Source organism: Triturus cristatus, chromosome 4_2, assembly GCF_964204655.1.
Source record: "Triturus cristatus chromosome 4_2, aTriCri1.1, whole genome shotgun sequence".
In the NCBI taxonomy this organism is placed as follows: domain Eukaryota; kingdom Metazoa; phylum Chordata; class Amphibia; order Caudata; family Salamandridae; genus Triturus; species Triturus cristatus.
The window spans coordinates 516,401,410-516,473,498 of record NC_140586.1 but is presented as its reverse complement, the minus strand read 5'-3'; positions in this window follow the sequence as shown (position 1 = coordinate 516,473,498).

Here is a 72,089-nt window from a genome sequence, read left to right as displayed (position 1 = left end):
TCTTCCTCTGCATGCCCCTTCCCACCCTGTCTGCACCTTCCTACATCCTCCCCCTCACCTGTTTCTGGCACTCTTCTGCCAATCGCTCTCCTCCTCAGCACCGCCGACCATTCCCTGTGCTCCTCCCCTCACAGGACTTACTTAATGGTGGCAACAGTGCAGATGTAAAGCGGGGTGTTGCTGGTGTGCCGAAGGCACACTAATGGCAAGCCTGTCTGCGCCCGTCTGCACCAGGCCCGTGCACAGCACCAGAAACCCTTGTACTCTTCCAACCCACTACTATCCCTTTGTCCCTCTGATCTCCTTTGCGCCCTGAACACCTGTCGTCACACCACTCTCTGCTGGCACACCGTACAACATTGAGGGAGCGTCCTCCTGTTCCTTCTGCACCACTGCTTCCTCAACTCCAATATCTACCAAAAACATCCCCACAACACCCAACCCCACATACACTCAAACTCCTACCAGCAAACACATTTGCACCCCTCACACACCTATCTCATGCATACTCTATAACACCTGCTTGCTCAGCAAGCAGGCCATGGAGCTTAGGAACAGCTGGACGATGGTGCCCGGATCTCTTCTTCCTCACGGAAACATGGCTGACCACAGCTTCAGCAGCAGACATTGCTGCTACTATCTCCATTGGATACAAGATCACCAGGCAAGACCCCCTAATGAAGCCCAGTGGTGGAATTTCTTCCTTTTAGAAGGACACCTTCAAATAGACCACCTCCACAGACAACAGAATGAACTACATGGAACACCTCAACTTTAAAATACAAATCACAGCTAACTTCAGCCTGGGTCAGACCCTGGTCTACCGCCCCAGTCTCCCAACTCAACTTCGCCCCACTAGCCTTGACTCCAGTACATTCATCCTCCTAGGAACCCTCACCTTCCAACTAGAAGACTGTCAACAAGGGCGACTGATTTGGGGCCCGACCCCAAATCAATGGCCTCTCTTGACATTCTTGGAACCTGGGACTAACCCAACGCATCGCAGAGTCCATCCACATCACCAGACATATCCAAGATCCCGTCTTCACATCCTTCAATAACACCATGATCAACACACCCAGACCCGTGATCTGGATGGACCACGACATAGTCAGTTTCTACAATCAACATCCATCCATGCAGAAAAAGGCATGCTGGCCCTGGAATATCCCTGCAGAAGCTGATTGGACATCCGTCATCCACAAAAACAAATAGAAACCCACGGCCCTCCACCATTACAAACTTCAACAAGTGGATCACCAACTGTGCTAAGAAATGAAGCCACATGCAAAAACCAGAAAACAAGCCAGTTGGTACATGGAAGATCTCAGAGTGACCCATCCTCAACACCTCTACCAGTGCAGCCACCTTTCCAGAATCATGAAAACATGCATCTCTCAAGGTCTTCCTAAAAAAATGTATGGCCCACCCTATCAACCTCAGCAACTACTGACTGATAAACCTCTTCTCCTGCTCAGTCAAGGTCTTGGAAAAAGTAATCAACAAGCACATCTCTGACCAATTCACCAATCACCATTTTCTTGAAGCCCCAGAATCAGGATTTAGACCTGACCACAGCACTGAAACCGCACTCATAGCAGCAACAGGCGATATCCAGATGATCCTTGATGGGGGAAATCCACAGTCCTCATCCTCCTAGACCAATCAGTAGCCTTCTACACCATCTCCCATCTCATTTGGATCCGATGACTTCACAAAGCAGGCCTTCAGGATCTGGTCCTTCCTCATTGGAAGAACCCAAACCATCAGCATGCCTCCTACTCCTCTGAAGCATGGGAACATCTACATGACTCCACTGGCTGACGTAATACAAAATATAAATCCTCACATATGCCAAAGACACACAGCCGATATTGTCCTTCTCAGACAAAAGACCTAACAACAGGAACAAGATCATCTCAGGAATGCCCACAGTGGACACCTGGATGAAATCCAACTGCCTCAAACTCCACTTGGACAAGACTGAAGTGGTGGTCTTTGCGAAAGATGCCTTACCATGGAACTTAACCTGATGCCCACAGAACTCGGACCCACCCCCAAGCCTAGCTCACAACCAAGAGACCTCAGCATCATCATAGACAACAAACTGAATATGGCTGCCTAAGTTTACTCAGTAGCCTCATCCTACTATAACACCCTTAGGATGCTGAAAAAATCTTCAAGTGGCTACCGGACAACACCAGGAAAATGTTCACCCATGAACCTCATCACTAGCAGACTAGACTATGGGAACACCTGATATACAGGGATAATCAACCAGCTTACAAGAAATCTGCAGACCATCCAAAAAGAAGCAGAGAGACTAGACCTCAACCTCCCATGCCGAGTCGACTAACACCACAGTTAGGGAACTCCACTGGCTCCTGATACACAGCACCCACTTTAAACTCCTCACCTACAGCTACACCTACTTCTAACACATTGGTCTTGCACACTAGAAACAGTAATAAGTAGATGATAGCTATTGGTGTCCAAAGTACAAGCACATACACAAAGTACAGTCTTCCCAGATAACAAACCAATCATCAGTGTGAGTTGATTGTGGTTAAAGACTTTTTTTATTCCTTGAAAAATTTCATAAAAGCACTTCACGCTATAGACAAGACTGCCGACGCGTTTCGTCCCTCTTGGGGACTTCTTCAGGGCTTAATAACTGTTAAACATAGAACAAATATTCTCATACAAAGTAAATGATCCAAGAACATGGGAATCGGTATCTCCCTGTGAATTATAAATTGCGTCCGGTTAATAAAACAAAGCATTTTTTTAACCGGATGCGATTTACAAGAATTAAAAGAATAAAAGACGTCTTTAACTACAATCAACTAGCACTGATGATTGATTTGTTATCTGGGAAGATTGTACTTTGTGTTTGTGCTTGTACTTTGGACACCGATAGCCATCATCTACTTATTACTGTTTCTAGAGTGCAAGACGAATGTGTAAGAAGTTTATGTGTGGTGGGTTCTACCCATCTTTTTGCAAGACGTATGAAGGTCACATCTTGGGTTCTTTTGCACCTAGGCCATTCTGCATTATTATAACTACTATACGTCATTATAACTGGTGCTGGCTTTTTTACCTTGACCTTTCTTTCCTTTCACCTACACAGCACTCCACAACACAGGCCCTTTCTACTTGAGTAGCGGCAATAATTTACACCAACCTTCCAGACACATCCACTCTGCCAGACACTCTTCAGCGCACAACTCATGCATACATAAAATAAGAGCACCGGATCCCAACTTCTCATATCTGTTAATAAATCCTGGAATGACCGCCCACAACACATCAGAGCCTTCTCCTCTCTTCTTGACTTCTGCAAGAAGCTGCAGACCTGTCTCTTCAAGTAAGTCCTCCAAGGCTGACCTCACACACTGACTACAAAGTGCTTGGATACCCTCATGGGTGACAAGTATACTATAAAAACACAAAAAACATTACATAACAATGAAAAAAGCTAATGCTAATCAAACCTTATATAAAGGACCCTCTTTAGTGATTGAAAGCAATCTCGAAAAATTACATATTGAATCAGAAATTCAAATTTTATATGACATGATTACTTCCAATTTTCTCCCATCTGTCCCTGACAAATCCACCAGAAAGTCTATCTCTGATAATGGTTCACTTACAGAGAGAATGTTTTGACATTATTATAGCTCCTTTGGTAAAAACATTACCATCTCATATAAACATGAAAGATACAACAGATACAACAGATTTTCTTATACCTAACTATGAAATAAGATAATATTAGGATGGCATGCCATCAGTCATAATGAATTTCAATTCTTTATATGCTTGTATTACTCACACAGATGGTTTGTACAGTAGAAGACACAATTTTAACACAAGCCCAGCCAATCTAATGGCACACAGTGAAACAACAACGGAATCAGCTGAATTGATTCTTAACAATTTACTTTACTATGAGAATGATCTGTTTCACTAAATATGTGGAACTGCCATAGGTTAGAAGTTTGCTCCGTCTTATGCATTCCTGTTTATGAGGTAGCATGAGAGGGACATTAGCTTGGGAACTGACTTATATAAATTGCAACACAATGTACTGTAACAGTTGTGTTTTATTGATGAAGTGTTTGAGATTTGGAAAGGATCAGGAAAAAGAATTCAATAACATGACAATTAGATATGAACATCAGGAATGTCAAATGCACTTAGGAATTATGCAATTTCTGTATATATATATATATATATATATATATATATATATATATATATATATATATATATATATATGCCAAAAGTCTTCTCCTTGGGAGAAATCAGGGTCGCACTCCAGTTTTATCAATTTGTAGAGGTTTTATTTCAGTATATCATCAGCAATCGTGCCAGACACACAGGTCTCCAAACCAACGCGTTTCGGTATTCTCACAATACCTTGTTCACGGTTAATTATGCACATCACGTGATTGGTTTTAAATAAAGAAAAAAAACTTTCAAAGGAAATGCTAATTACCTCATTTCCTGTTCCCGTCAGGACTCACTCCATTGACTTATGGGAGTTGTAGTCCGATAATTTTTTATGTATTAACAAGTGGTTCAATGAAGTTAAAGAAACATTCAAACAAAGTAGAGTCAAACTCTTTCAACAAGGCGGGATAGTGAAACAAATCAACATTATTAGGTCGACCTTCACATAATGTCCATTATTATACATTTGGCATGAGCTGCATGAGTTCCTGCAAACCTGCAGCGCAGTGATCACTCACAACAAATAATTTTGTCTTTTTTCCTTTTTTTTTTTTTTTTTCCAGTGTTGAATTTTATATTGTTTTGGATCAAACTGCGATCAGTCTTGTTGTGATCAGCCTTTTATCCCATTTGTGGAAAGTCTGTGATACCCTTTTAGTCTCCTCCAGTGGAGTGTCTCACTCGGTTTTCCGGGGTGAGCGGTAGGTATCCATATTCTTTTCAGTTACTATGTTTTGGTGGTATTGGTGGTTAAATGTGTATGTAGAGTTCTTCCGACTGATTCAATCCATTGGGTGCCAAAGTCCTGAAGTTCAGGATGTGACGTGATTCCCGTTGGCGTAGCATTTTCTCTCTGTTGCCACCGCGTGTCAAAGTAGGGATAGATTCTATCCCGTGAAATTTCAACAATTTCCAATTACCATTGTGATGCGTGTCCATTTGTTTTGCCACTGCGTTATTCTTGTCTCTGTTTTTCGTTGCGCGAACATGTTCTAAAATTCTCTTTTTTAGTTCGCATATGGTGCTCCCCACATATTTTAACTTGCATGGACATTCAATGATGTAGATGGTGTATTGGCTTTTACAAGATATTAAATTTCGTATATGCCAAACTTTCCCACTGGCCATTGAGATTTCCGAAGTAGGTTGTGCAATTTGACACACTTTGCAGTTGTGGCATTTGACGAATCCTTTAGTTTTGAGCCAAGTTTCCTTTGGTTGTTTGGTTTGTAAATGACTATGTATGAGCCGATCCTTCAGGTTGGTCGCTCTTCGAAATGTTATTGTTGCTTGAGATCCCATTTTTTCACCAATTGTACCATCCATTTGTAAAATTTTCCAATTTTTCTGTATAATCTTGGCTACTTCCCTTGATTCCAAAGAGAAATCCATGATTAATCGGATGGGGTCCGTCTCGGGTGGTTGTTCCAAACCTTTTTGTTTTAGGCACTCGTTTCTGGGGCTTGCGTTGGCTTTAGACCAGCATCGATTGACAATCTTTGCATTGTATTTCCGGGCTTTAAATCTTTGGATTGTCCCAGCACTGTGTTTTTTCCATTCAGATTCTTCACTACAAATTCTTCTTAGCCGTAAGAATTCACCATACGGTATGCTCGATATTAGGGCGGGTTGATGGAAGCTTGTTGCTTCCAAAGTCGCATTGGTGGCTGTTGTCTTGCGATGAAGTGTTGTTTCCAGATGATCATTTTTCACGTAGATTTCAGTGTCCAGAAAGGTCGCTCTTTCTTTACTGATTGCATAGGTGAATTTCAATCCACTTGTGCTGTTGTTGAGTATGGAGAAATAGTCCTCAAATTCATCTGCCTTTCCGTTCCAAATGATGAGTAGATCATCAATAAAACGAGTCCAACTCACAATGTGTTTAGTATGTTTCTCATTCTGGTTGTTCCATGTGACTTTTTCCTCCCACCAGCCCATTGTTAAGCAGGCGTAGCTAGGGCTGAATGAAAAGCCCATAGCCGCCCCATTCTTTTGCCGGAAAAGGTCCTCACCGAACAGAAAGATATTACATGTTAGGCATGTTGTGATCATGTCCAGAAGCATATCGTTGTGGTGTTTGTAGTGGATATTTCTGTCTTGTAAAAAAAAGCTGATGGCATTCAAGCCCAATGCATTATCAATGTTGGTGTACAGACCAACTGCATCCATTGTAATTAGGTAATATGTACTTTGCCACTTGATTGTTCCGAGAATTCTTAACAAATCTGTGGTGTCCTTTATATATGAACGTAATTTGGTTACGTATGGGATCAAAAAGAAGTCAATGTAGTTTGAAACGGGTTCTAGTAAGGAACCTTTAGCTGATAAAATAGGTCTCCCCGGTGGATTTGTTTGATTTTTGTGAATTTTCGGGAGAAAATACATTGTTGCCAATTTGGGGAAATCAACCATTAGATACCTGCTTTCCTCCTCATTTATCAGGTTTTGTGCAGACCATGTTCTAAGTTTTTTATCCATGTCCAATTTGAAGACTGCTGTAGGGTTTGTATGCAATTTTTCATAATATGTTGTGTCCAGTAATTGTCTCATGGCCTCTGTTATGTAGAGAGTTCTATCCCATATTACGATGTTGCCACCTTTATCGGCCATCTTGATTTCAAGGTCTTGATCTTTGGCTAGTTTCTCAAGTGCTTCTCTTTCATGTTTGGTGAGATTGTCTTTATACTGGATCTTTTTCATTTTGTAGAGATCACGGATAACTGCTTCCTGAAAGAGGTCAATTTTATTGCCGGGAGGTAGTTGTGGGTAGAATTTTGATTTTGGACGCTTTTTGCTTAAACCTGCTCCCAGTTGTGGGCATGCTGTTTCCAAAGGTATATCTTCCCCCTGTTCCGCATTCAAATTGAGTAATGTGAGGAAGTCACTGGTTTCTTTAGCCAATAATGATGAGGTTGGTTGCTCCAGTGACTTTGATTGTTTTGATTTGTTTTGATTTTCCAAAAAGAATTTCGCCAATTTGATTTTTCTAATGTACAAGTAGAAGTCTATTCTCATTTGGGCTAAGTCCATTTTCTGTACAGGGCAATAATTAATACCTCGTTTGAGGAGTGAGATTTCTGCTGAGGATAGTTCATGTTTGGACAGGTTTACCACTTGTAATTCATCCATTATTTTTCTTTCCTCTGTCTCATACTCCTGGTTTTGATACCAGTTTGTTCTGTCTCGCTGCTTGTTTCTTCGACCCCTTCAGTTCTTTTTCTTTGGTACCATGGTCTTCCTCTGCCTCGACCGCGGGGTTGTCTTTGCGCCGACTGATTCTGTTCCCATTGTCGCTGCTGTAAAACGCGGCGCATGTCCCCTAAAAAAGATTGTTTAGTACTGTCCATAGGGGTTTCCGATTCACCTCCGCTTGGGTCTGTGGATGCCAGAGAGGAAAAACTGCTGGATGTGGCCGTTAAAGTGCTTGCCAATCCCGATTGTTGGAAGGGATCAAATTTCCTTGCGAAGGTAAAGATTCTGCCCTCAGCGTAATCGATAGTGTCCCGCACAAATTTATTGTGTTTGCGTTTGCGTACAATCTCCTCGTGTTTATCTATCTGGCCTTTCAAATCCTCTTTGAATTTTAGCATTTCAGGGTTTAATTTTGCAGATTCAAGTTCCTTTTCCAAATCATGTAATTGTTCCTTGATTTTTTGTAGGGCTATTTCGCCATGTTTCACCAGTATGTTAATTAGTCCCAACGATGAGTTGAGGGTGTGTTCGCCCCATTCTTGTAGTAAGTCATTAGTTGCGTCTTGGTGACTAGGCATTAGTAAAATCCTTAAACCTCTTGGGACTCTTTGTACTTCCAAGTATTTGCGAAGCGATATTATTTCCCAGGATTTGTTGATTTCCTTTTTACTTAATTTTTCCCACTGTCGTATTTTGCTTTTTGTGTCGGTCTTTCCTGATGTTTGAGATTTGTCTGTTTCCTTCTGTTGGTTTCCCTTTTCGAACATAGACAATAGTTGTTCTTGTCTCTTAGCTTCTCTTTTTTCCATTTTGGATGTCTGTGTGATTCCAGGCACTTGATTTGCAATAAAGTATTTGCTTAGTGTAACCAAAAAACTGTTGGGATTGTAGAAATCCTCCAGGATTTAATAATGTTCGTTTTGAAATTGCCGGTTTCCCAATTGAAACAATGTTGCAATTACTTTCCTGAACTACCTGGGTTGTATAATCCCACTTTTAGCCGATTAACGTATAACACTGAAACGTTTAGTAATGCTTGCAATGTGGGGGCTACGGGTTTCAAACAGTGACGATCTCTTACCTTGGAGTCAGGTCCGGGTCGTTTGTGTCATGTCCGTTAGCCACGCTTGTTCTTTCGAAGCTGGTTTTTTAAATCGGCGAGCACCAGTCCGGTTGTATAAAGCTTTCTCAGACGTGGTTCAAAATCCGGATAAGAGGCGCTACGTAAAGGTGCGTGATCCTCGCGGTTCGAACCTGAGCCGCTATTATGTGCCAAAAGTCTTCTCCTTGGGAGAAATCAGGGTTGCACTCCAGTTTTATCAATTTGTAGAGGTTTTATTTCAGTATATCATCAGCAATCGTGCCAGACACACAGGTCTCCAAACCAACGCGTTTCGGTATTCTCACAATACCTTGTTCACGGTTAATTTTGCACATCACGTGATTGGTTTTAAATAAAGAAAAAAAACTTTCAAAGGAAATGCTAATTACCTCATTTCCTGTTCCCGTCAGGACTCACTCCATTGACTTATGGGAGTTGTAGTCCGATAATTTTTTATGTATAAACAAGTGGTTCAATGAAGTTAAAGAAAGTGGCAAAACACATGGACACGCATCACAATGGTAATTGGAAATTGTTGAAATTTCACGGGATAGAATCTATCCCTACTTTGACACGCGGTGGCAACAGAGAGAAAATGCTACGCCAACGGGAATCACGTCACATCCTGAACTTCAGGACTTTGGCACCCAATGGATTGAATCAGTCGGAAGAACTCTACATACACATTTAACCACCAATACCACCAAAACATAGTAACTGAAATGAATATGGATACCTACCGCTCACCCCGGAAAACCGAGTGAGACACTCCACTGGAGGAGACTAAAAGGGTATCACAGACTTTCCACAAATGGGATAAAAGGCTGATCACAACAAGACTGATCACAGTTTGATCCAAAACAATTTAAAATTCAACACTGGAAAAAAAAAAAAAAAAAAAAAAAGGAAAAAAGACAAAATTATTTGTTGTGAGTGATCACTGCGCTGCAGGTTTGCAGGAACTTATGCAGCTCATGCCAAATGTATAATAATGGACATTATGTGAAGGTCGACCTGATAATGTTGATTTGTTTCACTATCCCGCCTTGTTGAAAGAGTTTGACTCTACTTTGTTTGAATGTTTCTTTAACTTCATTGAACCACTTGTTTATACATAAAAAATTATCGGACTACAACTCCCATAAGTCAATGGAGTGAGTCCTGACGGGAACAGGAAATGAGGTAATTAGCATTTCCTTTGAAAGTTTTTTTTCTTTATTTAAAACCAATCACGTGATGTGCAAAATTAACCGTGAACAAGGTATTGTGAGAATACCGAAACGCGTTGGTTTGGAGACCTGTGTGTCTGGCACGATTGCTGATGATATACTGAAATAAAACCTCTACAAATTGATAAAACTGGAGTGCGACCCTGATTTCTCCCAAGGAGAAGACTTTTGGCACATAATAGCGGCTCAGGTTCGAACCGCGAGGATCACGCACCTTTACGTAGCGCCTCTTATCCGGATTTTGAACCACGTCTGAGAAAGATATATATATATATATATATATATATATATATATATATAATGTATGTATTTTATGGATAGTAAAATCTATTTATCAGATAGTAAAGTACAGAGTAGACTACAAAAGTAACAACTTCAAAGAATAGCGTACTTCATTCCACGTCTGCACATTCAAGCCACCATATCAACAACATTCCCCTGGGAAACTTTTAACAGCAAAATGATGTTATACTTCACATGCAGATTACAATATTAGAAAATAGCTTTTCGAAAGAGGGTATGGTAAATATGTTGTGAAGAAGGTACTCACCAGGGCATCAGTGTTTAACAGACATGAGTTCATTTACAAACCAAGTAAATTACAAAAAATAATTAGAAGGTTAGAAAGTCAGATTTATCTCTAAATCAAAAGATAAGAGCCCAAAAATCCTTCCAATTACTCATAAACACTAGCATTTTAGGTAAAGATTTTGGTGTGCTGTGACACCCTTTTGGGCAGCTGAACACTGTACAAGTGGTTCATTCATTAAACATATCACATGGAAACCATTACTAACTTTTAAGAGAGGGTTAACACTTGAAAACATATTATGTCTTTGTGATACCCTGGAACTAGCTAAACAAACAAAAAGAGAGTATACAATTATAAATCTACAGGGATCTTTTGTGTCTCCAATGTGGCTCTAAGAATGTGCACCAATTCCTTGTTTATCAGATTTTTTCCAGTTACTGAACTTATGCTTCTTGAGGTGACAAACTGTAGTTGTCCCCTCCTGGACATCTGTCCAACAATGTTTATGCAAAAACATTGAAAGTTTTTACCCTTTAAATCAAACCTTGGAAAAACTGTGTCAACACTCTAGTACAGAAAGCCAATTTAGACTGTAGGAACTCCAACAATTTTCATCCAATATTCCTCCTTCTATATATATTGAAGTTAATGGAAACATAGGTTTTTCACAATTACAAGAATATGTTCAATCCAACTCTTTCCTACATCCTAAACATGCCAGCTTTTGTCCAAGCCCCAGCACTAAACATTTGGTGTTTCAGATTTCTATGATTTGCATACGATGATGTACACAGACATCTGTTAGTACTTGTACTCCTGGACCGCACAGTAACCTTTGACACCATTAACCATGATATTCTCATTACCAGGCTAACAGAGATTGGTTTGGCAGGTTCAGTTCTAACCTAGTTCAAGCGTTTCCTAGCTAGCTGGTCCCAAGTTGTCTCTCTCCTGCCCCATTCTTCTCAGTCAAGAAACGTATTTCATGGTTTTCTACAGGGATCCATTCTGTCTCTCTTACAATTTAACATTTATATGCACACTCGCTTATTGCAGCAAATGAACGCCAAATTCTTTATATAAGCTGATGATGTACAATTCATCTTCCACATTTGTCCCAGTTATGGCTCTAATAATTGTTCGAATTTTCCAGTAGCAGACTGTATAATATTTTTAAAAATTGTGTACGTCAACAAATTATTGAAAGTTAAACTCAAGCAAAACAGAGTTACTTTTAACTGCCCGAACATCAAATCAACCAATCTTGCATTGCTGACAGTTATAGGTCCTCTTCCTTACCCCGCACTCAAAGTTTGTAGCCTAGGAATCTTAATTGGCTCAATTTAGGGCTTGTTTTGCATTTTATCAATGTTAGTAAATCCTCTTTTTTATCTGAAAACATTGTGGTCAAATTTAGCATATCTCGAATAGACCTCAGAATTCCAGTTGTCAATGTCTTTATTCAGTCCAGAATCGATTACGGATGTGTTGCCTTTCTGGCTGGTTTGAAGAATCTTATTTCTCAGTTAGAATGTATTCAGAAGGCAGCAGGCCATTTGGCTGTGTGGCCATTTCCCCAACACTGGCACATCTCCACTGGCTGCCTGTCCATGAGAGAATCACCTTTAAAGCATTGTCAATAATGCAGAAGGCATTCTTTTAGAATATCTCTGAGTTCATGGTCACTAAAGGTGTTGGAAATGTATGATCTGAGCATAAATGTATGCCTTAAGTACCCACAACACCCACCTCAACATTTGGAGACTCTGCCTTCAACATAGCTTCCTCAAAACGCTGGAATATTCTTCCATTTATGCTGTACAGTCACCCTTATCTCCTTCTATTCCGAAAAGTGTTAAAAATCCTCCAATGTACTCAATAATTCTATGCCTTTATATTTCTTCTCAGTTGCATGGTATGGAATAATGGCAAGAAAATGCTTGGTGTATGTTGTAATGAAAAAATAAATATCGTAATGCTATTCCTAATTGTTGCAACTGTGTTTGTTTCCATTATGTTGATAACAAAGATTAATTTTGAATTCCAGATGAGAAAACAAGGGGGCTTATTTATGAGCCTGTTGCGCCGCCGGGGCGCCACTGTTTCCCATATAAAAAGTGACGCACCGGAGGCGCAAAGGGCGTGCAAATAAGCCCCAAGTTATCTAAATAAGGATGTTTTGAATTACAACGGAACGTTTTTGTGTACATTATTATGTGGTTTGGTCTGTATGTATATAGATCTACTATTAGATCTTCTCGCAATGAAACCTTTAAGAAAGTAGATGCCAAACACCCGATATCAATACATATTAATGAAACAGATTGCAAAAACAATATAGGGAACATTCTATTGGTGGCACTATGCAGGATAAAGGTTAGATGAATAGGTGGCAATAGGGAACAATTACTAAGGTAGAAGGGAAGTTTCTGAATCTTCAAATTGGGCTCTTAAATTTATGGTTTATACTATAGTGATGAGAGCCACGTTTTCTTGAGGGTGATAGATGAGCTTTAAAGGTATAAAGGATACGGGCATTAGGATATGTCAAAGAGATGGTTGTATCCGCTAACATTATGTTTCACATGCCAATAAGAAAAGTAAGCAAATGCATGTAAGCACTAAGCAGAATGAGACTGTTATAGGTAGAATATAGGAAAACGAATAAGTGAGCTCAAGGTTCTTTTGTTTAGGGCTTGAAATGGACTCAGGGAATTGAAAATTAACACAAAAAAAAATGGAATTTGGAAATGATGCTGTCTTTCATTCTGATTCATCTTTGGGGGTACTGAAAAAAACAAAAGGAGTACTTATAATATGAAATACTTAAGGCATGAGACAGTCATTATGCAGTATGCCTAAAGGATTTGCATTGAGGATTATATCCAAATTTAATTCTAAGATAAGTTGGGAACACATGGGTAGAGACATGAGCCATGCAAGGACACATGCCAGCCTGGGTTTGCCTTGCCTTGAGGACCCTCTTGGTTTGGGTTATACAAAATATTCAGAAAGGTTACTATGCTCATATAAGCTTTCACAGTTTACAGGGCCCAGATAATGGATTGAATTGTTCAAATATCATTTAAAATATGACAGAAGATTATTATTAATGACATTTGTTTTTTATATACTTGGAACCTATCAGTTACTGGTCATGTAGTAAGTTTTGTTTTGTAGTATGTAAACAAAAATAATACAATGATTCACATGAGGCTGGTGATGTCTCTAATTGGAGATCTTAAGGGTTTAAATTCTACTGATGGGGTTATTAAACAATTCTGAAACCTACAACTTTTTATCGAAATTCAGAACACTATTATTACCAATAGGTTTTGTTAGAAGAAGAAGTATTAAATGTGGCATCTGTAAAATGATAGATTACCATTTATGTAATTCACTTTTTATTAAGTGTGAAATTAATTTGGGAGCCTGTCAGCATCAAGGAATATCAGCTTGTCAGGCTTCATCTGAGTCTCTAGAAGCTTATGGCATGTGGCATGCCTAAAATCGCTACTGGTATTTTTAGGTCTAGCCGTACCCAGCGCATGCGCTGGTCTGGTGAGACATTTTGTGAGGGCTCCAAAAAGTGCTACCAGGCCAGCCTAGAGCTACAGTGCATGTGCCGCTTTGATGTTCTCCCTGAGTCTTCAATAGATTGCAGCAGTTAAAACAAGCATTGGCATAGCCAATAGGTCTAGCTTTTGGGACCTTATAAGTGTTTAGTTATGCAACTGTTGCATGGCTAAACACTTATAAGGTCCCAAAGGCGAGACCTATTGGCTATGCCAATGCTTGTATTTTTTGCAGATTTATATAGCGCAAACTCGACCCGAAGGTTTTGGAGCGCTTGACATGAGCACCGTTTACGTTACACAAGGACACATTCATTTTCACGGGGAGATTTGGTGATTTGTCCAGAATCACAGGATGTGGACCCGACCCCGAGGCTCGAACCTTGGTTTCCCTCAGCTCCAAGATCGGCAATCTAGCTGTCAGACCACAGATGTCTTTATGTAATGGAATGATTTGAAGAAGGTAGGACATCAAACTGGGATGACATTATCCTACATACTTGTTTAAGACTTGCTAAGCTTTGTTGGAATTTGGGAATTAATTTTAAACTCCACCGCACATCCATTGAGAAATATATATGATTAAAAATTTAGATTTTAATTACCTAATCTAGGCATTAATTAGATATTGTATTATGAATGAACTACACATAGAACAAAATAAAGTGGAAATAAACAAAAGCTAATGACCCCAACACCATGGGAGTTTCCTTACATGGTGTGGGGGCATTATTTAAAGTTTTTTTCTGTCCTTTTCCCAACACATTTTTCATGACGGTGAGGGAGAACAAAAACTGTCCATTCAACCATTCACACTAAAGAGAACGGGCTGTCAAATGGCCTGATTTCTACAATCTTACTCCTTCGGGCTGTCAGAAGAGCATATCAGCGATGGAGGCAGAGTAGTCTCCATCGCTGACCTTATGGTCCACCCGACTGTAAATCAGGCAGCCGGACCGTCCGTTTGGTGGAGAGGGTACTCCATATCTGTTTGAAAAGAGTAATCTCTCCACCAAACTCTAAATCAGCTACCAGGTTTTCCATCACAAGAAGAGAATTCACTAATAATGTTTTTTTTGTGTTTCTGTTTCTTCAATGTGCTTGTTTTTCTTTCTTTTGTAACTTTTTCCAATGTTCACATCTGTTAATTATTGTTTTAAAATGGTTTTGGAATGATTTTATAAATGTCTTTAGAAATGTGGGGCCAGATGTACTACCCTAAATTGCACGCGCAAACGTGTTTGCGCATGCATAATGTTACAGGGCCATGTACAATTCCTAATTAGCGAGTCGCAATTTATTTGCGAACCGCTAATTAGGAATTGCGAGTCGCTTTCAGGAAGGGGCGTGCCAAGGGCATCCCTTCCTAATAGGGAGTATCTACCCTATGTAAGATTGTTTTGCGATCGCAAAACACTCACAAATTATCACCCTCTTCAAGAGGGTGGTAATGGAGTCGCAAATGGAAAGGGGTCCCCAGGGGACCCCTTCCCCTTTGTGACAGGCTCCAAAAATATTTTTAAGACCAGGCAGTGGTCCCAGGGGCCACTACCTGCCCTTAAAAAATGAAACAAAAACATTTCATTTTCTTTCTAAAAATGCATCCCGTTTTCCTTTGAGGAAAACGGGCTGCATTTAGAATAAAAAAACTGCTTTATTGAAAAACAGCAGTCCCAGACATGGAGGTCTGCAGAGCCTAGCAGGCCACCACCCCTAGGAGGGCCAGCTATTCCCAATGGCGTCGCAAATTGCGAGTGGCTCATTAATATTCATGAGCCTCGCATTTTGCCACCCCATTGGGAATCGCGAACAGTGGCTCTGACACTGCTATACATTTGCTTTTGCAACGCGCAATTTTTTGCAATTTGCGAGTCGCAAAAGTAAATGCTCGTACATCTGGCCCGTGGTATTTAGTTTTATGTAATTAGTGATATTTCTTTTCTTCTGATGAAGTAATGCTTTATTGTTAAAGTCACAAAATGTTTGTTGGTATTGTTTGCAAGGAGGTGCTTTTCATAAAAATGTAATTTTGTAAATGACAACAAAATAAAAGAGGAGAAGGTCTACAAACCCTAGGGACTAATTATTTTCTTCTTTTTCTGTGTTAATAAACTACATCTTCTGCACTACATAAGTTGCCAGATCGTATTGCACAGAAGAGGCAACAATCCACATTTTAAAATACATTTCTCTTCTCCTAAAACGGAACTGAAACCAGACAATGAGTGTAATTGTGCTAAGGTGCAAGCTCCGCAGCTCACGAGCTCCCCAGTCTCTGTTGAGCTGTGCAGCGCATGAAATGCTAGCCTCTCTTGCAAGTGTCCAAGTCTCGTCTGCGACCTCTGGAGAATTCAATAATGTTGCTGTTCGTGCACAAACAGGCAAGGCCCTGGGGCTGGACAACGTCTCTGCCAATTAGTAAGAATGGGACATGGTGTTATTGATATTAGACATGAAACATCCAATATACAATCATATGAGGCAATCTCAGTCAATGGCATGAGGTCATCAGCCTGTCCAAAACTAAGTTTATTGTCAGACCAGTTTATTCCCATCAACTGGGTCTTGGAAAGAATCTGAATCATCAGCTGCCTCTTAGCTGCCCTGTATATAAGCCTTTATGGAACGATTGGAGGGGGGATAGTGGGGGCTGGAGGGGTGGTATTCTCCATCATAGGTAGAGAACTGACAGCAATCTGTGCTTTCAGTTTCAAGGCATGATAATATTCAGCAAAGCAATGAATGATTGTACTAGTCTGCTGGGGTACATAGAGGTTGAATTGATTAATTTGACTGTGACATAAACCGATATAAAGATTGACTTCATGCTTGTGATGAGATCAAGATACTGTAGTGGTAACTTGCCTCCATGCTAGACCACACCCACGAATGTTCATGAAAATACTTTTTCTCATCTCAAGATTGGAGGCGGGCAAAGAAACATTTTTAGAAAAATCATAGATGCCAATACATAAGGTCTTCCACCTTTGATGTCAACTCCAGAATTGAGCATCGAAGTATTGACCAGGGAACTATTTTAAACTTTAGCATAGGTCTACATCACCAACCGCGGTCCGTACAGGTAACAGCGGTGGGGCCAGGTGGGGGGGGGGGTGTATTTGGATGGACGATGCGAGGGAAAATTAAATACATTAATTTTCCCTCTGCATCGTCCCTAGTAAACCCCCTACGCGGCCCCACCATCCCACCACTGTTACCTGCACGGACCGGGCTGTACATTACTTATCTCCACATTTGTGTACCTTGAGGGTATATATATCTTCAAGTACTTAGATGTGGATGTAACAATTACCTTCTGGATATTGTGGTCATCGATATTTTGACCATGCTATTTTGGTGGCACGATATTTGTGAAATCAGTATTTTAACATGCAACCAAAACACAGACTAACATCTTGACTCTACATAAACCTTTCTTTAAAAGCTGGTTTCTAGAAGTCAATGTGTAGCTCTCCTGATAACAGAGACTGGATTTTCTCAAGTGAGAAACCAACAAACCAGGAAATTCAGAATACCTTGCAATCTGTATGGATTTGTAGTATAGGAGACACACTCATCATTTAATGCTCCAAATTTTCCTCCATTGACTTCAATATCTGTCCAATAATATCTCAAGAATGGTCCACACACACCCCCTCTAGCGCAATTGATAATGACTGCTAGAGGGGTCTGTCCCCCCAACTCGCTCCCTGACTTCAACCCTCTACGGGACCGAAGGACCTAGGTAGCTAAATAACAGGCCAGAAGGGGTAGGCAGATTGTTGAACTCCCCTTCCCCTGGACAGATTTCAGTGAGATTACTTTTTTTATGATCCAACTGTGTCAAAGGAGTCATATGAGACACATTGTAAATCAAATGTTGATTCATTTTATCCTCTGATCATGATGCAAAACTTTGATTGAAATGTTTAGAAAGTGTTTGCCGCTCAGACACTAAAATGTTTTCCGATGGAGGAGATAAAGTGGGATCAAGTTTGGCCTGCTGCCTTCGTGCCCAGACAGCTAGAGCTCACAACACAAAAATTAAAAAAGCAGATGGTACATAGGCCACATCCATGTACAATAAAGAACAGGCATTGTATATCTTCTACGCGTCTCTCTATAATAGCGAAACCCATCTCCCGGAGGACATTAACTCCTTCCTTGCCGCACACCCTTGGGAGCCCCTCAACTCCCGTCATGCCCAATTGCTTGACGGGCCGATCACGTTGGACAAATTACGGCAGGTGCTAAAAAAACTCCCGGTGGGTAAAACCCCTGGACCAGATGGCCTTCCCGTCTCATTGTATCGCATGTTCCTTGCCCAGCTTCAGGTCCACTTCCTACTCCTCTCCAATTAATTCTCTGAAACACTGGGCCTTACCCCTACCCTGTTGGAGGCAGATGTTGTTCCCATCCCTAAGCCAGGAAAGCGCCCCTCTCTATGTGGGTCATACTGACCTTTTGCCCTACTCAACACAGACACCAAGATCTATACTAAAATCCTGGCAAACCACCTTGAGCCATACCTCCCCGGACTGGTAGACCCAGACCAGGTTGGATTCATACGCCAACGCTAGAGAGCAGGTAATATCCGCTGCCTGGCCCACCTCATAGAAAAGGCCCAACACTTGGACATCCCGGTTTGCCTGGTGTCCCTGAATGCTGAGAAAGCCTTCGATCTGGTTGAATGGCGCTTCTTGGGTGCAGTCTTACAAAAAATCCGCTTAGACCCGGCTATGATTTCTAGGGTTATGGCCTCTAATGTTGCCCCCACATAGCGGATCCGTATCAATGGCCATCTCTATCCACCTATTTCTATACAAAGGGGCACCAGGCAAGGATGCCTGTTCTCTCCTTTACTCTTCGCCCTGGTGGTTGAATCCCTTGCGCTAGCCATACGCTAGTCGGAGGATATCACTGGCATCCCCTTCAGGGGTCAGAAGCATAAAGTAGCCTTGTTCGTGGGCAGTCTCTTACCTTCACTTACTGCCCCTAGATCCTCCTTGCAGGTGCTAGTATCTCTTCTCTGCTCCTTTGAGAAGGCCTTGGGATTTAAAATCAATATGGCTAAATCCCAGGCGTTGAATCTCTCCCTCTCTACTCTGGAGGTGCTTGACCTCCAGGCACTCGTCCCATTTCACTGGGCCCATGACTCGATCCTCTATCTAGGTCTAAACTTGACCCCTTCCCTGTCTCAGGCCAACTGGCCTGCCTGTAGATGGGCTGTTCTGGAGAGCTTACGATGTTGGAAAATGCTCCCCATGTCTTGGCTTGGCCGCCTCAACGCGGTCAAGATGTCCATGCTACCAAAAGTACTGTATCTTTTCCAAACCCTGCCCACACCCATCCCCGAAGTGGGCAGGGCATCGTCCAGCACAATCTGAACTCATTCATCTGGAGAAGGGGATGCCTGAGATTCTCCAACAAGCTACTCATGTCGCCCAGGGACCGTGGGGGCTTAGCCAGTCCCAACCTTCTGGAGTATTACTGGGTGTCTCACCTCCGCTACAAATCGGAGTGGGTTGTCTGAGAAAGTGAAAAACACTGATTCCACATGGACCATGCTGTTGCCTGTTGACCCCTCTGAGATCTGGCCTGGCACTCCAGGCTCTCCCGGCCTCGCAGCGCATACACAGCCATCCCTATGAAGATGGTCCTCTACATCTGGGACAATATTGTGATTCCAAGGGGCCTCACTTCCTTTCCCTCCCCCAACACCCCAGTGGTTCATAATCCTAGCTTCCCTCCAGCCTTGCAGCCAATTCCAGCATGGGGGGAGGGTGAATGTAACAGAATTCAGGATCTATTTGAGGGGGACACACTCAAAACATTTGAACAATGCAAGAAAGCCTTCCATCTCATGGAAACGTCCAGCATACAATACTATCAACTCCGGCACTGGCTACTCATGCCAACTTACATGCAAGGGAAAACTAGACCATTTACTCCCTTTGAGGCGTTGGTGCACTCATTTGATGGGACACAGGGCTTAATGTCACACCCATATCAGGTTTTACAGCACTCTTCTCCCATTCACTCCCACACACATTAAAGGAAGTGGTCCACAGACTCCGGGAAGGAAATCCCACTGGAACGTTGGGAACAACTGTGGTGTGATATCCCTAAAATTTACAGGAGCATTCCCCAGCGCAAACCTGCCTATAAACTTATGACATGTTGGTATTATACTCCAACTCGTTGACAGAAAATGTTCCCGGGAGTCTCTCCCCTCTGTTGGCGATGCCAGTCAGCGGTGGGTGATTTTCTCCATATTTGGTGGTCCTGTTCTTTGCTTACCATATTCTGGAAGGAAGTCCTGAGTCACATCAAAGAAACTATAGGCTTCCCTGTGCCAATCTCATCCACAGCGAGTCTTCTGGGCATTCGCCCTCAACAGCTTGCAGCCATGACTCACTCTGATTGGCGTCTCATCGCACACATGCTAGGAGCAGCCAAGCAGACCATTGCTCTTCACTGGAAGAAGCCCTCAACCCCGCCTATTTCTTCATGGTTCACACGTCTCTGGCATATCATGGTGATGGAGCTTCTAACATGCCGGATCATGTATTCCGAATCCAAATTCACTCACACCTGGCAGCCAATGATTGATCACTTCTCCAAACTAGAACACTCCCGCTATATTCTCCCCGGATTCGGGCCCTCCAACTCATTGAAAATGCAATCCTTCCATACGACAGGGGAACCCCACAGTGCACTACCCCACCCCGCAAGTGCAGCGAGGAGCTTCTCTCTCTCTCTAGCCCTTGCACAAGATTTGCCCGACACCGTCCCGGATAGCTTCATCCACCTCCCCCACATGATGTTATGCCCCCCATAGTGCTCTACTCACACCTGCCATTGATGACATGAATGTGTACATCTTTATGTAATGAAATTTAGACATCTATATGGCTAGGCATGTATTGCACTTGTCAAACGCTCATGCTACATCTCTTGTATGAGGCATTACAGTCTCTCATTAACATCCAATTGTCATATGCCTGGTATGGTGACAACTGTCTGCCTCTTTAACTTTCAATAAAAAGATTTGTCGAAAAATAAAAATAAAAGTAAAAAAGAAAGCGTTTGCTTATGTACCTGGTGTGAGGTATGGAAAATATTCCTTGGGAACTACCTGTACGTCCGGCACTTTATCTACAGATAATTGCAAATCAGAGACAGAAGTTTCTGCTGACAAGCTTTTGTCTCAAAACCATACATTTTCTGTTAGCCTTCTTTGCAAAAAGCGCATGGTTTTTATCCCTCCCCCTTATCACTGTGAAGCCCCAGCAGAACAAAGCACTACGCAATTTATGCAATTTTGCACATTTTATATTGCACATAGAAAGCAGTTCCTTCATCCAGTATTACAGTATTACGAGCATTAGTAACTAGATCTCATACATTGATGTTTTTTTATATTCGATTTTAGTGATTTTAACACATTTTTATATTTCTTATTGTGTATCATATTGTATCTGTTTTTCTAGTGTGACTTCTATGGCTCAGTAGGGCCTAATAAAGTATTTTGATTAACTTAACTGATAGCTTAAATACAATTGTTAAAAATGGTTTAATCATCTCAGGTACTGTGTACTTTATTTGCATGGCACTTTTAGAGTGATACAAAGAAAACATTATTTATAAGTAAGTACTCTCAACAGACATTATTGATAAATTGATTATTACATTGCTATCTTATAGAGAAACTGATGAAACAAACTAACTCCGGCACACTTTGGTTTTGTTGCTTGACTACCACCCCAAGGATGAAATAAAAGGCTAAGGAGTCCTGTTTACTGTGATACCCAGAGGCTCAAGTAGAGCCAACCATGGATCTACACAGCTCTCTCACTATTACTCAATGGTGACATCCTGGTGCTAGAGCTTAATAAATGCAGCAGGTGCACCTTTTATTTGCAAGGGTGGGATGGGGGCAGATGTAAGTTTGGAAGATTAAGGCTTTTCAAGTAATGAACCAGGGCATAAATGACAATTTTAAGACACATGACCCTCATACACAAATGTACCCTCATAGATATATACTCTGCATCTCTCCCTTTCTTTCCTACCTCCAATAAACACATGGTGCTTGAGAATCTTCGTGGTGGCAAACCATGCCTAGCACATAAGGGATCAATTGCACCTTCTCACTCCCTGAATACATCACATATTACATCACATAATAATGACATCATTGATTACATCACAAGTCCATTATTATTGTACTTCATACAATGCATAAGTAACACTGAGAAAAGGCTGTATTTATAACCACACTTGTCCAAATTCGCTCCCTGCGCTCTTGTGCTCAACACCAGGGGGGTGAATTGTGGGACTCTCAAGTTTTCTAATAAGCTTCTGGACCTTCCCCTATATGCATATACTGATTTCCAGGCTCTTGGACACTATTCAGAAATTCCTATCCAGTTCTGATCCATTCCGGGTTTTGTGGAAGCCAGTCTGCTAATGCTAGAAACTCCATTTACTATAATTCTCTGCTCACTTCTTTATATCCACCCCTACAGGTGAATGATGGGTGGAGGAATTCAACACAGCCCTGAGGCTGGCAGCTGCTATCCTGCTCACACCTGATGCATGGTATCACAGTGAGCTCTTTTAAATCCAAGTTCCCTTCAGCCCAGCGTTGGTCATTGTAGCAGTGTTCCTGTTTGGTTGCTGCTTTTGCTATCATTGTTTCTCCAGTTGCTGAGCTATAGTTATTCCTTGCTTCCTGTACCTTAGCTGTAGAGAATTCCTTTGTTCCTGAACTAGCACTGCCTGCAGGGCTACCTTGATTTCTGAGCTGTACCTATTACTTGTTCCTGAGGTAGCACTGCTTGAAGTGCTCCGTTGAATACTGAGCCAGCACTATTTTAGTGCACTAATGAACTCTCTCTCCTCTTGTACTTATCCTTTTCCCTGTGCCTGCTTTCTTCCCCATTCCCTTTGTTCCAGTTTCTAGTTCGCTGCTTTCCTATTCCTGCTTCTAGTTTTGTTGTGTGGTTGGTACTTGCTTTCTGCCAAGTGTGGCATTTGTTTTGCCTTCTTTCCTGTTAAGCACTCCTTCTTGCTAGCTCCTTGTCTAAGGTGGCTGTGCATTATCTTCTGCCTCCTTGCTGTTACCGCCTTGCATGTTCCTGTTTGATTGCCAGGATCCATGGGCACGGCTGACAACCTAGGTGGAGTTTTTTGTCCACTGTGTATATTATCTTTTAGTTACATTTATAACATCACAGTAGGTATCAGCTCCACAGACCCTGCCTTTTTATGTACATCCTGTATGTGGGTATTTGCAGTCAGTATCTGTAACAACAATTATGGGTGAGGTTGTTGTATGTAAGTAAGGGGAAAAAGATCCTCATACCTTACTAGTCATATAATAAGCATGTATCCTTTTTGTACTGGTTCTAGCCCAGAAACAGGGGGAGAGACCCCTATCCCCCTAGTATGAGTTAGGATTATGTAGTTGTATCTGGGCAAGAGTCTGAGTTTTGAGTTCATTAGGATAAAATATCCAAATTAATGTAGATAGATCCGATGGTATTAGTCATATATTTGTGCTTTATTCATTAAGAAAAGAAGGAGAGATGGCACAGCCAACACATGTTTCGCCCTCTAACTGGCCGTCAGGCCTAGGGCTTCCTCAGTGCTGCACATAGGCATTGTTAAGCAACAATTATTTACAAGGGTTCGGTGAGTAATGTGTATATATCACACAAGGTTGTGGGTGATAGAAAAAGCGGGGGTTTAGGTCAGAGAAGAGGAGGAGGAGGGGAGAAGATAAAAAGGGGAACAGAGTTGAGGTGAAACAGATTAATGAGATATTATTGCAGGAAGATAGTGTGATTAGTAAAGGAGAGTATATGGGTGGGGGGTTAGCGGAAGGTATAGTTGAGGTGAGAAGGCGTATGTTAGAAAAGATGTGAAATTGAGTTAATTTACAGAACAAGGGACAGTGTGATTGATTCAAATATTAGTCGTAAAGATAATGATACCGGTTAAATTGCGTGGTATGTTAGTCAAAAGTATCAATAAATAGTGGGGAATAAATATGTAGAAGATAGTATAATAGACAGGAGAAAAGAAGTTATATAAATTCAAGTAAAGTTAATTAAAGAAGGTTGGCATTATAGAAAATCAAGTCATACGATACAATGGTTGGAACAACACAACAGATTATGGGAGGGCATTTGTAAAAACAAGATAACATCAGCGAGGGAAAAAAGGCAATATGGTATAAGTTGTCAGAATGCCCCATTTGTGAGGAGACCGTATATATATATATATATATATATATATATATATATATATATTCTCGCTCCAAAATTCTCTAGTAGTAAAGAATTAAGCACTCACGGGTAGCGTGTCAACGGGACTTTATTCCCAGAACAGACGCGTTTCGGCGATCTGCCTTCCTCGGTGTTCACAGCACACCGTAAAACGCCATTATTTAAATCTCTCAATGCATCATACATTTAAACATAGAAAGAGGACAGCGTAAATGTACATAGATAATACGGCGCCATTTTGTAATGTGTTCAAAATCAAGTATATGAATAGATAAACATATACATATAATACTGGTTAAGTACAAATTAATCACAATTGTCAAAATTGTCAAGCTTAACAGAACACATGTCCATGTTTATTGACTATTTTCTGTTTTCATTTGTGTCACATCTTGATTCTTATGTGAAAGACACTAAAGACTTCCTGAGCAAGCTAAACACTTTAATTTGGGATGCCAATTACAAACTTATGGTATTGGACATTACCAGTTTATACACATGTATAAAACATGAAGACGGTATAAAAGCTGTCCAATTCTTCCTTAACAAAAGATCATTGAGATTTGCAGCGCATAATTCTATGCTAATAGAATTTACCAACTTCTGCCTCTCGAACAATATTTTTGTCTTTGAGGATCAATTTTTCAAACAGGTCTCAGGCACGGCGATGGGCACCTGTTTCGCCCCCAGCTATGCCAACTTGTTTGTAGGCTGGTGGGAGGGGCAGGTGCCCAGAACCTATGAGAGAGGAAACATCAAGGGTGAGGTCAAAGCATGGTATCGATATATCGATGACCTGTTTATTGTCTGGGAAGGCACAGTAGAATCAGCTAGAGGTTATATAGAAATTTTAAACAACAATGACCTCAACTTGCACTTCTCTGGTACAGTGAGTCCAGTGGCAGTGGACTATCTGGACCTGAAAGTGTTCGTTTCCGCAGGCAAGCTGGAAACTGCTCTTTACCGCAAAAGTACAGCGGGCAATTCCATTCTTTTTGCAACCAGCAATCATCCGTCGAAATTAATCCAGAGCATTCCATATGGAGAGCTCTTGAGATTAAAACGGAATAGCTCCAGATCTTGTGATTTTGAGGCTGCTGCAAAAGACTGTATATCTAGATTTTGTGTAAGGGGCTATGATAAGACACATCTGGAAAAGACATTAGCCAAGGTCAGGGGGATCCCTAGACAGCGGTTGCTGGAGGAAAAGAGTGGAACTAGCAAAAGTGCAGGGTCAGTTGACTCCCAAGAAGCCAAGTTCAGAATCATTACCACGTACTCTGCAGAAGGCAATTTTTTTAAACGAATGTTAAAGAAAAATTGGCATATTCTCAAAAGTGACACCATCATGGGGGAAGATATTCCAAACTACCCCATGATAACCTTCAAAAAGGCGAGGTCACTTAAGGATAGGCTAGTCAGTAGTCATCTAGTAAAACAACCTACTATGCAGGGCACTTTGAAACATATGCAGGGTTTCTTTCCCTGTGGCAAGTGCAAGGCCTGCTTAAATAGCAAGAGGGTTTTGACATACACAGTGCCCTATGTAAATTTGAAAAGACCTATCCTCAAGTTTCTAACCTGTAGCACCTCTTACGCAGTCTATTGCCTTGTCTGCCCGTGTGGATTGCTGTATATAGGCAGCACCATTCATTCATTAAAGATTCGAATATTGGAGCACAGGAGAGCAATATTGAAGAGTGACGCCTCATATCCAGTAGCAAGGCACTATGATGACAAACATCCCAACAGTAAGAACTTTTTACAGTTCTTTGGCCTTGACTATATTCCAGATAACATCAGAGGAGGTGATCGTCTCAAAAAGCTACGCAGGTTAGAATCACGCTACATTATAGACTTACAAACTAAGTTCCCTCGTGGCTTGAATAGTAATGAGGAATTATCGGTACACTTGGGATCCTAGTAAAGAGCTGTTTTTGGTAACAATGATATCAATGTAAATATGTGGATTGTGGTAGTGCAATGACCACTATGGTGAGCTTTTAACATTGCCTTTTCAATTACCTCTCTGCTTTTGTAGAATGTAGTTGGACAGTAAGGCCGATATACGGCTTGATTGATTGCCATGCCGATACACGGCTTGATTTTGTGTAGTAGAGTAGGTGCCACAAAGCGTAGGCCGATACACGGCTTTATGAACTAATACTTACGTAGAATTGATGTTCAAAATATTGCTGTGCTGGTACATGAGGCAATATGCCTTTATCAAGTTTGTTGATTTTGACAATTTTGACAATTGTGATTAATTTGTACTTAACCAGTATTATATGTATATGTTTATCTATTCATATACTTGATTTTGAACACATTACAAAATGGCGCCGTATTATCTATGTACATTTACGCTGTCCTCTTTCTATGTTTAAATGTATGATGCATTGAGAGATTTAAATAATGGCGTTTTACGGTGTGCTGTGAACACCGAGGAAGGCAGATCGCCGAAACGCGTCTGTTCTGGGAATAAAGTCCCGTTGACACGCTACCCGTGAGTGCTTAATTCTTTACTACTAGAGAATTTTGGAGCGAGAATGTTATGCGGCAGGCACCGCCGCACTTACAGCACCCGACCGTGAGTGACTCGGATGAAGGTGCGAAGGGAGCAGTAATATATATATATATATATACATATATTATCTACTGGCGGTCGCCAGTAGATAGTTATAGTTAGGACCGTGTTTCCATAGGAAATCTGAAAATTCTATTTTGAATAACTTTGGCGCCGGTTGACGAATCCTCGCGAACTTTTCAAAACTAATGAGGCGCTCCACTCAGCTCCTACCCTGAAAGTCTCAGGGTGATTCGTCAAGCGGGGGCGAGAAAAAAGGGGGGTCCCAAAACGCATTTTCCCCATGCATTTTTCCATAGGACCTTTAGTCGAAGGTACAGCCCGAACGGCTGAACAGAATTACTTGAAATTTGGCAGAGAGGTAGTCCTCAAGTCAGGCATGTGCCTTTTGCTTGTATGGAGTAAATCTGTTCAGTATTTCCTGAGAAAATTGCAGTTAAACCACATAAATATCTATAGTCGCGCACCGTGCGCGCACGGTGCGCGCACCCTAACGTGCGCGAGCTTAATTCTGATTGGTGGTTACATGTCAGTCAACGTTCGAATCGGTCGAAATCAGGAAGTGTCGGCCGCCATTTTGTTTGTTGTGGGTGCGAGAGTGAAAAAGAGAGGTGGCGAACGTGAAAAGGGGGCAGGGTAGAGAGTTCCTGACCCCCTAGCCTTTGTCAGGGGGTCCCTAAAGGACCCCGATGGGTGAAAAAACATTTTTTTTTTTTTTTTAAATCGAGGGGTGCGCGCACGGTGAAAAAACCTTAAAAAATATATATATATGTATACATAACAGCATTTAAAAAAACATACAAATTCACTTAAAAAACCATAGGTTTCACACACGTTATAGTTAGGAACTAGCATTTAAAAAACCTTGCAAATTCACTTAAAAAACCATAGGTTTCACACAGGTTATAGTTAGGTGGACATTTCACTCGTAAAAAACCAATGAAATTCCCCCTTTATAGTTAGGTCAGATAACTATAACTCGCGCGACCGCCACTCTATCACAAGGATGATGTCATGAGTGATGTCATGAGTGATGCCACTGACCATGTCATGAGCACTGGATTGCGGGATAAGCTAAACTGAGAGCATATTTTCTGTAAATTCACATTATCTTTCTCAGTCATGTGAGAATGAAGTCTGACATTCTCAGTAAAACATGTACATCCAACAAGGGCAGAGACTGTCAGTTGATTCCTTTGTGTTCTACTGCAGCTTCCCAGAGTGTTCTAAAGAACAACTAGAGCGCTAACAGTCCTACTTATGACAAACGTATTGCACACCTGAAGCCATCTTGATTGGAATAAAGCGGTAACTCTGGAAACATTTAATTTACAAAGGACCAAAATGAGGGGTTCATTTTGCCATAGAAATTATGATTAGTGCTGCAGAAAGAAAAATTAGGGCACATTTTGACTTCTCAAATCCTCTTCTATTTCCTAAAAAAAATCTGACATGCAGACTGAAACATGCACTTTGAATACCAGCAGCAGACTTCCCTGGTGAGCAGTAGCTTTACTACAGTGATCTAATGAGCAACTAGAGTGCTAACATTCAGAATTTATGGCAAATGTGTGACACATCTGAATGCCTTCTTGATGGAACCAAAGTAAAAACCTGAAAGTATTTCCTACTGAGGAGACTGCAGTAAATGAGGAAATTAGGAAACTTCATAACAAATAAATCTCCCAAGATGGCCACCAGAGACAAAAGAGCCCAAATATAGCCCAAATATCACTCAGATGTAGCCCAAGTATAGCCCAATGACCATGTCCCAGAGTGTTCTAATGAACAACTAGAGCGCTAACAGTCTTACTTATGACAAAAGTATGGCACACCTGAAGCCATCTTGATTGGAATAAATTGGTAAAACTTAAAACATTTAATTTACAAAGGAACAAAATGAGGGGGTTCATTTTGCCATAGAAATTATGATTAGTGCTGCAGAAAGAAAAAATAGGGCACATTTTGACTTCTCAAATCCTCTTCTATTTCCTAAAAAAAATTCTGACATGCAGACTGAAACATGCACTTTGAATACCAGCAGCAGACTTCCGTGGTGAGCAGTAGCTTTACTACAATGATCTAATGAGCAACTAGAGTGATAACATTCAGAATTTATGGCAAATGTGTGACATATCTGAATACCTTCTTGATGGAATCAAATAAAAAAACTGAAAGCATTTCCTACTGAGGAGACTGCAGTAAATGAGGAAATTAGGAAACTTCATAACAAATAAATCTCCCAAGATGGCCACCAGAGACAAAAGAGCCCAAATACAGCACAAATATCACCCAGATGTAGCCCACATGTAGCCCAATGACAGCAGTGTGCAAAACACTTATTTTTTGTGTATTTGCAGTTTTATATAGTGCAGACTTGTCAGGTATTGGAGTGCTTTACATGAGCATTGGTTACATCACACAAGATCAAATTCATTTGGTTGTAGACATGGGGAGATTAAGTGATTTGACCAGAATCATATATGTAATTTCTAAAGGAAATGCTCTAGGTATTACAGTTTTGATTACATCAAGATGACGTTAGGCGTTCCACACTTTTGTAATAAATATAGAATGTTAGCATTCTAGTTGTTCATTGGGATACTGTTGAGAGGCAGAGGCCAGGGGCATGGACTCTGAAAATTGAAGGCAGGTAGGAGAGTGCAGAGGCAACAATTTGACCACACTGGGCAGGCAGGAAGGGCAGTGGCAGCACAACAGACTATGGAGGGCAGTGGAAAGGGGGTCAGGGGCAACAAACCAACAATACAGGACTGGCAAGTGAGGCTGTGGCAATATAATAGACCATTGTGGGCAGAAGGAAGAGGCAGTGGTAGTACAACCATACATGCCAACAGACCCGTTTCAGCCAGGAAACGTCCAATGTTTTTAAGCTCAAATGGGCTTTATTTGATCTGTCTCCTGTCTACAATCTCCTCTTTTTCAATGTAACTCAAAGGAGAAAATCAATACCCCAGTTTTTTTTCAAAATCTCCCTCTTACCAAGTTCAAAATGTTCGCAAGTATGGTACATTGGATCATGGTAGGCAGGAGGAATTGGGGTAGGGACATGGACTCGGATAACAGAGGACAGGAGGGACATGGAGAGGTGCACCAAACTGACCCTACAGGGCAGGCATCAGGTTTTGCAGCAGCACAATACACCACACAGGGCATGCGGGACAGGAGTGCAGCACAACAATCCATAGAAAGCAATAGGGAGGGGACAAAACCATGCACATGGACAACAGAGAACAGAGGGGAAAGAGGCAATGGTAGCTAGCTGACCATAATGGACAGACAGGAGAGAAAGCTGCAGCATAACAGACCATAAAGGGCAGGAGGGACGGATCAGGGGCATTACAGCCAAGCCAGGAGGGAGGGAATATGGATCTGCACATGGAAACAGAGGGCTGGGGGCAAGGGGGCAGGGCAGGAGAAGCAAGATGACCATAGAGGTCAGACAGGATGGGCACTAGAAACAAGACACACCATGGAGAGCAACAGTGAGACTATGATGGCATACACGCAGACCATGGAGGGAAGGTGGAAGGGGGTCAGGGGCAGCTAGTTGACCACACAGGGAAGGTGGGAGGGGCCATGGCAGCACAGAAGGCCATGCATGGCAAGCGGGAGGGTTAGTGGCAGCACAATGGCTATGATGGTCAAGAAGGAGGGTTCAGGGTCATGCACAAAGGACCATGAAGGATAGAAGGGAGGGTCAGGACCTGGGCACAGGCAAGAGAGTTCAGGGGAAGGGGCCTCACAACAGACCGCGCGGGGCAGGCAAGAGGAGCATTTGCAGCACAACAGACCAGGGAGGGCAGAAGGGTGTGGCAGTAAAATGGACCATGGAAGACAGGAGGAAGGGGATAGGGGCATGGCATGTGGACAGGCAGGGTGGAGGTGGCAGGGACAGGTTACAGTCATCTGACAATGCTAGGCAGGTGGGAGGGGAGTGGCAGCTCAACAGAACACTCAGAGTAGATAGGAGTGGCAGGTCCATTGAACATGGTGGGCAAAAAGGATGGAGCAGGGGCATGCACAAAGACATCGGAGGGCAGGGGGAAGGAGAATAGGGGCAGCAAGCTAAGCACAGAGGCTAAGCAGGAGGTCAATGATGGGCCATAGAATTGGGCAATGGAGGGCAGGAGGAGGGGACTGGTACATCATGCTAAATGGAGGGCGGTGGCAGCACATCAGACCATGCATGGCAGGAGGGAGGAGGCTAGTCCATGGATTCAGACAACAGAGGATAGGGAGGAGGTGGATGGGGCAGCAAGCTAACTGTTCAGAGAAGGTGGATATTAGGAACTTTATTGTTTTTAAAATGTGTGTCTGTGTGTCTGTGTGAACTACTTAACATATGAACAAGTATGCAGCATAATCTCACTTTTATTCAGGAAGAAGAGGAAGTTTGTGACTGTGACTCCGGGCTCACTTGGCAGAAACATCCCCTGATCCTCCACCCCCCATCGCAAAATGTAATGCCCGTGAAAAGGGTAGGTGGACGCTGTGTTATATAGAACATAGTCCTGAGAGCATGATTGAAAATGAAAACTAGATATAGTATATGGTATAAACTATGCACCAAAAAGTGTGATATAAGATGAACCGGGGCGTGAAATATAATATGCAATACATTGTGTGCTATGACAGATTAATTGGAGAGCGCGAGATAGCACAGGCACTAGCGCGTCCTATGCGATATGCTCCTTGGAGTGTAATATGCACAGGGCAGTGTTGTGTAACCTAACTAGTCTCTAAAGTTGTAATATAAAATATGTGCAGAGGAGTGTAACGCTGCATATGCACTGTGACAAAGATATGGATCCCAGATTGTAATATGTATGGCATAGTGCTGTGCGCTATAACATAGGCATCGAGGAAGGCACGTTAGATGGGGCAATATAACCCGTGCGAAGGCAAGTGTGGCATGACATTCATGGGTGGTGTTACAGAATGTCATAGCATACGCACTAGCTGGTGGAATACAACACAGAGGTGTGTGGCACTCGGCGGGCACTGGTGGGTGTAACACAGCATTGGGCTCAGCCAGGAGCACGCTGTGACTCTCAAGTGAGGTTCGTCTCTTTAGCAGAGAGTAAAATAAAAAGTATTACACATCCGGCGGTGGATGTGTGTTTTATTAACCGTGAGGGGGGTTTCTTGCATAGTCGAATTTTTGTCGAATCTCCTTTGAATGGCTTGGTGTTCGTGTGTATTAAATGTGCCCGTCAATAGCTACCCATGTTTGTATAAATAAACGACAAGGGTGTCTACTTGGAGAGTACCCACCGGCGGGGGCGCCGGGATTACGCACGGTAGGGCGTCAGACACATCAGAGCTTCACTAGAGGTGTAAATACATTCCACATGGATTCATTGTATACATAGTCGCCTTTTAATGAATATCACGCAAATCGTCATGGTGATAGATACATACGGTTTGTCCAGCATGTCCTAGGTCTTTCTATAAATATATATATTTTTTAAATAATAAAATACAAAGGCCGGCCCCGGGGGATGGGGTCGCCGGGGCCATAAGTGGCCTGAGGAGGGGGGGCAACGCAGCCCCCTCCTAAAGAATTTTTTAGAAAAAGGCCATGACCCAGGGGTTGGGGTCCCCGGGGCCGATTAAGGCCTTGGGAGGGGGGCCACGCGGCCCCCTTCAAATTAATTTTTTTCAACAAAAAAGATTAGGGTGCAGGCCCTGGGGGATGGGGTCCCCAGGGCCAATAAATTAGAAAAGAAGGGGGGCCACACAGCCCTCCTTCTTAAAAAATAAAAAAAATAAAAGACCAGCATTGCACTGGAGGCCACGCCCCCTCCTTGCAGCACTCTGCAAACGCGCCCCCTGGCCAGTTGTAAGTTGGGGAATTAATTCCCCTTCAATACTGAGGGTCCCTGAGGGCCAACTAGCCCAACAGGTATCTCCAGTATGCGCCAGGGAGCTGCGTTGCAGACAGGTGTTCTGAAGCCACGCCCCTTTTTACACCTCTAGCCAACGCAGCTCTGTGGCGCTTACTGGAGGTACCTAGTGGGCTAGGTTGACCCTAGGGACCCTTAGGATTCAAGGGGACTTAATCTCTCAACTTAGAACGGCAACAGGGTGCGTTTACACAGTGGTGAAGGGAGGGGACGGGGCCTGAGGTGACGTGTGCAAACACGCCCTGTGGCGCATTTTAAGTTGGGGAAATAATTCCCTTTCAATCCTGAGGGACCCTGGGGGCCAACTAGCCCACCAGGTGCTTCCAGTAAGTGCCACTGCTCTGCGTTGCAGAAAGGTGGTGCAGGCCATGCCCCTTTTTACACCTGTCTACAATGGCGCTTACTGGACGTACCTAGTGGGCTATTTTGCCCCTAGGGACCCTCAGGATTCAAGGGGACTTAATCTCCCAACTTAAAACGGCCACTGGGCATGTTTACACAGTGGGGAAGGGAGGGGACAGGGCCTGAGGTGACGTGTGCAAACACGCCCTATGGCGCATTTTAAGTTGGAGAAATAATTTCCCTTCAACCCTGAGGGCCCCTGGGGGCTAACTAGCCCACCAGGTGCTTCCAGTAAGCGCCACTGAGCTGCGTTGCAGAGAGGTGGTCCAAGCCATGCCACTTTTTACACCTCTCTGCAAAGCAGCTCTGTGGCACTTACTGGAGGTACCTAGTGGGCTAGTTGGACCCTAGGGACCCTCATGATTCAAATGAACTTAATTGCCCAACAAAAATGGCCACAGGGCGTATTTGCACAGTGGTGAAGGGAGGGGACGGGACCTGAGTTAACGCGTGCAAACACGCCCTGTGGTGCGTTTTCAGTTGGGGAAAAAATTCCCCTTCAATCCTGAGGGACCCTGGGGGCCAACTAGCCGACCACGTGCTTCCAGTAAGCACCACTGCGCTGCATTGCAGAGAGGTGGTCTAGGCCGTGCCTCTTTTTACATCTCTCTGCAACGCAGCTCTGTGGCACTTACTGGAGGCACATAGTGGTCTAGTTGGACCCTAGGGACCCTCAGGATTCAAGGGGACTTAATCTCCCAACTTAAAATGGCCACAGGCCGTGTTTACACAGTGGGGAAGGGAGGCGACGGGGCCGGAGGTGACGCGTGCAAACACGCCCTGTGGCGCGTTTTAAGAGGTAGTTTTAATCCCCTACCCTATTATATACCAGGGGCTTACAGAGGAGGTCATGCTAATCACAGGGGGACCCCGATGCATAGTGTTCCCTAGTGTATGTAGGTGTTTTCACTGTATTCTGAGTGTCTTTTAACATAGCACTGGCTCTAGGACTGGTTAGTCAGACTCAGTTACCACCAGTATCTGTCTGAAAAAGTTGAGGGTACAGGATGATTCTGCAACAAGGCTTCTTTCTGCTCTTCTGTTTGTTCTTTCTGCACGTTATCCTTCTTCCTGCACTTTTCTTTGTCTTTGAGGACTTCTGTTGCTTCTTTCTGCATTTCTTTTTTTTCTTTCTGTGCGTTTTTTCTTCTTTCTTCACATGTCCTATCTCTGTAGGCATAGTTAGAAATTAGCATTTAAAAAACCTTTGAAATTCACTGAAAAAACCATAGGTTTCAGGCACGTTATAGTTAGGAATTAGCATTTAAAAAACCTTAGAAATTCACTGAAAAAACCATAGGTTTCAGGGGCGTTATAGTTAGCTGGACTTTTCACTCGTACAAAACCATTGAAATTCCCCCGTTATAGTTAGTTCAGCTAACTATAATTCGCGCACCTGCAATGCACTGCTGATGACGTCACATATTACATCACTCATGACATGGTCAGTGACATCACTTATGACATCACTGATGACATCTCAAATGACTTCACAGATGACATCGCTGATGACATCATCCAGTGAATGTGTGTTTTCCTAAAATTACATATCTTTTATATATGTATATCTCAAGGTCGATGGAAGAATAAATGGGTATATAAGTGTCTAAATGGATGATTTGTTTTTGAAAAATTGATTGTATAACTGACTGATTAAGTGTATCTTAGTGAATACATAGCTTAGTGAGTAATGTTCAAATATGTAAATATCTGTATCAGTCTCTCACTTTGTGTATAAGTGGCTGCATGGGTTGGTGAGTAGCTACATGAGTATCTATATAGGTTATTAGTTGGTTTTTTGAGTATCAGTATGAGTGTCTGAGTGTCTGTATGGTTCGGTGGGGGTATTACTTAGTGCATAGATGCATGAAGGAGTGACTCACAGTTTGTATATGCTGAAGACAGCATGTGTGCAGGACTGTATGGGTGGATGAGCGTGTGTATGGGTGTGTTAGTGAGTGAATGACTGTCTCAATAGTGTCTTTATGAGTAACTACATATGTTTTAAACTAGTATATGTGAGTACTGGTGTATATAAGTGAGTATATGTGAGAGTGAGAGATTGGAAGAGTTCCTGTATAAATAATTATGTGTTTCTAAAAGTGAATGTTTAAGAGAGTAAGTATGTGTACGTTTCTGTAGAAGTAAGTGTAGTGGTGTGTGTATAACTGTATATGCAAGTAAATGGATGTTTGATTCTTTATTAGCACGAGTGACTATGTGTGTGAGTAACTCTATGGATGAGTGGCAGTGTGTAACAGGATGTATAGGTGTATGGGTACATATGAAGAGTGAGTACATGTTTGAGTGACTATATAGTACTGTTGGTGAATGAGTAGATGTGTATGTAGATCTTGGAATTACTGAATAGGTTGTTGTAACTGGTACTGGTATGTCCATTTAAAAAAAAAAATAGTTTCTATTTTTGAATGTGTGTATCAAAGGTTATATTAGGGTGAGAGGAGGTCTGCCACTCTATCACAAGCATGATGTCATTTGAGATGTCATCAGTGATGTCATCAGTGATGTCACTGACCATGTCATGAGTGATGTAATACGTGACTTCATCAGCAGTGCATTGCGGGCGCGCAAGTTATAGTTAGCTGAACTAACTATAACGGTGGAATTTCGATGGTTTTGTACGGGTGAAATGTCCAGCTAACTATAACACCCCTGAAACCTATGTTTTTTTCTGTGAATTTCTAAGGTTTTTTAAATGCTAATTCCTAACTATAACGTGCCTGAAACCTATGGTTTTTTAAGGGAATTTCAATGCTTTTTTAAATGCTGGTTTCTAACTATGCCTACAGAGGTAGAACATGTGCAGAAAGAAGAAAAAAGACACAGAAAGAAGAAAAAGAAATGCAGAAAGAAGCAACAAAAGTCCTCAAAGACTAAGAAAAGTGCAGGAAGAAGGAAGGCGTGCAGAAAGAACAAACAGAGGAGCAGAAAGAGTCTTTGTTGCAAAATCATCCTGTACCCTCAAATTTTTCAGATGGGTACTGGTGATAACTGACTCTGACTAACCAGTCCTAGAGCCAGTGCTTTGCTAAAAGACACTTAGAATACAGTTAAAACACCTACATACACTAGGGAACACTATGCGTTAGGGTACCCCTGTTATTAGCATGACCTCCTCTGTAAGCCCCTAGTATATAATAGGGCAGGGGGATTAAAACGACCTCTTAAAACTCACCACAGGGCGCGTTTGCACACTGGTGAAGGGAGGGGGGGGGGCTGAGCAGACGTGTGCAAACACGCCCTGTGGCCATTTTAATTTGGGGGATAAAGTCCCCTTGAATCCTGAGTGTCCCTTCGGTACAACTAGCCCATCAGGTATCTCTAGATAGCACCACAGAGCTGCGTAGCAGAGAAAATGGGCAAGGCCTGGACCACCTCTCTGCAACACACCACAGTGGCGCTTACTGGAAGCACCTGGTGGACTAGTTGGCCCCCAGGGTCCCTTAGGATTGAAGGGGAATTATTTTCACAACTTAAAACGAGCCACAGGGCGTGTTTGCACAAGTCACCTCAGGCCCCGTCCCCTTCCTTCACCACTGTGTAAACGCACCCCGTGGCCGTTCTAAGTTGAGAGATTAAGTCCCCTTGAATCCTAAGGGTCCCTAGGGTCAAACTAGCCCACTAGGTACCTCTAATAAGTGCCACAGAGCTGCGTACCAGAGAGGTGTAAAAAGGGGCGTGGCCTCTGAACACCTGTCTGCAAAGCAGCTCCCTGGCGCATACTGGAGATACCTGTTGGGCTAGTTGGCCCTCAGGGAGCCTCAGTATTAAAAGAGAGTTAATCTCGCAACTTAAAATGCGCCACAGGGCGCGTTTGCACAGTGGTGAAGGTAGGGGGCGTGGCCTGAAGTGACATGTCTGCAAACACACCCTGTGACGCGGTTTAAGTTGGGGAATTAATTCCTCCTCAATCCTGAGGGTCCCTGGGGGCCAACCAGCCCACCAGGTACCTTCAGTATGCGCCAGAGAGCTGCGTTGCCGAGAGGTGTTCAGAGGCCACGCCCCTTTTTACAACACTCTGCAACGCAGCTCCATGGCGCTTACCGGAGGTACCTGGTGGGCTAGTTGGCCTCCAGGACCCTCAGGATTGAAGAGAAATTAATTCCCCCACTTAAACCGTGCCACAGGGAGTGTTTGCAAACATGTCAACTTAGGCCCGCCCCCTCCCTTCACCACTGTGCAAACGTGCCCTGTGGCGCGTTTTAAGTTTGGGGATTAACTCCCCTTGAATACTGAGGGTCCCTGGGGTGCAACTAGCCCACCAGATACCTCCATTAAGCACCACAGAGCTGTGTTGCAGAGAGGTGTAAAAAGGGGCGTGGCTCAAGAACACCTCTCTGCAACACAGCTCCCTGGTGCATACTGGAGGTTCCTGGTGGGCTAGTTGGCCCCCAGGGACCCCCAGTATTCAGGGGGAATTCGTTCCCCATCTGCAAACGTGCCAGGGGGCGCACTTGCAGAGTGCTCAAAGGAGGGGGCGTGGCCTCTGGCGCAATGCCGGTCTTTTTAAAAAATGTTATTTTAAGAAGAGGGGCTGTGAGGCCCCCCTTCTTTTCCAAATATTCTTGGCCCTGGGTTCCATCCCCCAGGGCCTGCCCCAATTTATTTATTTATTTTAAATTTGGGAAGTGGGCCGCGGGGCCCCCCTCCCAAGGCCAAAATCTGCCCCGGGAACCCCATCTCCCGGGGCATGCCCATAATGTTTAATCATTTTTTGGGGGGGAGTGGGGCTGCCTTGCCCCCTTCCCTAGGCCATTTATGGCCCCGGTGACCCCATCCCTCAGGGCCGGCCTTTGTTTTTTTTTTTTATATTTATTTTGACATTTTGGGGAGATGTGGCCCCCCCTCCTGGGCCACTAATAGCCCCGGGGACCCCATCCCCTGGGCTGGCCTTCTCTGTTGGGGACTGTGGGGGGGGGTCCCCATTCCCCCCACGGTCCTGTCGGCTCCCTGCGTCCTTCGGGAGCCGGCATTGTTTTTCCACATGGGGAGCTGCTAAGATGCAGCTCCCCATGTGGAAGAGCAATTTCGTTTGAATTTTGAAAGAGAGAGCAGGTTTTCCTGCTCTCTCTTTCAAAGTTCAAACCAAGTTTGCTATGGCAGGACGGGAGCCACGAGGCTCCCGCCCTGCCATAGCAAACTACAGTGTCCCGGGGGAGGGCACCCCGGGACACTGCAGGAGCCAGCCCTGGGGGGTGGTGGGCCCCAGGGCCATGACAAGGCTCCAGGAGGGGGGGGCCCCATCCCACAATCTACAAAGCCCCAAGGGGTGGTGGTCCCTGGGGCTGGGTGGTCCATCACTCACCCCCCAAATTACATATTTAGAGTCCCGGGGAGGTGGCGATCCCCAGGGCACCACATCGTTATTTTTCCTTAAAAAAACAGCCCCGGGGGTGGTGGTCCCCGGGGCTGCGGGGGGGAATTGTGCCCCCCCGCTGTCAAATTTAAGTAGAGCCCTGGGGGGGTGGCAGTCCCCGGGGCTTGGGGGGGCCTTAAAGCCCCCCCCAACGTTACATTTCTAAGCCCCGGGGGGTGGCGGTCCCTGGGGCTGCGGGGGGGTTGTGTGCCCCCCACAACTATTAATGGTTTGCCCCAGGGGGTGGTGGTCCCTGGGGCAGTGTGGGGGGGGATTAGGCCCCCCCACACTTTTATTTGCGCATGCCCCTGGGACTTGGCTCCCCTCGGGGGCTAATTATCTTTGAAGCGCGGAAGCCCGCGTTTTTTAAATTTTTTATTACAGGATCTGTGCACCCAGCGCGGATTTTGCCGATTTCTAAAAAATAAATAAAATTGGGGGGCCCTGGGGGTCCTTGTGGGACCCCCTAAGCAGGCCTAGGGGGTCAGGGTGTTTCTACCCTGCCCCCTTTTCGTTTTTGTCTCGTTTTTTTCTTGTGCCTTGGTTCTACCAAGGCACAAGATAGCTGCCAACACTTCCTGGTTTGGAGTGTTGACTGCCAATTAGCATACTGCTTGTCATCAGGAGGGTGCGCGGATCCTGCGCGCCCATCGATATATATATGTGATTTTACTTTTGATTTTCTCAGGAACTACTGAACGGATTTACACCATTTAACCAGAAGGCATGACTCTGAACCAAGGGCTACCTTTTTGCCAAATTTGGTGTAATTCTGTTCAGCAGTTCGGGCTGTAGCTGCGACTAAAAGTTCGTATGGAAAATCGCATCGGGAAAACACGTTTTGGGACCCCCCTTTTTCTCAGCCCCTGCTTGACGAATCACCCCGAGACTTTCAGGATAGGAGCGGACCGGAGCTGGCCAAAAGTTTTGAACATTTTGCGAAGATACGTCTACCGACGCCAAAGTTATTGGGAATAGAATGTTGCGGATTTCCTATGGAAAATAGGTCCTAACTATAATTACCTAGTAGGTAATATATATATACATATATTATCTACTGGCGGTCGCCAGTAGATAGTTATAGTTAGGACCGAGTTCCCATAGGAAATCTGAAAATTCTATTTTGAATAACTTTGGCGCCGGTTGACTTATCTTCATGAAATTTTCAAAACTAATGGGGCGCTCCGCTCAGCTCCTACCCTGAAAGTCTCGGGGTGATTCGTCAAGCGGGGGCTGAGAAAAAAGGGGGGTCCCAAAACGTGTTTTCCACATGCATTTTCCCATAGGACCTTTAGTCGAAGGTACAGCCCGAACAGCTGAACAGAATTACTTGAAATTTGGCAAAGAGGTAGTCCTCAGGTCAGGCATGTGCCTTTTGCATATATGGTGTCAATCTGTTCAGTAGTTCCTGAGAAAATTGCAGTTCAAAGTACATAAATATCTATATGCGCGAACCGTGCACGCACCAAATGTCCGCAAGCGTAATTCTGATTGGTGGTTAGATGTCAGTCAACATTCCAATCGGTCGAAATCAGGAAGTGTCGGACGCCATTTTGTGTGTGACAGTGAAAAAGAAAGGTGGAGAACGTGAAAAGGGGGCAGGGTAGAGAGTTCCTGACCCCCTAGCCTTTGTCAGGGGGTCCCTGAAGGACCCCGAAGGGTGAAAAAAACATTTAATTTTTTTTCAAAAAACTCGCGGGGTGCGCGCACGGTGCACGCACGGTGCGCAACCCCATTTTGTGTGTGACAGTGACAAAGAAAGGTGGAGAACGTGAAAAGGGGGCAGGGTAGAGAGTTCCTGACGCCCTAGCATTTGTCAGGGGGTCCCTGAAGGACCCTGAAGGGTGAAAAAAACATTTTATTTTTTTTCAAAAAATCGCGGGTTGCGCGCACGGTGAAAAACCCTTAAAAAAAAAAACATTTTAAACTGTTTATAAGTTTAGGGAAGATATTAACTAAGCTGTTCAACTTTATCCAAATTCCAAAAAAAAGAGCTGAGCCATTCCATATTACAGGATACAGTCAATCTATAACTATATACATAGGTAGTTTATTGTAAAATAAATATATAAAAAATATATTAATACATAGAATTAGCATTTAAAAAACCTTACAAATTCAGTAAAAAAACCATAGGTTTCACACATGTTATAGTTAGAAATTAGCATTTAAAAAACCTTGCAAATTCACTGAAAAAAGCATAGGTTTCACACACGTTATAGTTAGGAATTAGCATTTAAAAAATCTTGCAAATTTACTGAAAAAACCATAGGTTTCACACGTGTTATAGTTAGCTGGACATTTCACTCGTACAAAACCATTAAAATTCCCCCGGTATAGTTAGTTCAGCTAACTATAACTCGCGCGACCGCAATCCACTGCTGATGACGTCACATATTACATCACTGTATTCACTAAGATACTGTTAATAAGTCAGTTATACAATTAATTTTACAAAAAAAAACATCAATTTACACACTTATTTACCCATTTATTCTTCCATTAACCTTTAGATATACATATATAAAAAATATTTATTTTTCAGAAAGACACATATTCACTGGATGATGTCATCAGTGATGTCCTCAGTGATGTCATTTGAGATGTCATCAGTGATGTCATGAGTGATGTCACTGACCATGTCATTGCGGTCGCGCGAGTTATAGTTAGCTGAACTAACTATAACGGGGGAATTTCAATGGTTTTGTACAAATGAAATGTCCAGCTAACTATAACATGTGTGAAACCTATGGTTTTTTCAGTGAATATATATATATATATATATATATATATATATATATATATATATCTTGCACATCCGTCCTGCGGGTGTGCTAGTCTAAATTGCAAATTACCTCAAGTGCCTTCCCTTTCTGAGTCTTATCTATTGTGTTCCCTTGTGCAGAGCTTCCCCTTTGGATCACTTTTCGCCTCTGACTCTCTATGTGATCTTGGGTGGCTCTGTATCCAATATTCTATTTACTTCTTCTAACCTGCTACTAGTACTTGCTAGAGCTCCTGACAACACAATAAGTAGTATGCATATAGAAAGGTGTTTGCCTGTGCCCTGTTCATGCAACGCAGTGCATATAAGACAAGATCTGCAGTCATGCCCCACATGCAGGACACATACATCAAGGCTGAAGGCCATTCTCAGTACCCGCTACATACTGTGATATAGGCCATACAAGCTTATGCTTAATATTTATATTGAAATAATTAGGGGTGGGCGGAATTTGCGAAAGTGACTTTTGCAAATTATCGCGAAAATGTTAAAAATCTCCGCAAACACGTGGAAATATTGCGAAGATGCGGAAGTTTTTTTCCCGCCCGTTCGCGGTATTTTTTGCGTGGTCGCGGCTCGCCAACTTACCCATGCAGTTGCTCGCGGGCGCAGCCATCTTGTTTTCACTCTTCTCGCGGTGCATGATCGCGAGAAGAAAGACGTGATCGCGCGACCAATGACATTACTGTGGGCGCGAACTGTCGCGAGACAGCGCAAATGGCTACCAACAATCCAACATCTTGTGGAGAACGCGACCGGATCGCGAAAACTTGTCGGTGAACGCGGGGATTCAGGTAAGGCGATCGCGCGCGAGAATGTATTATTATACAGCGCGAGCAAGAAACAAATTATCGCTAAGCTGCGGAATGCGGAAATTTTGACATTTTCGCGCTCTCCGCGGAACACGAAAATGTCAAATTATCGCAATTTCCGCGAGCGGAACGGAAATTTAGCCCTGGCCTAGAAATAATACTATATCTCTAAATCCGATTCATTTATAAAATCACTTGTTTGAATGACAAAGGCTGAGGCACCTTTGTAGCATAACTCCCCAAATTCTGAAATAAAGTGAGCTTTTAATATCTTTTGAAATGTTAGCAGATCTTCTTTTAGTGGTTCAAATTTATTCCATAATTTTGGTCCTCAAGATCAACCCACTCAAGCTGCTTTTTGGGAATGTACTTACAACCAGTGGCGGCTGGTGATTGAAAAAAGTGGCAGGGCTTAAGTTCATACATGGAATTAAACCATGCAAACCACAAGTCATCCTTGTAGACACTCTGCAAACCTCTGCACAGCAGACTACAAACAAAGGAGCCTGTGACTGAACCATTGAAAACTCTGAGCAGGTGTGCGCACAATAGGATTTACAGAGGACACATGATCTGCAATTCTCATTCATGTATAGGCCAGCAAGTCTTTCCTACTATGCACTCTGCGACTTGAAGCCCATGATATTCCCTTATAAAAACATGTTTACAAGTGGCAGAATACGAACATAAATAAAAAGAATGAATTGAATGAGCTCCCACACATGAGCAAATGAAAACATGAGTGCTGCACAATTTCAGGATTATCAGTGCACACATGCAAGCAGGACACAATTTAAATACTGCATGCTGAGCTGAGATTTGTAGTCTACACATTCTTAATCTTTACCCATTTTCTGAGAAAAAAACAGGGATGGAAACTGTGTTGCAAGGACAAAAAGCAACGTGACAACTCCTTGTACAATAAAATCCCAGCCAAACTTTTTTTTATTGTGAACAAAAACCGTGTCCACCTTTCGAACGCAATCTCTGCTGGCAGTCAAAAACTCTTAAAGTAGAAGAAAAAAAGCGGACTGGTTTATCTAATCGAAGCAGCAGAGCAAGGAGCAACGGTAGTGAAAATGAAAGTGGATATGACATAGCATCGGAGATCAATGACAAGGAATGGCAGTATTTCACACTCTTAACTCTTCCCTTTCCGTTTGCCAAGGGTAGGGTATGGTTAACTATGATTACTAATCCCACCCTTCTGTATGAAAAAAATGGAAAAGGGTGTGGAAATTGTTCTTGAGTGACGTTCATCTTCCTGCAGCCTGAGCTGAAGAGTGGAACCCCCCACCCAGGCTAATTTCTACAGCGCCGCCAGAAACAGGAGGACACTGGACAGTGACGTCACCTGGGATCAGAGGCAACACAAGGGCTGTATGTACATTAGCCCTTATGCTACTACACAGCATCAGGCACGCACTGAGATGTGCAGTGCAGGTACTAAAAGTGCCTGACCGTGTCTCTCTGTTAAGGAGTGACGAAGTCAAGTATGGATCCGAGGATGTCAAAGACTAACTTTATTAATGATGGCAGAATACATTAAGCAAAGGGGCCTCAAAGTGGATGGGCGTGGCCCCAACGCTCTCATGCATCAGCCGCTGCTGCTTGCACCTGCATTTCCTACAAAGGCTGATCTTTTTCTGAATGAAATGTGCCAGATACAAAGCTGCTTCAGATAGGTAAAGAAGTCAATGGAGTATAATTATTAACACACCACGGTTACTCTCTAAATAGCTGTCAATCTTATAAGAACTGTAAAATAAAGGGAGATGATTGAACAGATACACAATAGTTCTAATGCAACACATGCCATCAAAGCCAGGTCATTGATTTATACCCAAGCTTTCACTGCAATTCTGTAATAGATAACTCTTTAACAGTGCTATCCATGACCCAAACACTACATTCAATTAATTGGCTATTATCTGTGCACATGCGCAATCTCACATTCTGTTCTGAAGTAGGATGCGTAAAGACTTTAGATCAACACATTTCAAAGAGTTGGGGTCATACAAGTGATCCTTGTGGAACACTACAAGTAATGTTAATTTGTGGGGTTTCTAAAGGCTTAATGCACACCTCAGATACTCTATTGGATAAGAATGGGGAAAACATAATTAATGGTTGCCCTGTCACTTGAACCAACCCTTAAAACGCTATTTCACAATTAGAAATGTCAAACTTCATTAAAAGCGATGCTTGGTATTGGTATGCCTTCACTGGCAGTTTCTCCATAACACTGGGAAAGGCCACTTACAGTACTCCAGTTTATATGAAACATAGATAGAAAATCCCCCAGTAATATTTTAGATTCAAGTTGGATACCTACAACAAGGTGTTTTCATCGGTTAAAAATGAAATGGTTGAAAGGGTCTAGCCTGTGTGTTTTTTAGTTAGGGGTTTTATCCATAATGGTTTTACTTATGAGTGGACCACTGATAGCAAAGACAGGCAATTATGTCAGTGATAATCGGAGCAAACAGTTTGCCTTTTTCTGTAGTTGAATAACCAACCTTGAAACAGACAATGAAAAATATTAAATTGCAGTACCACACAAGATAGTCTTAGAAAAGTAACAAACCAAATATGAATAATGCATCATGTCTTCCATTGTTGTGTATTCATCTAGCCATCCCTTGTGACACTCACCCTAGCCATTAAAGTACAATGTACCAAAAAAGGTCTATCTGCACATAACGGAGTCCCTATCATCTGCTATACCCAACATGATTTGGGACAGGAGGCAAATTCATTGGGCATGTTATACTTACTGTGATACATAAAGCTGCCAGACAAAATCAAGGAAACAGTGAACAATCAACAAAAACATATGGCATGCCTGACATAGCTTCCTGGCATTTCAAACGTGGTAAGGTCATTTGAAAACCCTAGATAAAACATTTAAATTTGGTATGAAAGTGAGTCATTAGAGTCTGGAAATTCTGAAGCTAGAGATTTGAAATATGATTTGATTAAATCTTTCATAACATTCAGAAAGCTCTACATCATCGAACTATTTCATACCCAACTAATGTTAGTATCCATATTGCTTTTAAACAATGAATCATTTATCTTTCTGGCTGCAATGAAGGCCTCAACCATGGTATGATGCCCAAGCGTAGCATAGGATGTTCTCATAAACAGACTTGAAATTTGAGGCATTTAAAACAGTATTTCCTGGGATATTAGAGACTAAGCACACATCCATGTAGCCTATGACAAGATCTACCTTTCACACATGGGTACTCGTGGTTATACTTCCAGTATCTCCAAGTCGTCCGATTCAAACAGATGCCTAAAGAAAAGCAAACTTATTATTCAAATCTGGAGCATAATAATCGGTAGTCAATGACTTTGTTAATAACTCTGTAATCATTGCACATATGTATCTTGACACTTTTCTTTGGGACAAAAAATAAAGACAGTGGTATGGTGGATACCAAATGTCAGGTAAAACTGTTACCAAGTTTACTTACGATGTTCTTCATTAGGAGCTGGGTTTTCATATCGGTTACGTTACAATCCAAAAAACATGTAATGTTAGCACCCAGTGAATGTTTGTTACTATGTGGTGGGAGGGGGTTAGCACAACCTTTATCAAAAACATGCCTGAAATCCTCAGACAGCTGGGGAAGTGCCTCAAGTGAAGTATCTTTTAGAATTTCTTGAATATTTCTGAATTATAAATGTCCGTTCTCTCCTAAACATCATCCACAAGTGTGATTGTGAGGCAACGATTTGCACAATCCAGTTTGCAAAAGCTAACTGTTCTTGACATCCAATCTGTGCTAGAGTATATAAACTTAGCTTAAAAAGCAATGCGATAGCTTTAAACTCTTGTACATCAATAATATAGAAATTAATGATTTCTGAAGAGAAACTGATACAGTACAAAAGCAATTCAGGTATTTGAGAGATTACTGATCCTAAGGTTAAATCATAACAAATCTAACCCCCACTTGTTCTTAATCCTCATAGGAATACTGGATAGACCTAAAGAACAAACTTATATAATATTAAGTAAGTTACTCCCAAATCCAAAATCTATACACATGGGTGTATGCAAAGTAAATTCTTTGGGTTTGTTACTGCCATTATCGGGATGAAATTCTAAAAAGAAGCCTTAAAATCATTAGCTAGTTTGTGGACGATCTAAAGGGACCCTAACCTCTGCAGACCAATCATGGGCACTTTGTTGAAATGCTGGCTGTGGCTTGGGATGAAAAAACTGGGGCAATTGTATAGGTCATCTATGGCAATGAGGTGGACTTCAATCCTTAAGGGCAATGACGGGAAGAATATGAATTTCCAAAGTGATCTATTGATTGGGACAGGAACGTGTTAGCCCCACTTGACGCTGCCATTCATGCAATAAATTCAGTTTGCTGTATCATGACATTGCTGCCTTTGTCAGTTTTAGCCACCTATGTATCACAAAATGTTGATGAAGTATCAAACCCTGAGTTCAGAGCGGGTATTGCCTAAATAGGAGGCAGCTCCTAAGTTAACCATCCAAACTCACAATAGACGAGGGTTTTAGTTAAACCATTCCCGAGATTGAGGGCTTTGGCAAGAAAATGCATGTTTGCCCCCACTTTTTGCCAAACTGTTGATGTACTTTGACTGAGTGTGGCATGTGTTCCTACTAACCAGGGCCTATGTTCTTTCCCTAAACTGCATTGAGACAAAACCCAACTGGCACTCTTTGGCCAAATGCCAGTAACTTGTAATTGGTACCATAGGTACCAAGAGCACTGTGGACAGGGAAGGCCTCCAAGGGCTGCAGCACCTATTGTGCCACCCTTAGAGGCACTGTACCCATACACACACACACCGCCATTGCAGGCTACATGTTTTGGTGCAGAACAAAGTGAAGTGTCAACATGGCACAAATCCCTGTGTGCCATGCCTACACCCCACTGCCCTGGCATTGGCTAGCTACCCCTCTAGCTGTGTGCACTATACCAGTGGTGAGGGCACAGGTGCATGAGCCCTGTACCCCTACAAAACCAATTCTTAGACATTGTAAGTGCAGTACTGCCATTAAGAGTATATGGCGCTGAGAGTTTGTCATTACGAACTCTACAGCACCATAATGGCTTTCCTGAAAACTGGAAAGTTTGGTATCAAACTTCTCAGCATATTAAACCCACACTGATGCCTGTGTGGAATTTAATGAAAAATGCACTCAGAGGGCATCTTAGAGATGCCCCCTGAAAAACGACCTAACTCTAGAGTCCTGGCTGAGTGGCTGCTTACCAGGTGCCACCACCAGACATTTTTCTTGACCCATGGGCCAAGAGCCTGCTGCTCTTGGGGTCTGAAACAATGCACATCCTGGGACAAGGTGCCAAGTGTCCTCCCCCAGGATGGGAAGGGTCCACGAAAGGGAAGCTTCAAGGGCTTGCCGCCTTTGTGAGCTACCTCAGCCATTTGTTGCTTCCAGCAACTGGCCCCCACTGGTTCTTACCCCCACTTTGGGTGGGAGAATCAGCTTGAAAACCAAGTTAGGAAGGGAGGTGTGCCCACCTTTGCCACCCACTCCCCTCAGGTGGGGGATGCGAGGTGAAGCACAACTCTTAGTCCCCTCCCATCTTACAGATTAGGAGACCCAGCCAACCAGAGAAAGGCATTTGCCCCCCTCCCACTGGAGGGTGGCATAATAGGGGGTGTACCCACCCCAAGGAAGGGACACATTGGTCCCGACCTTTACTTACCTGTAACACCCCTACATCTCGTATTTTGGGGCAACCCTGGACCTTGCCTCCTCAGGCAAGAACTGACCAGAAAAAGAAGGTCAGAAGAAGCCGTGCTGAAACTAAGAAGAGGAGGACGCCCACTGACTTGGCTCCAGCCCTACTGACCTGTCCCCACATCAAACCTACTCCAGTGAAATCCCAGTGTCCTGCAGCCAGCAGCCCTCATGAACCTGAATGCCCTGCCTTCCAAACCCAAGACTTTGTCTCTGGTGAGCACCGGATTTGCTCACCAACAGACTCTGGCTCCGGCCAAATCTGCGACTCTGCACCAATCTGCACCCAACACCCACAGCCCGAGTTTGAGTGGCTCAACACTACGAGGAGGTCTCCCTGGTGATCCTGACCTGAGATCGTCCTTTGCCCTGAGCCTAACATCAGGAGCTTTGCTCCCACAACCTTGTGGCCTGCTCGTGAGCAGCCATCAATCAGAGGCCCCCATCCCCCTTTGGATAACATTGGACCTCAGCACTCTGCACCCGCTGCCCTAGTGCCGCTGAGGGTGCTTTGAGAGTGCATCCTTGACCCCGAGGGAACCCTGGTTCTAACCCCAGAAAACCAACTCCCAAACCTCTTTACTTACCTTGAAATCGATAACTTCATTTCCTCCCATAGGACTCCATTGACCACTTTTTTGTAAAATTGTTGTGTGGAGTTGGTTTTGTATGATAACTTGAAAAACTGCAAATAAACAAAAACTGCTCACTTACCTTTTCTCTAGGAAATGTCACAATGTGATATCAAGGCATATCACACTGAGTAGAAAAAGTAATCCATATAGTGATCTGTAAAGTAATAAAAAGTAATCTAACAGTAATTTCAACTGTATTCAAAGTATTTACAAACCTGTAACAAAGTCATTTTTATCAGCTTGCTTGTATTGTTCAACCTGCCTTGAAAAGTACCATTCATAATTACCTGTGGCAGGCTTGCTTGGTTCTAGAAAATAAACATAACTAAATAATATTTTTATATAAACAAATTGAGTTCAGTCTTTGAGTGTGTGACATCATGTCTTGCCTGAGTGGGCCCAATAAATGCTTAACACTACCCTTACTAGTCTTACTGCTTGCCCACACTAGCACAAATGGAGAGTAAGGTGCTATCTACTTTTACCTCTGCCTACCTTTGGGGTTCCACTGGACTCTGTGCACACTATACCTCATTTTGGTATAGTATATACCGAGCCAGTTTCCTACAATCTGCCCAGCTCACCTGAAGATAATAGTTGATTATGTCTTTTTTACATGCTATGTCCATGCTTACTAGATTGCGTACCATTGAAATATTGTAGTTGCTCATACCGTATTTGCTCATTTACACATTCAGTGGAGGCTCACCTCTGTAGCACGATCACGCAACGATCCGCCGCAGCTGGGTGCTGTTTGCGTGGAGGGCAGGGTAATCATTAGGCAGTTCCGGTGGGCCAGGCCAGAAGGAACACCTACTTTCGGTGGTGAACGGTCTAGTTTTCCTGCCACCACGCTATTTAAACCGCATGGAGCGGACGTGCAGCAGACGCGCCAGTGGTGCACCCGAGGCAAGCCCGTCTGCGTCCGTCCACGCCTGGACCGTGCACAGGGCCATAAACCCTGGTCCAACTAGGCCAGAGTTTTTGCAATACACAAATGAAGACATCCGTAAACTAAACAAGCTAGATTCTAACCCAGGCTGCAATAGATGTATTCTGGACAATGGACTTTCGCCTTATCAGTTTACATGCACCTGTGGTTTCTCACTCCATGATCAACTTATGATTAAAATAGGCTATACCTCTAGCACTAAGACAAAATTAAAGCAGCCATATACTTACAGATGGACAGAGGTACACTGTGGCCTAATTAATGTGAGGTCACTTGCCAAACATAAAGTTGAAATAGCACATGCCATCCTGCAATATAATCTGGATGTGCTATTCCTCACGGAAACATGGGCAGACCCAGCGTCTAATGCTGACTTTGTGATCGCAGTTCCACAGGGCTTTGTTTCATCTAGACTTGACAGACCCATTAAGAGAGGAGGCGGGCTAGCAGTTATTTACCGTGAACATCTCAGAGCTACGTTCTCCCCAGCGTCCGATCCTCATTACGAAGGTTTGAACTTCTCGCTAGAATTAAATCCAAAAAATACCTTTAAGGGTACCCTAGTTTACTGCCCCCCCCCCCCCCCGGGTCTAGAGCGAGTTTTATTACTAATTTAGACTCACTGCTAGAACCTTATCTCTCCACAAAGAGATCTACGATTCTGGGTGACTTTAATATACACCTTGAGGTGTTGTCAGATAAAGACACAGCCATGTCTATGGAAACTTTAGGCACGTTGGGATTAACACAGTTGGTACATAAACCCACGCACGAGGCAGGGCACACCCTTGACGGTATATTCTCCTCGGTACCAGAGATGACTGTCAAGGAGATTTATCCTCTCATCTGGTCAGATCATTCCCTAATTATATTTGATTATCCATCTCAAACTACACCAGAAGCCAGGGCTGCTAAAGTACAGGAAAAACCTACAAAGCATGGAATAAGATAGATATAAACATGCTTGAACTCCAACTGGAACAGACACAACCGACCTTAAGCACGCAGGTGGACCAGGCTATTGAGGAATATACAGATTGGCTTAATGACGCCTTTAGGGCTACAGTGCCGATCTGTATAAAAACTCTGGGAACCGTACTCAACCCTCAGCCCCCTGGTTTACGGAAGCTCTGCGACAAGAGAAACAAAAATGTCGCAGACTGGAAAGGCGCTGGAGAATGAATTATGAGGCAGAAGAAACAACAGTTACAAATATGCACTAGCCAATTACAAATCCCTACTAGCTACTGAAAAAAAGATCTTCTTCACCCAACAGATAGAACATTCCAAAAACTCAGCAGAAGAGCTATTTGGGGTGGTAAAGAAGCTCACGACCACACCCAATAGATCAACACCAGGGAGCAGTCAATACCTATGTGATGACATTGACAGTGCATTTAGGAATAAAATCAATGATATGTATATACGATTTTCTCTGCCACCTCCAACAAGCCAGTGAAAGAGCCCCCTATTACTGAGACTAAAGGGAATGGGCATTTGTCTTTCCCACAGGTATCTAATGAGCTGGTAGGAAAACGTATCCAGGAAATCAAATCAGGATCCCCGTTGGATCCTTGCCCCCCTGCAGTTCTAAAAAATATAGCAGGGGAGGTAAGCCCTATATTAACAAACATATTTAATAGTATGTTTTCATCAGGCACCTTCCCAGTGGTCTGGAAAGATGCAGCCATTCTCCCTTTATTAAAAAAAGCAAATCTGGACACATCTATAACTAGCAATTATCACCTGATTGCCAGGCTGCCTTTCCCTGCAAAATGGTGGAGAAAATAATGAACACTCAACTTACACAATTCATTCAAGAAAATGGATTGCTCGATCCCTCTCAGTTTGGCTTCCATCCAGGGCATAGCACGGAGACAGCACTTATAAAGGCCACTGAGGAGATCGGAGCATTGATGGACAAGGGAGGTGCCACTGTGATGTTCTCCTCGATTGTCAGCAGCCTTTGATACCATGCACCATGATACATTGCTATAGCATCTGGAATGCATAGAGGTCAAGGTCCAAGCACTTTCCTTGATATCATAGTTCCTGAAGAATAGAAAACAGACGGTGACCCTAGATCAGTTTCAGGAAATGCCTCAAGTACTTCCATGCGGGGTCCCTCAGGGCTCTACACTAAGCCCATCCTTATTTAATGTCTACGTGTCTGAACTAGCCCCGTTAATACAACAGTTTGGTTTCAATCTGACATCATACGCCGACGACACTCAGATTGTGGTCGCGGCATATAAAAACGCAATATCCCCTGCAATCCAGTTTAAAAAATGCATGAGGGAAATTGGCTACTGGATGGGAAGACATTGTCTAAAGCTGAACTCGGATAAAACCGAAGTGGTGATTTTTGGTAACCTTCAACCTAAATGGGATGGATTATGGTAGCCATCTGAAATTGGACAGCTCCCGAATCCAGTAGAGAAGGCTAAAAACCTTGGGGTGCTGACGGACAGCAAACTCACCTACTCCCAACAAACTAACGCCACAGTCTCAGCCTCATTCTATTTGATAAAGACACTTAAGAAGGTAATGGTTTATATTCCCACAGATCTCAGGAGAACGGTTGTAACGACTTTAGTGCTATCAAAATTAGATTATTGTAATGACCTCTACCTTGGGTTACAGAAACAAAATCTGAAAAAACTTCAGATGGTACAGAATGCTGCAGCCAGGCTTTTACTGAACATACCTAAGTATTAATCAATTAAAGAGGAGATCCAGAAACTTCTTTGGTTGCCTGTGTTGCAACGTATCAAGTTTAAGGGACTTTGCCTTGCTTACAAAGCATTGAATAATATGGGACCTGTACCTTTGAAAAACCTCTTCTCCTGGTACCACCCAGGCAGACAGTTAAAGTCTATCAATGTCAGATTAATGCTGATACCAAGGATTCGAACCTCAAGTTGGGGATACCGAAGTGTTGGCTATAGTGCGGCCAAGCTATGGAGTACACTTTCTGCACACATGAGAGAGGCCAACTCCCTAATCTCCTTCAGAAAAGAATTGAAAACTTGGTTATTTTTAAATTGATCCTCCTCCTCCCCACTTCACTCAGGGTTTACTGTCCGGTTCAGCACCAAGACACCTCAGGGTATTCGCGCGATTTGGAAGTCATAATAACATAACATAACATTGAATTCCAGCCGGATTAGAGTGCCTCTGCACAATAACAGTTTCTGTATGAACAACAACATTTTTCTTAAGCTTCATGGGTAAGGCAATGAAAGAAAAATTTTAAAACACAGTAGCCGTGTGTTTATAAGAAAAGCAAAAAGATGCTGGCTATGAATTTATCCCGAAAGAGAAGGCATAGAGGAGAGAGAAGAGGAAAAACGTATCAATGGGGAGCGGTGGAAATTAGCTAAGATAATGCATACACCATGTATATGCATGATTACGTGCATATGTATGTGTTGGTTTTAGTGCCAGTACTTACGATTCAACATTGTCACAATGCTTAACAAAAACATTTGTGATTAAATATAATTCATTTGATGCTAAAATGCATACAAGCTTCACATACAAAATAAACGCGAAGGTTCTGTTTACCATTTTACCTCAAACCAAAGTTCCTTATGATTTCCTGCAGTTTATTAAAATAGGGTGCTAGAGTACTGCCAAGTTTCACAAGCCCATGAATTGAAATTGCAAGGTTTCAACAGTGAGCGAATTTTGATTAGGGATGGGTGAAACTGAAACTTTTTTCATGCAACCTTATGCGCATTACAGTTGGACTGCCTGAAAACTGAATGTCAAGTACACCCTCAAGTGCAAAATGCATGCAAAATACTGTTAAATGTATTTTTTCATGAAAGTTGACGTTGCTATCACAGTCCATGTAGCAGTGACACACGAAGTTTCACAGTTTCACACTACACGCAAAAAAGATAACGTAGAAGAAAAACTAAATTTATATAAAAATGTAATATTGTGGTTTGGATATATGTGTGATTACCTTTGCATAAATACATTTTATCAAACCAAAGTTAACATTGCTTATACTAAGTTCAGAGCTGGGAATGTTTCCTTTTCCATCAAACACTGCATTCTATTTTTCTCGTGGCTTTAGCCTCAGTACATTTAGATATTTTAGTTAAAATATTAAGGAAGTTCAGATTGTTGGGGCGGGCCAACTGCAGATGGGAATGGCCGCTCGGTAGCTAAGCTCCGATGCGCCACTCCAGATAATAACTAATTTGCCCCGGCCCATCTTCAACCCCAGGGGAGGCTACACGTCCAGCAACGGCTGCCCAGGAGTTGGGCCGATTTTGGTGAACACCGCAGCCCCCTGCGGGGGGAGGCTCCAGGCACTGGCACATTTGGGAGCGGCGTCGCCGGCTGCGAATATCACTGGGCGGCAAGGGAGTGTAACGCGAGGCTGCGGCTGGGGCCTACCACGTGAGGGCGCCGGAGGGAGCGTCGGTGCGGCTCTCCCGCCTCCTGCATATCCGGATCTTCGCCGCCGGCCCTGCGGACCATCAGCGCTGTCCGGCAGCCTCTCAAGTGAGCTCGCTCCACCGGATACTCGGCCCCTCATGCTTGGCCGCGACCACCGGGGGTGACTCTCCTTGTGGCTCCAGATCCCATAGCGGCCGCCATTCAAATCACCCCTAAGCCCCTGAGGGTGCAACGGGGAGCCGCTGGCAATCCCAACACGAGCATCTGTGCCAGGCCTGCATCCTGCTACAGAAATCACGTGCCTGGGCAATAACACTTGCATGCCCACATACGCTGCGACGAGCACAGCGGAACCCGGGGCCTCGCTGTAGACCGCCTCATTTGAATGCACCACCGGCTCCCAGTCAGGCCCAGACATCGGGAGAACAGAGAGGCATTGCACCAGTGCAGCACAAGGGCACGCTTGCCTGGGGCCATCAGGCGCGGAGTGGTGCAGACGTAAGGAGTCCCCGTTTGCGGAGGGAAGGAATCCAGTGCAACATCGAGGTGGGGCCGGGGAACCACGTGCCAAACCCAACAGGCCGAGTGGGGGTGCCCATGGCAGGCGGCGGTGAGTAGCTGTTGTTCCCTCCCCCTTCATTGACCCACCCTGGTGGTGGCGGCCATGGCATCCGGCCGAGGAGAGCGTACAGCAGCACAGGCTAAACTGGAAAAATTTGCGTGGCAAAAATCCTTGGAGGACAAGCCGGCCACTACTCCAACTCAGAGTGAGCCCCCGGAGCCATCCAACAGTGATCTACTAGCGGCGATCACCACTGTGTGGACCGCCCTTGAAACGCGGATTGATACAGTTGCTACCGAAATGGCTCTGCTGAGGGCGGACATGAGAAAGACGACTGAACGCGTAACTACTATAGAGAACACCACCACTGAGCTAGTGACCGACGCTGGCCTCCTCAAACAGCAAGTTACTGATCTACGCACCTCCCACGAGGCATTGGCCATTCAACTCGATGAATACGAAGGAAGGATGAGGCTCAATAATGTCCGAATTTTGGGTGTCCCGGAATGGGCGAAGGGGCCAGCTGCCGACCTTCACATCGAGGAGTTAATTTTACAACGCCTTCAACCGCGGGGCCTCTCCAAGTGCTTCTCAATTGAACGGGCCCATCGAGTCCCTGGCGGCAGACCAAAGTCAGGCGCACCCCCCCACCCACTGCTTGCCTGTGTATTCAACTTTCACGATTGTGATGTGATCCTGCAAACGGCAAGAGCGGCTCCCCCATTGACTGTGGACAACAGTAAGATCTCATTCTTCCTGAACATCACTCTAAGAGTCCAGAAACAACGTCGGAGCTTCTTGGAAGTGAAGCGAGAACTCAGAGAACAGCAAATAAAATACACCATGTTATTCCCTGCCAAGTTGCAGGTCGTATAAAATGGTAAACTTTTGTTCTTTACCAGGCCTGAGGATGCATGGTACTGGCTCGATGGTTGGCGTACAGTCGGTAAGAAATCGCATAAATCCACATCAGTACCTGGGGACACTGCAGATTGCCATCGAGAAAGACGTTCACCGCCTCTCTCTGGCTCCAGTTCTCAAAACTCTCCTAGATGATGGTGAACCCGAAACTGGTGGGGGTCCGACTAGAGTTTCTTCCACCACTTGTACTCAGTGGGGACTGAGGGTTCCATTCATGCCTGGGTTTCCTTGCTGGGCTGTTAGAGGGTTTTATTGATGGTATATAGCTTCTCTGGGACTCAGAATTTGTGTACGCAGCCTTTGCATTCTTGTCACTTCAGTTAATGGATAATTGCTTTGCATGTTTCCTCTTGGGGTTTTGGGTTGGGGCAAATCACCTGACTCTTTGTTTGCTGCTCAAGGGAGTGGGGTTGTACACGTTCCCGAAGTTTTGATGAGGATGGGTGACAGGCACTCTGCTAGTTGGGGGGGGTGGGTGGTTTCAGACTTGTTATGCAGGGAGGCAGGGTGTGCACAAGGAAACAGGGGGAGGTTGTTTGTTATAGTTGTTTTGTGTACTGCATCGATATATACCCTTGCTTGGCTTTCCATGACTCTTCTAGGTTCAACTACAATTAGTACGTATAAGCTCCAAATTCGCAGCCTCTGGCCCCCACAACTACTGCATTCCACGAGGATGGGGTACAGTGATGCCCCTCAGCTCCATAGGTATGTCTGGCCTGCCACTTCCTCCATCGACTTGTTTGATGACACCTGACCGTACACTTAAACTATTAACATGGAATGTGAACGGTCTTGGTGACAAGATTAAGAGGGGGATTGTACAGCACTATCTAAAAAGGCACGGTATCGACATAGTGCTGTTGCAGGAGAAACACTTAGTTGGTAACTCATGCGGGGCTTTGAATAGGAAAGGTTACCAAATGGTAGTTCACTCTGGATTCTCCTCGGGATCCAGGGGGGTAGGGATCCTCCTTCGGAAAAACTGTCCATATATAGTCAATAACACATGGACCGATGCCCAGGGTAGATACTCGGCGGTCTCGGGCTCCTAGGAGGGACGTGTCCTTAATGTGGTATCGGTGTATGCTCCCCCAGGATTACAAAGACCGACTCTACGCGACATAGGTGCTTTACTATTGGAATTTCCCCATGGCGTGTTGGTGGGTGATTGCAACTTAACCATGGACGGAACCCGGGACCGCCTTCCTTCTTGCGAGGATCCATCAAGGGGTTCGCAACTGTATGAATTCAATAGTGCCCTGGGGGTGGTGGACATCTGGAGATGGCTTAATCCACTGCATACACACTTCACATTTCATTCGGGGGTCCACGGTAGTTAGTCGCGCATAGACTATGTATTTACACACGCCCAGGACATCCACGCCTTCACGAGTGCCACATGTCTAGCGCGTGGGATATCTGATCACTCTCCTGTACTTATGACTTATGGGGTACAACGAGTTAGACACCTCAACACCATTAAAATACAGCCGTGGGCGTTGAAGATTCCCCATATCAGGGACGCTCTCCGTAAAGACTCGGAATATTACTTTGCCGAAAACGTGGGCTCAGTTGAGTCCGCATCGACACTCTGGGGCGCGTTTGGCACAGAGATAAAGGGCAAGGCACTGTCTTTAATGGTGGGACATAGGGTCGAGAGATCCAAAAGGTTGGTGGAGCTGGATGCGGACATACTGGTCCTGGAGGGTAGGGCTGCGCGTGGCGCTGACCAGGCGATCCAACACAGCCTCAAACTCAAGAGACAGGACTACAGGCAGCTACTCCAGGTGGAAGCTACAATGCCCTCCCTGTCTTCTCGGCATAGGATCTATGAGCAGGGGGAGCGGCCTGGAAAACTCCCGGCATGGCTAGAATGTAAGGAACAAGCTTCTAGATGGGTCCATGCGATTACTGGCTCAGATGGTACGCTTCTCACAGACCCTCAACGGATAGCTGACACATTTGCGCTTCTTTTCGAGGAGGTCTACAATGGCCCACAAGCATCTCCAGCCCCACTGTCAGCTGACCTTTTTGCCACTTTTACTGTGGCCACCCTCTCCCCACAGGATAGCGAGGCATTAGATGTTGACATCACAGTACCGGAGATCCAAAAGGCCATTCACTCGGTCTGGTCTGGCAAGGCGATGGGCCCCAATGGGCTTCCCATCGAGCTCTGCAAACCCATGGCTACCATATTAGCACCCCATCTGTTGAACCTTTATTTAAAATGTTTCGAGTCGGGGCTTCTTCCAGATGATATCCGAACTGCTGCCATCGTGGTCATCCACAAGCCGAACAAACCAATCGATGGCTGCAAATCGTACCGTCCCATCTCCCTCTTGACCGTTGAAGCCAAAATTCTGGCCAAACTTTTGGCCAATCGACTCCTGATGTATATCACGGACTTGATCCATCCAGATCAGTCGGGCTTCATGCTGGGCAGGAACACCGCCCGCAATCTCCGACAGGTAAACGGGGCCCTCTGTAGACTTCATACTATCAAAGAAGACGTAATCCTATTATCTTTGGACGCCACTATGACGTTCGATACCATAGAATGGGACTTTCTTTTCGCCGTGTTGTCCCGCATAGGGTTCGGACCCAAGATGATACGCTGGATCAAGTTACTGTATACTCAACCCACCGCGCACGTCGTGGTTAATAATCACCGCTCTGCCACTTTCACTCTTCGGCAGGGTCCGAGGCAAGGGTGTCCCCTGTCCCCAGTCCCCATTACTTTTTGCCCTGGTATTGGAGCCCTTGGCAGTCTAGGTCAGAGGGGACCCAGAAATAAGGGGACTCCGATGGTCGGAGGACCACGAGGACCGCATTTCGTTATACGCTGACGATGTACTCCTGTACTTGGCCTCCCCAGCATGGTCTCTACGGCAAGTGCTGCATATTTTTCATATTTTTGGTGCCCACTCCGGATATCAGATTAATTGGACCAAGTCTCAGATGTATGCGCTATCGGACAATCCCCCACCTAACCCGAGGGGCTATGAAATACCGGTGGCCGCTCACAGTTTTTGATATTTGGGCATTTTTGTCACCCCAGATTTGAATCTCTTTTTTCATCACAACCTGCTCGGGCCTCTCCAGCGCCTCAAGTCTGACGCCCTTTATTGGCGGTCTCTCCCCCTCACTCTCCTGGGTTGGGCGTCCCTGTTTATTATGCTTGCTTTCCCGCATTTTCTTTATGCGTTGCAAAATACCCCTAATCCTATCCCAGATTCTTACTTCTCCCACATAGATGGTGTAGTGCGTGGCTTATTGTGGGAAGATCGTACCGCACGCATCGCGATGGCAGAACTTACTATGGGCTGGTATGACGGGGGCATAGCTCTGCCTGATCTCCAACTCTACTACCAGGCTTCCCAGTTGAACGCGGTCAATAATTGGGTGTTCGGCTCTCACGACGATCCTAATTTCCGCACAGACCACTGGCTCATGAGTCCGGGCGGGTACAACAGGGCCCTTTACTCCAACCCCCGCAAATTGAAGCTAACCGGCCCTATAGCCCGTACGGTTGAGACATGGCATGGTGTCACGAGAAAACTGGGTTGGCACAATCGCCTGACCAAGGCAACCCCGTTGTGGGAACCCGATATCCTGGGACGGCTCAGTCAATGCCCGGGGTTCGACAGATGGGACATGGTTGGGATATTCAGGGTTGGGGATATGTGGGTGGGAGGGAAGCTTGCCTCCTTCACTGAGCTTCAGGCAAAGTACCAATTAGCACAATCTGAAACGTTTCGATATTTGCAGATTAGTCATGCTATTTCGACTGCCCTGCTAACGTTGCTCCCTCTCAATGACTCCTCCCCCCTGGAGGATCGGCTGATATTAGACCCTATGGACCACAAGGCAATCTCACTCACATATAAGAAGCTCATTAATTATTGCGTGGATCCGATGCACAAATTGAGGGAAAGATGGGTGGCGGACTTGGGTGCGGTCGAGGATGATCATTGGCGCGATGCCTTAGCCCCCCCGGGAGGTAGCCATTCCCATGAGGTTACAGCTTATTCAGTTGAAAATTCTCCATAGAGTTTACTTTGAAGCCAAACTCCTATTTCGACTGGGTAGGCACCCCGATCCGCTTTGCCTTAGGCACTGTAATCAGATCGGTACCTTTTTCCACATATTCTGAGACTGTCCACGGAATCAGTGTTACTGGGACAGGGTCACCCGGCAACTTGTGAGAACATGTGATAAGACTTTAGAGATGTCTCCTCAACTCTGCATTCTTAATATCTGGAGGGCCACGGACCTCTCTCGAGCCGAACAGGCATGGGCCTCGATGGGCTTCATGATCGCAAAGCGCAACATCTCGCAGGAGTGGGTGCCCCTATTGAGCGACTGGGCGAAAGACATGGATGGTGCAATGATCGCAGAAAAAACTGTGTTTAAGGGTCGGGGATGCCCCAGGAAGTGTGACCATAAGTGGGGACGATGGAACAAGTATAGGGGGGACATCTGTATCTCTCCAACGATTGAACTGAGGCATGAAAGTCAGACTTTGTTGGATCAGTTGACAACTGAGATGGTGTCCCCGCTACACCCTGGTCAGCAGCTACATGACTCCTAGACCCATATTATTTGCAGTGTTAAGACTTACTGTTTCCCATCAGCAATGTACCCCGAGGCATGTGGGTTATCGCCCAGAGGCCGGGTTTTTCGCAAGCATTTGCACACTTATATGTGGCTTACAGCTATCTATTATACCTGTGGAGGATGTTAATGTGGAAATGATGATTGATGTATAACGATGCACTGTTTTTGAAAATAAAAATTGTTTTATAAAAAAAAAAAAAAGGTTCAGATTAAACAACTGCCCATATTTACTAAGATTTCGGATCAGGGTTGTACCACTTTTTTGTTGTTGCCCTGATGCAAAAGCTAATCTAGAATTTACAAAGCCCAATTTTACGTGGCTTTGTAAAAACAAAATAAGTAATGAAGCTCATAGAGCTACCTCAAGCTACTTTGCATCGAAAAGACGTTACATGGGTAGAGCTTGGGCATTCCCCATCTCACACCTATGTATTTTGATGCAAGCCCAAACTTACCAATATCACCAAACATGAACTGGCAATTCAATATAAATACCGACTAATACGTGGTCTTCACCTCATCCGCAACTCTCATTAATGAAGAAGGGAGTTTTGTGTATCTACATCTCTTCTGAGCCTGATTAAATATAGTTAGAGCCAATAGAATTATGCATTTCTGCAGCAGACATATTTTCCACATAAGTATAGATTTGCCGCATTTGCCACATCATCCATCATCTGGTGCATAATTTGCAGGTTTTCACCCAAAAATATTTCTAGCTGAAAGTGATCAAAAGTTACTATAAAAGCAGCGAAACGTATTGCTGCACAGTGGAAGGCCCTTCATAAAGATTGACTGGTCGTCTTTCAATAGCTTATTTCTGTATTTGGGTGTTAAAGTCGTACTAATGAGGTGAAACCTTGGTTGAGGCATTGTTAACATGAGTAAATATGACAAAATAATGAAGCAATTCTATCACAAAATGTGCCGCATTACACCGCATAATTTGCCTTTTCTTGCAACATAGTCAACACTGGCGCGTAATTTGGTAAATTCCAGCCACATAATTCCAGTGGGCCTTGTAGTGTTGCCTGTGCCGGGCCCGACCATTGTCACGGGGGTCCCAGGCGAGGTGGTGATGACCTCCCCCTGAGCGTGTACACTGTCGGCGCGCCTTACGTCCAGACGGAAGGCACGCCCGTGATTCAATAAAAGCCCAGGGCGCTGGGCATGGACAAGCATTGAGCTGGCCACTACAATACTACACGTGTGTTCTAAGGTTATTCCTAGGCCCTCGGCCCGAACACTACACTGGCGACGAGGGTGGTCTCGCCACCCCATCGCGTGCATCGCTACATCATGCTCTTGCCCAAGGAGCGGATCGACACAGCCCTTGCAGCCTCCCTCCTACTTATGGCCGTGTCCCTGCTTCTGCCGCACTGCGTCAGCGCGTGTGGCCCCAGCTGCCCCTGGGCCGTGGACACCTGGCCCAGACTCTCTGCCTGCCTCCCCCCCCATCTGGCCGAGCTCGCTGTAGCCCCCGGCCCCCCAGCGACTGCCTCCTACCTGCCCGAAAGCCTTCTGCCTCAGCAGAGCCTGCTCCTGCGGAGCAACGCGACCGGCCTGCCGTCCCACACGCTTCTCGCGTGCAACGAGTTACCGGACCTGCTGTTTCTCACGCATCTCGCGTGAGGTACAGATTCGGCCATTTGGAGGCCCCTGGTCGCTCCTCCTGCGCTCCCAGGCGCCCCTGGTCGTCGAAGCAGCCCTGTAAGCCCGCAAACACCGCCTGGACGGCTGGTGTACCTTCTCCGCGGTGTGCAGGTGAGGCCCCTGCTACCCACGCCCCTCCTCCGCAGCAATGGCCAACGTGCCCCCCCTGGAGCCATTCGCAGTCACCGGCACTCCCCCGTCGCAAGCCGCACGGTGGAAGAAGTGAGTGGAACGACTGGAGAATTTCTTCGAGGTGGCGGAAGTCGCGGCTGAGCAGCGGCGTGCCATGCTGTTACACCTAGGAGGAGAAGCGATTCACGACATATCGAAAGACGTAACGAGGCTGGCCCGCCCAGAACATACGCCACGTTGCGCGACGCTATCACGGCGTATTTTGAACCTTTCGCTAGCGAGGACTATGAACGATTCCTGCTCCGCCAAGCCCGCCAGCTCCCAGATGAGTCAGTAGACGTTTTTAACACAAGATTGAAGAAGCTAGCCAGCACGTGCACTCTTCCCGATGTTGATGACGAGATCCGCACCCAATTCATCCAAGGCTGCGCATCTTCGACGCTGCGCGAGAGGGTATTGGAGGCGGACAACATGCCCATGCGCGACATCCTCATACTAGGGCGATCAAAGGAGCTATCCAAGGCCAGAGCTGCGCACATGGAGCCAAAGGCAGTGGTCGCAATCAAGACAGAGCCGGTGTGCGCCCTCAAGTCCGATGCCACCGAGAACCGCACGAAACAACCCAGGCGAAGAAACCAAAGACCGGCTCAACACTCCCCCGGCCGCGCCTGCGCGTGGTGCGGAGGCGCGACGCCCCACAGAGGAGCATGCCCGGCACAGTCAAAATCTGCAGCGCATGTGGAAAAGCGAACCATTTCGCAAGTGTATGTCTGTCGGCACCGAAAGAGAAGCAGAGTGGCCCACCCAGAAGGATAAGACAGCTAGAGCCACTGCCCAGCACCTCTACCAGCAGTGACATGTATGACGATAAGGCGGACGCGGCCTCCGTCCATATTGTGCGGGTGCTTAACACGCTGGCAGCCACGTCGTCCGCAGAACCCATGTGCACAGTCAACGTGCAGGACCAAGCAGTAGCGGCCTTGATCGACACAGGCGCGTCAATCAACTTGATGGCCGCCAGCGTGTACCAGACACTAGATAATGCACCAGCACTCCATCCCACGAGGGTGCAAGTATACGCGTACGGCACCAGTCGCCCACTATGCCTGTGTGGGATGTCCCGGACGGACCTGTCCCACGACGCCACTCGCCTGCAAACCAAAATCTTCGTGTCGCAAGAAGGATCAGGTTTCCTGCTGGGTTGCAGAACAGCCCAAGACCTTGGGCTGATCCACTTTGCACTCACAGTCCAAGACCGCAGCCTTGACCATCTAGTACTAAAGCACATGCCACTATTTGAAGGGATCGGCTGTTTGAAGGGACCCACCATCCACCTCCACATAGACAAATCGGTCGCCCCAGTGGCCCTCCGGCACCGACGCATTGCGTTCCACCTACGACCCAAGGTTGAAGCGGAACTACGAGTACTCGAGCTGGCTGGAATCATTGAAAGGGTAAGCGGGCCCACTCCATGGGTGTCGCTCATCGTGGTAGCCAAGAAGCCGAAGCAGCCAGATGCCGTGCGGATCTGCGTAGACATGCGCATCCCCAACCTCGCTATCAATCGTGAGCGCCACCTAACACCAATCATAGATGATATAGTTGGAGAGTTGTCTGGCTCAAAGTGGTTCTCGAAGATGGACCCGAGGTCTGGATACCAGCAAATTCCCCTACACCCGGATTCACGCCCGATTACCACTTTCTCCACCCACGCTGGCCTCTGGCGGTACACCCGGCTCAACTTCGGGATATCGAGTGCAGCGGAGGTGTTTCAAAATATCATCCAGAACGTTCTGCAAGGACTGGACGGCGTTTTAAACGTCAGTGACGACATTTTGGTCCACGCCCCAACATAGACGAACACATCAGACGCCTCCAGGCAGTGTTTACCCGGCTTCAAGAGCGAGGGTTGACCCTCCACAGAGAGAAGTGCGACTTCCTACGTAAGGACATTAGCTACTTTGGCTACAGGTTCTCCGACCAAGGAATAGGCCCGGACCCAGAAAAGTTCAAAGACATCCACGCAGCTCCCGCCCCTACGTCGGTGACAGCAGTCCGCAGTTTTCTAGGGATGGTCACCTACTGCGGGAGGTTCATCAAGGACCTGTCCGACCTCACCGGACCTGTCCGACCTCACCGGCCCCCTCCGCAACCTCACAAAAGCCTCTGCCACCTGGGAGTGGGGTCCGGAACAGCAAGAGTCATTCCAGAAGACCAAGGCGGCACTCTCAGCTGACACGACCCTAGCCTACTTTGATCCCCGGAATGAATCACAACTCGTGGTGGACACCATCCTGACTGGTCTAGGGGCTGTGCTGACCCAGCAACAAGCATGCGGAGAATGGGCCCCCATCGCATATGCTAGCAGGACCCTCACCCCAACGGAACAGCGGTACTCGCAGATTGAAAGGGAGGCCATCGCCATCCTGTGGGGGTGCCGGCGCTTCCACATCTACCTGTATGGGCACCCTTTTGTGGTAATCACAGATCACAAACCCCTCGTCCCGCTGTTCCAAGGCTCCTCCTCGTGGCCTCCTCCTCGGATTGAAAAATGGGTGCTCCAGCTCCAGGAATTCCAGCTCACCGTGGAGTATCGACCAGGCACCCAAAATCCAGCCGACTTCTTATCGAGACACGCCCGCCCGGCCACTGACTCAGAAGCTGCAGAAGCCGTGGCCACAGAGGAGTATGTCAGGATGATCGTAGAAAGGTCAAGGCCTCTGCCAATCTCCCTGGCGGACGTGGCGCAAGCCACCAAAGACGACGACTGCCTACAGATCGCCATCCAGGCCGTCACATCGGGCAACTGGAAGCCACTCCAAAGCCAGTCATCTTTCCGCACGCCTGCGAACTGTCTGTGTCCCCGGAAGGATGCCTCCTGAGAGGCCCCCGGAAGGATGCCTCCTGAGAGGCCCCCGCCTGGTGCTACCCGGCTGTCTCACCTCACCCAACAGGCAGCCCTTCTGGCGCACGGCGCGCACCAAGACATTGTAAAGTCAAAAAACTGCCTTCGGAGCAAACTTTGGTTCCCAGGCCTTGACAAAGTTGTGGAAACAATCGTCCAATGATGTCCTGTGTGTTTGGCGACGAGCTTACCCAACCCTCCGGTGCCAGTGATCACCGAGGAAGGACCGACGTCTCCATGGGTGCGAGCCAGTGCAGATTTTGGCAGTCTCCCCGGGGGAAAATACATGTTGGTTGTGATGGATGATTTCTCACGGTACCCCGAGGTAGAGATCCTGTCCTCGACTGCTGCATCCGAGGTAATCCCCAAGCTGGAAAAGATAATTGCCACCCATGGCCTCAAAGGGAAATGCGCACGGACAATGGTCCACCATTCAACGGCGCCGAGCTAGCTGAGTACCTGCAATCCCACTGTGTCAAACACCAATGCATAACCCTGAGGTGGCCTCAAACTAACGGGGAAGTCGAGAGGCTAATGAGGACTCTGAACAAGACTATTCAGCTCGCACTAGCAGATGGGCAGGGCCTAGAGCTAGCCATCTACCAATTCCTACGCGAATACAGGTTGACGCCCCACTGCACCACAGGAATTCCTCCAAGCCGCCTCTGTTTTGGCAGGGCAGTCACGGACACTATCCCACACCACCCCAGGTGGGCGTCGTCACCAAACCCACCTAACCGATCCATGGAACAGAGAACAAAGACCAATTGTGAAGCGTCCCAGAAGAGAAGGGCCGCCGACAGCCCTATCAAAATTGGGGACAGGGTGCTAGTGAAAGACCGCCATCCAGGTGGAAAGTTCCGCCTGCCATTCGAGTTAGACCCTTGGACTGTCACGAACATCAACGGTACAATGATCATTGCGGTCAGGGATGGCGAAGAGGTCAAAAGAAATGTATCATTCTTTAAAAGGGTCCCACAGGGAGTCGAGGAAGAGTCTTCCGAGCCAGAAGACTACCGCCCAGCGTCGTCCCCAAGTCCTCGAGAAGCCACAGAGTGTAATGTCGCGATACTGATACTGACGTGACACGCAACGGCGTGCGCGTCAGGTCACGTGGATACCTGTATAATAAATATGACGTCACGCGTGCACGTCGGCAGAATGGCCACGGCACCAGTGACGGAGCAAGCACACCTCCGTGTCCCGAGTATCCTTGTCCACGTGTAGGGACCCGGGTGGTAGAGACCCATCATAACAGCAACCGGACAACACCACAAAGTGGCGACGAGGGTGGGTGTGCCCTCGTTTATCGTTGCCTGCGTTCAGTTGGTGTGGCGGCCGGTGAGCGGTCCCCGCTCGCGGTGCTCGTGCCCCGCTGAGATGCGCGGCAGTCCCTGTGCCCCCTGTGCTGTGGCGGAAGAGCGCGAGCGCATCGGAGCGCTCCCGGTTGGCGGTGTGAACGCGTGGGGACGTCTGTTGCATCGGCGCCCCCAGCGCGCTACTGAACACGTGCGCCCCGCCCCCTGCCTGCCCGTAGCGCGCGGAGCGCTTTCAACCCCCTGCCTCCAGCCTGAGGCTGCCTGGAATGCTGGTAGGCCCTACTCCTCAGTGCCAGTAAGTCGTGTGGTCGCGTGGATGGCCTGATTGAGTGCTGCCTGGGGGGGAAAGGAAGATCACCACACCCAGCCTGTAAGAAAGGCTCAAAAGGTCACGAGGGAGGAGCCCTAAAAGATCCTCAATTCCCTGCCATACCGGGGGAGCACCGGGGGAAGGTCACACCCAGCCTGTGTGAAGACCCTACCACCCACGTGGGAGCCATATCTGGGAGCCATCACGGTCAAGGGTAGGAGTAGGTCTCGCCCGGCGCAAGCATCGCACGTGCAACATGGCAAACATCCCGCCAATTGAGCCATTCTCCGTAGAGGGGTCCCTATCAGCAGTAGCAGCCCGATGGAGAGACTGGGAAGATAGAGTGCGCATTTTCTTTGAGGCCACGAAGGTCCAAAGAGATCAAAAACGCGCAATGATAATCCACCTTGGAGGAAAGGAGATTCACAACATAGTGAAGACGCTTGCGGAAAACACCCCCAAGACGCACACGACGCTAATAGCGGCGCTCAACGAGTACTTCGAACCAATGGCGAACCGCGACTATGAACGTTTCATATTCCGCCAAGCACGCCAATTGCCTGAGGAGTCGCTCGACAAATTCTATGCTCGTCTCAAGAACCTAGCGGCCACCTGCGGGTTTCGGGATGAGACGGAGGAGATAAGAGGCCAGATAATACAAGGGTGCGCGTCCGTCAAGCTGAGGGAAAGGATCTTGGAGGAATCCAGTAAGCCCCTGGCAGATATATTGACAATGGGCCGGACGAAAGAACTATCAAAAGCGCGCGCTGCGCACATGGAAGCAGCCCTACAAGCGCCAGTGAAGACAGAGCCAGTTAACGCGGTGGCAGTCAAGCCAAAACAGAGATGGCCCCGACGAGGACCAGGCCCGGCCGCTCAAGATCAACCCAAGTCCTGCAGGTATTGCGGTGGCTCGCCCCACGCCTCGGCAGAGTGCCCAGCACGAGGGAGGAAGTGCATGGGATGTGGACGCTTCAACCACTTTGAGAAAGTGTGCCGGTCAAAGAAATTCCGAAGGCCCCGCCAAGCCGTAAACACGGTTGAGGAAGGAGGCCCGGTGGCCAGTGACATGGACGATGATGAGGAAGAAGAAAAGGTGATACACCGAGTACAAATGATAGGCACGGCGGTACGCAGGACTAGGAGGTTGCCGCAATGCAGCGTCCGAGTAGGGTCGCAAGAAGTCACCACGGTTGTAGACACAGGAGCCAGCATCAACATCATGGCCGCTGCGATGCACAGATCCATGCACCCACAGCCAGCACTACACCCCTCGACGATCACGGTGTTCGCATACGGACAGGAGGAACCGCTAAAAGTACGGGGAAAGTTCAGGACTGTGATATCCCATGGGACGCGGTCAATCACGTCAAATATCTACGTTACCGAAGATGGGCAAGGCATGCTCCTGGGCTGCAGAGCGGCAGAAGATCTGGGACTGGTAACGTTCGCATTTGGGGTACACCAAGAGTCAATACACCACACCTTGGAGGAGTTTGAGGAAATCTTTCACGGAATAGGCAAGTTCCGAGGGAAAGAGGTCCACTTACACATCGACCCCACCGTTCAGCCGATAGCACTCCGGCATCGCCGCATAGCATTTCACCTCAGGCCACTGATGGAAGCCGAGCTGAAGAAGCTAGAGGCGGCAGGAATCATCGAGAAAGTGTCCGGACCGACCCCGTGGGTGTCGCCAATCGTCGTAGCGAGGAAACCTAAGCAATCAGGCGCTGTCAGAATATGCGTGGACATGCGGCTCCCCAACGCTGCCATCAAAAGGGAGCGACACATCACTCCGACCATCGATGACATCGTCGGGGAAATGGCAGGCGCCAAATGGTTCTCAAAATTGGACCTACGCTCTGGGTATCACCAACTAGTATTGGACGAAGCGTCCCGGAACATCACCACGTTCTCCACGCACGTAGGTCTAAGGCGGTACACGCGGCTCAGCTTCGGAGTGTCGAGCGCTGCTGAGGTGTTCCAGAACGTGATACAAGAACTCATCGCAGGAATCCCCGGAGCGATCAACGTCAGCGATGACATCATGGTGCATGCCACGACCGTGGCGGAACACAATGAGAGGCTGGTGCAGGTGCTACGACGCATAAGAGACGCAGGCATTACACTGCATCGGGAGAAGTGCGAATTTCTGTGTAATGTGGTAAATTTTAATTACCTAGACTTAATTTATGCGGTAAAATACAATACGAATAACTCAGTAAAAATAAGAGGCAGAATCCGTGGTATTCGAGGGTATAATAGGGTATTTATTCCTTACAAAGGAATGATGATGGTTCGAACCAGGCAATCGAGTTCCGTCACCACAAAGGTTCAGGAAGGGATCAGCAATAAATTATTGACAAGTTGTCATATTTATATTGAAGTGCATTACAGTAAAGACAGATGCAGGAGGCGTAACAACTGATAAGAATACACATACGTAATAGAAAAGGCGTTACAATAGGCGTGCATAGAGGCGTATATTAAAAACGTCATTATGATGGTGACACAAATGGGTGGATCCATAAGAGAATCCTGCAAAGTCAGCAAAAATACATGGCAGAGATGCGCGCGCAGCCGCATGACGTGTGATTGACGTGTAACTAGAGGGTGAAGGGAACTTGACATCTAGCCCTACATGAGGAGACAGAAGTCTGGGGTGTCAGGACAACCTAGTCCTAAATCATATCTAATATCTTGTGTTTAAGGAACTATATTGTCTGGAAGGAAAAGGTCTTCTCGGACAGATCCTATTCTATACTGACTGTTAGTGCGTGTACAAGCGTCTAAGTGTCTACATGTCTACATGAGATGCGAGGGGGCATGGGCCTACCATGGTAACGAAAGTCATGAATTACTTGCATGGAGACAGTAAGGCCGGGCCCTTTGCTCTGCAGCTAGAGGGATGTTTACCTAAGCTGCTTAGACAGGAATGCATTTCTTGAGGAGCGGAACAGATAACTTGAAGGCTGAATACAGTTTTGGCAGGCGACAGGCCGGGCTAGGCACCGTTAGCCGCGCAGGAAGTAAGACAAAGTTCATGGATACGGATGTAGGTCCAGGCTGGAGCATTCAGAGGCAGAAGCAGAAAAAAGCTCGATGGCAGAATTCAGGGCCTACCTTGCCAGAGCTGGAAAACGTGAAAAGTATACCATATAAAGACGGTGGCAAGGCATACTTAGGAACGGAATATCTGACCCATTCATGGCAGATCTGAAAGAGGACATATTAACGTTGGACACAATTGTATTTGCGTCTTCATAGCTTGAAGTGGAGGGAACATACATGTACTTGTAGCATGTACATGGAGCCGTTGGGGTCTAGATAGGGGACACAATTTGACCATAAAAATTCATATTTCCTCATTCCCTCCTTGTCCCCTACGGACCCTCATGAAATATCGATCTTCAGGAATCCATCAATCTGTTCATGTAACATCATTTGCTCTTCTTTCTTCTTCCGGGATCTTGAATGAAAACTTGAACGTGGAATACATGATGTGGCACACAGGCCGCAAATCGCTGGTCCACATTGTAGACACAGGCAACAACTGAATACTACGAGAAGGCCAATACCTAGGAAGGATAGGACTTTCCATCCCCAGGCTGACAACACGCTCCAGAACCAACCGGACCATGTCCAGGTGCCTGCATTCTGATGTATCTGATTTGCAATCTTGTGAAGACGAGTTATGGCTTTATATACGGATGGCGCGTTTTCTGGGATGAAAACACAGCAACTTGATCCGATGACCCTACAAGCTCCGCCCCTATCTGCTAGGATGACGTCAAGGACAAGACGATTTTGGAGAACAACAATCCGCATCGCAGACTGCTCCTCTGTTAAGTTGCCTAGGGCAGAGGTAGTTTCATTCACTACTGCTTCAAGGGTTCTAGTTAATCTACGTATCAGTTTACTGTTTGAGACAACACCTATGTAAGGAAAGAGACCTTTATTGAAGTCTGTATATTGTTCCCATGCTGTTTCGGTGTAGTCAACAATCGGGATATCTCTCTGGGGTCTATGGTGTACTAGATTGGTATTTCTATGATAATCAGGAGGGGCTAGGAAAACAGGTGGCAAAAGGAATGCAATGTAACAGGTACCATCCCAGTCTGGAGGTAGACGTATATATGCGGTATGACCACATATGAAGTAGGAATGACGGGAAGCTCTAAATGTAGACTTGCCTTTATCACTGAATTCGATCACAGTAGTACATTTACTATGACCCAGGTGTACTGAACCATTCTTTCTTACACAGAATTCACCTTTGACGGGTAATACGGACATAGCAGGCAAGACAAGTGTAGCTTCAGATTCAACATTTAGAATCATGAGGTTAAGTGTAAAATTACCTAATCCATATACTTCATTTTCTAGGTCAGTTCCTGTTCCTTTGGGAAGTCCCTCCTTGTTAGGATGACAGGCTTTAAGCAAAACTAAGTTCAGGTTTCCCCATACCCAGTTGCTCTGGTATACTACAGTGTTTGAATCTAAGGAGTTAATCAAACTAAACCATGCTCCACAGGAACCATTGTGTGAGAACGGATATGGAAAGAGAGGCAGAACTCCTTTGTATTTCTGATAGGGAGGGAGTCGGCCACATATCCAACAATTTGTAGCATTGCTAGTTTGATGGAAATGGTGTAACATACTAATGAATGTGTTGTTGCGCAGCGCAAATCTATAGGACAACTCATGTGGAGGTAGTTCACTAAAAGAATGTTCGGCAGTAACATTGTAAGCACGCTTGAAAATAGGATAGTACATGTGTAACAGTATACTTGCAGCAATAATAAAAAGACTTAGAAAAAACATAATCAACAATGTCACTATACAGTGACTATGAAGTGATTTACAGTATGCATGTTTCTTGAGCTGTTTCTGTCTATTTTTCTCTCTCATTCGGTCTAGAGGATACATGTCAAAGACTTAATTCAACCGATTCACCTTGGAGAGGACTTAAACAATCGAATTGTCTGACTTGCTAGACCTTAGTTTCAGTTTGTATTCCTGTGTTTCGGTCTGTTCAACCAGGGGGAGTTTTGAATCAGTCTCTGGAAGGGGGCAGGGCTGAGAGTTCAGTTCAGATGGTAGTCCATGAAATTTCTTGATATGACTCGAGTGTAACCAACCCTTGCGACCTTCGACCTTCACTGCTGTCCTCGTCGTTAGAAGAACGAGCTTTGGTTGTTGCCAACGAGGCTCTAGCGGGCTCCTCCTGTCGAAGTTTCTCACGAGAACTAGATCTCCAGGAGCCACTTCATGGGGCTTTACCTCGGTGTTGTCGGGAAAGGCTGCAGCTACCTGTGAACAGCAAGATTGTAGTGCAGACATCAAGGAAGCAAGGTAATCTGTCAGCATATTACAATCAACATCAGTTATTTTACGAGGTATAGGCGTCCCCCACATATTTGGTGGCCTACCGAAGACCACCTCGTACGGGGATAGCCCTGTGCGAGAATGTGCTACCATTCTCATGTAAAATAGTGCAACCGGTAAGGCTACTATCCAGTCGACACCTTTCTCTCTACAGATTTTAGAAAGTCGTATTTTCAGGGTCTGATTATGACGTTCCACGAGACCTGCTGCCTCGGGATGTCGGACACAGTGGAATTTCCATTGATAGCCTAACAAGAGTGAAATGTGTTTCATTAGCTCGGATGAGAACGGCTGGCCATTATCTGAGTACACGATACGGGGCAAACCATACCGTGGGAAGAATTCACGAACTAATTGTTTGGCAGTAGTCGGGGCAGTGTAATCTGAAACGGGATACGCCTCTGTCCAACGGGAAAGAGCGCATACAACTACGAGGACATATTTGAATCCTCGACATCGTT